Source organism: Symphalangus syndactylus, chromosome 3 (genome assembly GCF_028878055.3).
Source record: "Symphalangus syndactylus isolate Jambi chromosome 3, NHGRI_mSymSyn1-v2.1_pri, whole genome shotgun sequence".
Lineage (NCBI taxonomy): Eukaryota > Metazoa > Chordata > Mammalia > Primates > Hylobatidae > Symphalangus > Symphalangus syndactylus.
The window spans coordinates 107891415-107963503 of NC_072425.2; positions in this window are offsets into that span (position 1 = coordinate 107891415).

The window sequence follows — 72089 nt, forward strand, 5'->3', positions numbered from 1 at the left end:
TGATCTCATTCCTTTCTATGGGTATTCCGTGGTGTATATGTACCACATTTTCTTTATCTAGTCTATCATTGATGGGTATTTGGGTTGGGTCATTCTTATTGTGAATAGTGCCACGATAAACATACATGTGCATGTATCTTCATAATAGAATGATTGTATTCATTTGTGTATATACCCAGTAATGAGATTGCTGGGTCAAATGGTATTTCTGGTTCCAGATCCTTGAGGAATTGCCATACTGTCTTCCACAATGGTTGAACTAATTTACATTCCCACCAATAGTGTAAAAGCATTCCTATTTCTCCACAGCCCCGCCAGCCTCTATTGTTTCTTGACTTTTTAATAATCACCATTTTGACTGTCATGAGATGGTATCTCATTGTAGTTTTGATTTACAATTCTCTAATGACCAGTAATGTTAAGCTTTTTTTCATGTTTATTGGCCATGTAAATGTCTTATTTTAAGAAGTGTCTGTACATGCTCTTTGCCCATTTTTTGATGGAGTTGTTTGGTTTTTTCCTGTAAATTTGTTTATGTTCTTTGTAAATTCTGGATATTAGACATTTGTCAGATGGGTAGTTTGCAAAAATTTTCTCCCATTCTGTAGGTGGCCTGTTTGCTCTGATGATAGTTTCTTTTGCTGTGCAGAAGCTCTTTAGTGTAATCAGACCCCATTTGTCAATTTTAGCTTTTGTTGCAAATGCTTTTGGCAATTTCATCATAAAATCTTTGCCTGTGCCTATGTCCTGAATGGTATTGCCTAGGTTTTCTTCTAGGGTTTTTATGGGTTTGGGTTTTACATTTAAGTCTTTAATCAATCTTGAGTTAATTTTTGTATAAGGTGTAAGGAAGGGGTTCAGATTCCATTTTCTGCATATAGATAGCCAGTTCTCCCAGCACCATTTATTAAATAGGGAATCCTTTCCCTATTGCTTGTTTTTGTCAGGTTTGTCGAAGATCAGATGGTTGTAGATGTGTGGTCTTACTCTGAAGTCTCTATTCTGTTCCATTGGTCTATATGTCTGTTTTAGTACAAGCACCATGCTGTTTTGATTACTGTAGCCTTGTAGTATAGTTTGAAGTCAGGTAGCATGATGCCTCCAGCTTTGTTCTTTTTGTTTGGGATTGTCTTGACTATACCAGCTATTTTTTGGTTCCATATGAATTTTAAGGTAGTTTTTTCTATTTATGTGAAAAATGTCAATGTCAGTTTGATGGGAATAGCAATAAATTTATAAATTACTTTGGGCAGTATGGCCATTTTCATGATATCGATTCTTCCTATCCATGAGGATGGAATTGTTTTCCATTTGTTTTTGTCCTCTCTTATTTCCTTGAGCAATGGTTTGTAGTTCTCCTTGAAGAGGTCCTTCATGTCCCTTATTAGCTGTATTCGTAAGTATTTTATTTTCTTTATAATAATTGTGAATGGGATTCGATCCATAATTTGGCTCTCTACTTGTCTACTGTTGGTGTGCAGAAATGCTTGTGATTTTTGCACATTGATTTTGTATCCTGAGACTGCTGAAGTTGCTTAAGCAACTTATCATATCAGCTTAAGGCACTTTTGGGCTGAGATGATGGGGTTTTCTAAATATAGGATTATGTCATCTGCAAACAGAGACAATTTGACTTCCTCTCTTTCTATCTGAATACACTTTCTTTCTTTCTCTTTCCTGATTGCCCTGGCCAGAACTTCCAATACTATGTTGAATAGGAGTGGTGAGAGATGGCATCCTTGTCTTATGCTGGTTTTCAAATGGAATGCTTCCAACTTTTGTCCATTCAGTATGATTCTGGCTGTAGGTTTTTCATAAATAGCTCTTATTTTTTTGAGATACATTCCATAAATACCTAGTTTATTGAGAGTTTTTAACATGAAGGGATTTCGAATTGTATCAAAGGCCTTTCCTGCATCTGTTGAGAAAATCGTGTGGTTTTTGTCGTTGGTTCTGTTTATGCGATGGATTAAATTTATTGATTTGCATAAGTTAAAACAGACTTACATCCCAGGGATGAAGCCAAATTGATTGTGGTGTATAAGGTTTTTGATGTGAAGCTGGATTTGGTTCACCAGTATTTTATTGAAGATTTTTGCATCAATGTTGATCAAGGATATTGGCCTGAAGTTTTCTTTTTTTGTTGTGTCCCTGCTGGGCTTTTGTACCAGGATGATGCTGTCCTCATAAAATGAGTTAAGGAAGAGTCCCTCCTTTTAAGTTGTTTAGAATAGTTTCAGAAGGAATGATACCAGCTCCTCTATGTATCTCTGGTAGAATTCAGCTGTGAGTCTGTCTGGTCCTGGGCTTTTTTTGGTTGGTAGACCATTTATTACTGCCTCAATGTCAGAACTTGTTATTGGATTCAATTCAAGGATTCAACTTCTTCCTGGTTTAGTCTTGGCAGGACGTATGTGTCCAGGAATTTATCCATTTCTTCTAAATCTTTTAGTTTATTTGCGTAGAGGTGTTTATAGTATTCTCTGATGGTAATTTGTATTTCTGTGGGGCCAGTGGTGATATCCCCTGTATCATTTTTTATTGTGTCTATTTGATTCTTCCCTCTTTTCTTCTTTATTAGTCTAGCTGGCAGTCCATCTATCTTAATTTTTTCAAAAAACCAGCTCCTGGATTCATTGATTCTTTGAAGGGGTTTTCATGTCTCTGTCTCCTTTGTTTCCTCTCTGATCTTAGTTATTTCTTGTCTTCTGCTAGATTTTGAATTTGTTTGCTCTTGCTTCTTTTGTTCTTTTAATTGTGATGTTAGGGTGTCATTGTGAGATCTTTCTAGCTTTCTGATGTGGGCATTTAGTGCTATAAATTTCCCTCTTAATACTGCTTTAGCTGTGTCCCACAGATTCTGGTACATTTTCTCTTTGTTCTCATTGTTTTTAAAGAACTTCTTGATTTCTGCCTAAGTTTCACTATTTACCCTGGAGTCATTCAGGAGCAGGTTGTTTAATTTCCATGTAGTTTTGTGGTTTTGAGTGGGCTTTTTAATCTTGAGTTTGTAATGCACTGTGGTCTGAGATACTGTTTGTTATTATTTCAGTTATTTTGCATTTGCTGAGGAGTGTTTTACTTCCAATTATGTGGTCAATTTTAGAGTAAGTGCCATGTGGCACTGAGAAGAATGTATATTCTGTTACTTTTGGGTGGAGAGTTCTGTATATATCCATTAGGTACATTTGATCCAGAGCTGAGGTCAAGTCCTGAATATCCTTGTTAATTTTCTGTCTTGTTGATCATCTAATATTGACAGTGGGGTGTTAAAGTCTCCCACTATTATTGTATGGGAGTTTAAGTCTCTTTGTAGGTCTCTAAAAACTTGTTTTATGAATCTTGGTACTCCTGTATTGTGTATATATATATATATATATATATATATATATATATATATATATAGTAGTTAGCTGTTCTAGTTGCATTGATCTCCTTACCATTATGCAATGCCCTTCTTTGTCTTTTTTTTATCTTTGTTGCTTTAAAGTCTGCTTTGCCAGAAACTAGAATTGCAACCCCTGCTTCTTTCTTCTTTCCAATTGCTTGGTAAATTTTCCTCTATCCCTTTATTTTGAACCTATGTGTGTCTTTGCATGTGAAATGGGTCTCTTTAATACAGCACACCAATGGGCCTTGACTCTTTATCCAATTTGCCAATCCTTGTCTTTTAATTGGGGCATTTAGCCCATTTACATTTAAGGTTAATATTGTTATGTGTGAGTTTGATCCTGTCATCATGATGCTATCTGATTATTTTGGATACTTGTTGATGCGTTTCTTCATAGTGTCATTGGTCTTTGTATGTTAGTGTGTTTTGCAGTGGCTGGTACCAGTTTTTTCTTTCCATATTCAGTGCTTCCTTCAGGAGCTCTTGCAAGGCAGGCCTGATGGTGATGAATTCCCTCAGCATTTGCTTGTCTGTAAAGGATTTTATTTCTCCTTCATTTATGGAGCTTAGTTTGGCCAGATATGAAATTCTGGATTGAAAATTCTTTTCTTTATGAATGTCAAATATTGGCCCCCACACTCTTCTGTCTTGTAAGGTTTCTACTGAAAGATCTGCATCTGCTGTTAGCCTGATGGGCTTCCCTTTGTAGGTGACCTGGCCTTTCTCTCTGGCTGCCCTTAACATTTTTTCCTTCATTTTGACCTTGGAGAATCTGACGATTATGTGTCTTGGGGTTGATCTTCTTGTGGAGTATCTTAGTGAGGTTTTCTGTATTTCCTGAATTTGAATGTTGGTCTGCTTTGCTAGGTTGAGGAAGTTCTCCTGGATGATATCCTGAAGTGTGTTTTCTAACTTATTTCAATCTCCCTGTCTCTTTCAGGTACTCCAATCAGTTGTAGGTTTGGTCTTTTTACATAGCCCTGTAATTCTCAGAAGTTTTGTTCATTCCTTTTCATCCTTTTTTCCCTAATCTTATTTGCCTGCCTTATTTCAGCAAATAGTCTTCAGTCTCTCATATTCTTTCCTCTGCTTGATCAGTTCAGCTATTGATACTTGTAAATGCTTCACAAAGTTCTTGTGCTGGGTTTTTCAGCTCCATCGGGTCATTTATGTTCTTCTCTAAACTTGTTATTCTAGTTAGCAGCTCCTGTAACCTTTTATCATGGTTCTTAGCTTCTTTGCATTGGGTTAGAACATGCTCTTTTACCTCAGAGAAGTTTGTTATTACCCACCTTCTGAAGCCTACTTCTGTCCATTCATCCATCTCATCCTCTGTCCAGTTCTGTGCCCCTGCTGGAGAGATGTTGCAGTCATTTGGAGGAGAAGGAGCACTCTGGGGTTTTCAGCATTTTTTCATTGATTCTTCTTCATCTTCATGAGTTTGTCTAGTTTCGATCTTTCAAGGTGCTGACCCTTGGATGAGGTTTTTGTGGGGACTTTTTTGTTGATGCTGTTGTTGTTGCTGTTTGTTTGTTTTTCTTTCAATAGTCAAATCCCTCTTCTGTAGGGCTGCTGCAGTTTGCTGGGGATTAACTTTTGGCCCTATTTGTCTGGTTCACTCCCACGCCTGGAGATGTCACCTGAGGAGGCTGGAGAAAGCAAAGATGGGTGCCTGCTCCTTCCTCCGGGATCTTTGACCTCAGGTGGCACCGGCCTGATGCCAGTAGGAATGTTCCCATATAGGGTCTCCGTGACCCCTGTTGCAGAGGTTTCACCCAGTTGGGGCGATACGGAAAGCAGGACCAGTTTAACGGAGCACTTTGGCTGTCCCTTGGTGGAAGGGGTGTGATGCATTGGGGGGAAACCCACTTGTCTGGGCTGCCCAGATTCCTCAGAGCTAGCAGGAGAAAAGAATAAGTCTGCCGGTCCATGGAGACTGCAGCCACCCCTCCCACTAGGGGCTCAGGCCTAAGGAGATCAGAGTTCTGTCCTTGAGCCTCTGGCTGGAGTTGTTGGAGTTCCTGCAGGGAGGCCCCACCCAGTGAGGAGATATGGGTCAGGGTCTGGCCTGAAGAAGCAATATGGACATGGTCTGCCATAGCCATTATGCTGTACTGTGGGGAATATCTCTCAGGACCAAGCTGTCCAGCATCCCTGGCTCCAGTCAGGGTAAAGTGCAGCCTGGAGCTGTAATGATGGCAGCCCTATTGATTTATTATGACCAAACATATGAGCAAATTTGGAAAGCATTCCACGTAGAGGTGAGGATGTGTATTCTGTGGTTAGAATGTTCAGTAAGTGTCTGTAAGATACATTTGGTCTATTATCCAGTTTATTTGAATTCAGTTCACTTGTTTGAGGTTGTTTTAAAAATGGCAGGGTCCCAGGACCCCTGTTCCAGGCTTGAGAAAGTGCCTGCAGCTTTTCCTTGTGTCTTTCCCTCTCAGCATCTCCCAGCCTCTCCCCAAGTTAGCTTCAGGGCTTGGGAGAAACCAAGTGCTCTCCCTTGGCCTGGATTGCATGGATTCCTAGTGGAAAGATGAGTCAAAGAGGGAGATTCTCTGTCTGTCTCATGTACAGTGGCTTCATGCAGTTTTATCAGCTAAACACTGTAATGAGGGTTGCTTGCTCACATTCCCTTTTCCAGGATCTGGGGTGTCCTTCACTATTCTGGTGAATTTCTATTTTCCTTCCTTAATTAAAAGCTCACAGAGTTTGTCTTTATGCTCTATTTCACCATTTCAAGTAACTGAGGCACACTAAAAGCCAGAAGAAAGAATGTTTAAACTTGAAGACAGTTCTTTCAAAATAAACCAGTTAGACTAAAAAATAAATAAAATAAAACAAAAAAGAAGAAAGCCCACATGACACAAGACAACACTGAACAGATTTTTGCATTTTGGAAATTCCAAAAGGAGATAAAATGGGAAAAGGCACAGAAAACCTATTTCATAAAATAACTGGAGACTTCCCAAGTATTGAGAGAGATACAGACAGCCAGATACAGGAAGCTCAAAAATTCCTAAAGAGATTCAACCCAAAAAGGTCCTCTCTGAGATATATTTTAGTCACAAATCAAAGACAAACAGAAAATTCTGAAAACAACAACAGAAAAGTATCAAGTCACATCTACGGGAATCATCATCAGACCAACAGGAGATTTCTCATCAGAAACCTTACAGGCCAGTATAGAAAGGGATGAAATATTCAAAATGCTGAAAGAAAAAAACTTGCTAACCAAGAAAACCATACCCAACAAAGCTATACTTCAGAAATGAAAGAGAAATGAAGCCTTTCCCAAACAAGCAAAAATTGAGGGAATTCTTTAGATCCACTAGATCAGTGCTACCAGTAATAATTAGGAGAATTCTACCTCTGGAAGCAAAAGGATGATATATACCAACACAAAAACATACAAAAGCATAAAATTTACTGGTACAGCAGACACACAAAAGAGAAAGAAACCAAATATCACTACAGAAAACCATCAAACCACAAAGTAAACAGTAAGAGAAGAAAAGAACAAAACTATGCAAACAATCCAGAAAACAATTAACAAAATGACAAGTGTAAGTCCTCACCTATGAATAACAACCTTGAATGTTAATGGCTTAAATCTTTCAATTAAAAGATATAGAATGGCTGAATGGATTTTTTAAAAACCACAAAACCAAACTATATGCTCTCTGTAAGAAAATCACTCCATCTGTAAAGACACACATAGACTGAAAGTAAATGCATGGAATAAGACATTCCACACAAACAGAAACCGAAAGTATGCAGGAATAGCTATGTTTATATATGACAAAATAGACATTAAGTCAAAAAGGCATAAGAAGACACAAAGGTAAATATATAATGATAAAGGGATCAACTTACCAAAAGGATATAACAATTATAAATATATACACATTCAACACTGGAGCAACCAACTATATAAAGCAAATATTATTAGAGATTAAAAAGAGAGATAGGCCCAATACAATAATCGGGCTTCATCACACTTTTTAGTACTGGACAGATCACTAGATGGAAAATCAACACAGGAACATAGGACTTAAACTCTAGTATAGAACAAATGAACCTAACAGACATTTATAGAACATTTCACCCAATAGCTGCAGATACAAATTCTTCTCATCAACCCATGGAACATTCTTCAGGACTGACTATATGCCAGGCCACAAAATTATTCTCAACTAATATTTTTAAATATCAAAATCATATAAAATATTTTCTCAGACCACAATGGAATAAAATGAGAGATCAATAACAAGAGGAACTTTTAAAACTATACAAATATATGGAAATTAAGTAACATGCTTCTGAACAACCAATGGGTCAATTAAGAAATTTAAAAAGGGCTGGGTACGGTGGCTCATGCCTGTAATCCCAGCAGTTTGGGAGGCTGAGGTGGGCAGATCACGAGGTCAGGAAATCGAGACCATCCTGGCTAACATGGTGAAACCCTGTCTCTACTAAAAGTACAAAAAAAAAATTAGCCAGGCATGTTGGTGGGCACCTGTAGTCACAGCTACTCAGGAGACTGAGGTGGAGAATGGCATAAGTAAAACCCGGGGAGGCAGAGCTTGCAGTGAGCCAAGATCACACCATTGCACTCCAGCCTGGGTGACAGAGCAAGCCTCTGTCTCAAAACAAAAACAAAACAAAAAAACAAAAACAAAAACAAAACAAAACAAAAAAACAGAAATTAAAAAGGAAATTTTAAAACTTCTCAAAACAAATGAAAATAGATACACAATATAACAAAACCTATGAGCTATAGCAAAAGTAGTAGTAAGAAGGAAGTTTATGGCAGTAAGTGCCTCCATCAAAAAAGTAGAAAGGTTTTAAATAAACAATGGTGGAGCCAAGATGGCCAAATAGGAACAGCTCCAGTCTACAGCTCCCAGCATGAGCGACACAGAAGACAGGTGATTTCTGCTTTTCCAACTGAGGTACCAGATTCATCTCACTGGGGAATGTCAGAAAGTGGGTGCAGGACAGTGGGTGCAGCCCACCAAGCGTGAGCTGAAGCAGGTCGAGGCATTACCTCACCAAGGAAGCGTAAAGGGTCAGGGAATTCCCTTTCCTAGTCAAAGGGGTGACAGACGGCACCTGGAAAATCGGGTAACTCCCACCCTAATACTGCGCTTTTCCAACAGTCTTAGCAAACAGCACACCACAAGATTATATCCCGTGCATGGCTCAGAGGGTCCTACACCATGGAGCCTTGCTCATTGCTAGCACAGCAGTCTGAGATCAAACTGCAAGGTGGCAGTGAGGCTGGGGAGGAGCACCCACCATTGCTGAGGCTTGAGTAGGTAAACAAAGTGGCCGGGAAGCTCAAACTGGGTGGAGCCCACTGCAGCCCAAGAAGGCCTGCCTGCCTCTGTAGACTCCACCTATGGGGCAGGGCATAGCCAAATAAAAGGCAGCAGAATCCTCTGCAGACTTAAGTGTCCCTGTCTGACAGCTTTGAAGAGAGTAGTGGTTCTCCCAGCATGCAGCTGGAGATCTGAGAACGGACAGACTGCCTCCTCAAGTGGGTCTCTGAACCCCGAGTAGCCTAACTGGGAGGCACCCCCCAGTAGGGGCAGACTGACACCTCACATGGCCAGGTACTCCTCTGAGACAAAACTTCCAGAGGAACAATCAGGCAGCAACATTTGCTGCTCACCAATATCCACTGTTCTGCAGCCTCCACTGCTGATACCCAGGAAAACAGGGTCTGGAGTGGACTTCCAGCAAACTCCAACAGACCTGCAGCTGAGGGTCCTGACTGTTAGAAGGAAAACTAACAAACAGAAGGACATCCACACCAAACTCCCATTTGTACGTCCCCATCATGAAAGACCAAAGATAGATAAAACCACAAAGATGGGGAAAAAACAGAGCAGAAAAATTGGAAACTCTAAAAATCAGAGCACCTCGCCTCCTCCAAAGGAATGCAGCTCCTCACCAGCAATGGAACAAAGCTGGACGGAGAATGACTTTGATGAGTTGAGAGAAGAAGGCTTCAGATGATCAAACTACTCTGAGCTAAAGGAGGAAGTTCAAACCCATGGCAAATAAGTTAAAAACCTTGAAAAAAAATTAGACTAATGGCTAACTAGAATAACCAATGCAGAGAAATCCTTAAAAGACCTGATGGAGCTGAAAACCATGGCATGAGAACTACATGACAAATGCACAAGCCTCAGTAGCCGATTGAATCAACTGGAAGAAAGGGTATCAATGATGGAAGATCAAATGAATGAAATGAAGCGAGAAGAGAAGTTTAGAGAAAAAAGAACAAAAAGAAATGAACAAAGCCTCCAAGAAATATGGGACTATGTGAAAACAACACCAAATCTACTTCTGATTGGTGTACCTGAAAGTGACGGGGAGAATGGAACCAAGTTGGAAAACACTCTGCAGGATACTATCCAGGAGAACTTCCCCAATCTAGCAAGGCAGGCCAACATTCAAATTCAGGAAATACAGAGAATGCCACAAAGATACTCCTTGAGAAGAGCAACTCCAAGACACATAATTGTCAGATTCACCAAAGTTGAAATGAGGGAAAAAATATCAAGGGCAGCCAGAGAGAAAGGTCAGGCTACCCACAAAGGGAAGCCCATCAGACTAACAGCTGATCTCTCGGGAGAAACTCTACAAGCCAGAAGAGAGTGGGGGCCAATATTCAACATTCTTAAAGAAAAGAACTTTCAACCCAGAATTTCATATCCAACCAAACTAAGCTTCATAAGTGAAGGAGAAATACAATCCTTTACAGACAAGCAAATGCTGAGAGATTCTGTCACCACCAGGCCTGCCCTACCAGGCCTTCCCTCCTGAAGGAAGCACTAAACATGGGAAGGAGCAACAGGTACCAGCCACTGCAAAAACGTGACAAATTGTAAAGACCAATGAGGCTATGAAGAAACTGCATCAACTAATGAGCAAAATAAGCAGCTAACATCATAATGACAGGATCAAATTCACACATAACAATATTAACCTTAAATGTAAATGGGCTAAATGCTCCAATTAAAAGACACAGACTGGAAAATTGGATAAAGAGTCATGACTCATCAGTGTGCTGTATTCAGGAAACCCATCTCACGTGCAGAGACACACATAGGCTCAAAATAAAGGGATGGAGGAAGATCTACCAAGCAAATAGAAAGCAAAAAAAAGCAGAGGTTGCAATCCTAGTCTCTGAAAAAACAGACTTTAAACTAACAAAGATCAAAAGAGACAAAGAAGGCCATTACATAACGGTAAAGGGATCAATTAAACAAGAAGAGCTAACTATCCTAAATATACATACACCCAATACAGGAGCACCCAGATTCATAAAGCAAGTCCTTAGAACCTACAAAGAGACTTAGACTCCCAGACAACAATAATAGGAGACTTTAACACCCCACTGTCAACATTATACAGCTCCATGAGACAGAAAGTTAACAAGGATATCCAGGAATTGAACTCAGCTTTGCACCAAGCGGACCTAGTAGATATCTACAGAACTTTCCACCCCAAATCAACAGAATATACATTCTTCTCGGCACCACATCCCACTTACTCCAAAATTGACCACATAGTTGGAAGTAAAGCACCCCTCAGCAAATGTGAAAGAACAGAAATTATAACAAACTGTCTCTCAGACCACAGTGCAATCAAACTAAAACTCAGGATTAAGAAACTCACTCAAAACTGCTCGACTACATGGAAACTGAAGAACCTGCTCCTGAATGACTACTGGGTACATAATGAAATGAAGGCAGAAATAAAGATGTTCTTTGAAACCAATGAGAACAAAGACACAACATACCAGAATCTCTGGGACACATTCAAAGCAGTTTGTAGAGGGAAATTTATAGCACTAAATGCCCACAAGAGAAAACAGGAAAGATCTAAAATTGACACCCTAGCATCACAATTAAAAGAACTAGAGAAGCAAGAGCAAACACATTCAAAAGCTGGCAGAAGGCAACAAATAACTAAGATCAGAGCAGAACTGAAGGATATAGAGACACAAAAAACCCTTCAAAGAATCAATGAATCCAGGAGCTGGTTCTTTGAAAAGATCAACAAAATTGATAGACCGCTAGCAAGAATAATAAAGAAGAAAAGAGAGAAGAATCAAATAGACGCAATAAAAAATGATAAAGGGGATATCACCACCGATCCCACAGAAATACAAACTACCATCAGAGAATACTATAAACACCTCTACGCAAATAAACTAGAAAATCTAGAAGAAATAGATAAATTCCTCAACACATACACCCTCCCAAGACTAAACCAGGAAGAAGTTGAATCTCTGAATAGACCAATAATAGGCTCTGAAATTGAGGCAATAATTAATAGCTTACCAACCAAAAAAAGTCCAGGACCTGATGGATTCACAGCCGAATTCTACCAGAGGTACAAGGAGGAGCTGGTATCATTCCTTCTGAAACTATTCCAATTAATAGAAAAAGAGGGAATCCTCCTTAACTCATTTTATGAGGCCAGCATCATCCTGATACCAAAGGCTGGCAGAGATGCAACAAAAAAAGAGAATTTTAGACCAATATCACTGATGAACATTGATGCAAAAATCCTCAATAAAATACTGGCAAACCAAATCCAGCAGCACATCACAAAGCTTATCCACCATGATCAAGTGGGCTTCATCCCTAGGATGCAAGGCTAGTTCAACATATGCAAATCAATAAATGTAATCCAGCATATAAACAGAACCAAAGAACAAAAATCATATGATTATCTCAATAGATGCAGAAAAGGCCTTTGACAAAATTGAACAACACTTCATGCTAAAAACTCTCAATAAATTAGGTATTGATGGGACGTATCTCAAAATCATAAGAGCTATCTATGATGAACCCACGGCCAATATCATACTGAATGGGCAAAAACTGGAAGCATTCCTTTGAAAACTGGCACAAGACAGGGATGCCCTCTCTCACCATTCCTATTCAACATAGTGTTGGAAGTTCTGGCGAGGGCAATCAGGCAGGAGAAGGAAATAAAGGGTATTCAATTAGGAAAAGAGGAAGTAAAATTGTCCCTGTTTGCAGATGACATGATTGTATATCTAGAAAACCCCACTGTCTCAGCCCAAAATCTCCTTAAGCTGATAGGCAACTTCAGCAAAGTCTCAAGATACAAAATCACTGTGCAAAAATCACAAGCATTCTTATACACCAATAACAGACAAACAGAGAGCCAAATCATGAGTGAAATCCTATTCACAATTGCTTCAAAGAGAATAAAATACCTAGGAATCCAACTTACAAGGGATGTGAAGGACCTCTTCAAGGAGAACTACAAACCACTGCTCAATGAAATCAAAGAGGATACAAACAAATGGAAGAACATTCCATGCTCATGGGTAGGAAGAATCAATATCGTGAAAATGGCCATACTGCCCAAGGTAATTTATAGATTCAATGCCATCCCCATCAAGCTACCAATGACTTTCTTCACAGAATTGGAAAAAACTACTTTAAAGTTCATATGGAAACAAAACAGAGCCCACATCGCCAAGTCAATCCTAAGCCAAAAGAACAAAGCTGGAGGCATCACGCTACCTGACTTCAAATACTACAAGGCTATAGTAACCAAAACAGCATGGTTGGTACCAAAACAGAGATATAGGCCAATGGAACAGAACAGAGTACTCAGAAATAATGCTGCGTATCTACATCCATCTGATCTTTGACAAACCTGACAAAAACAAGAAATGGGGAAACAATTCCCTATTTAATAAATGGTGCTGGGAAAACTGGCTAGCCATATGTAGAAAGCTGAAACTGGATCCCTTCCTTACACCTTACACAAAAATTAATTCAAGATGGATTAAAGACTTAAATGTTAGACCTAAAACCATAAAAACCCTAGAAGAAAACCTAGGCAATACCATTCAGGACATAGGCATGAGCAAGGACTTCATGTCTAAAATACCAAAAGCAATGGCAACAAAAGCCAAAATTGACAAATGGGAACTAGTTAAACTAAAGAGCTTCTGCACAACAAAAGAAACTACTATCAGAGTGAACAGGCAACCTACAGAATGGGAGAAAATTTTTGCAATCTACTCATCTGACGAAGGGCTAATATCCGGAATCTACAATGAACTCAAACAAATTTACAAGAAAAAAACAAACAAGCCCATCAAAAAGTGGACAAAGGAAATGAACAGACACTTCTCAAAAGAAGACATTTATGCAACCAACAGACATATGAAAAAATGCTCATCATCACTGGCCATCAGAGAACTGCAAATCAAAACCACAATGAGATACCATCTCACACCAGTTAGAATGGCGATCATTAAAAAGGAAACAACAGGTGCTGCAGAGGATGTGGAGAAATAGGAACACTTTTACACTGTTAGTGGGACTGTAAACTAGTTCAACCATTGTGGAAGTCAGTGTGGCGATTCCTCAGGGATCTAGAACTAGAAATACCATTTGACACAGCAATCCCATTCCTGGGTATATACCCAAAGGATTATAAATCATGCTGCTATAAAGACACATGCACACGTATGTTTATTGCGGCACTATTCACAATAGCAAAGACTTGGAACCAAGCCAAATGTCCAAGAATGATAGACTGGATTAAGAAAATGTGACACATATACACCATAGAATACTATGCAGCCATAAAAAATGATGAGTTCGTGTCCTTTGTAGGGACATGGATGAAGCTGGAAACCATCATTCTCAGCAAACTATCGCAAGGACAACAAACCAAACACTGCATGTTCTCACTCATAGGTGGGAATTGAACAATGAGAACACATAGACACAGGAAGGGGAACATCACACACTGGGGCCTGTTGTGGGGTGGGGGTAGGGGGGAGGGATAACACTAGGAGATATACCTAATGTTAAATGACGAGTTAATGGATGCAGCACACCAACATGGCACATGTATACATATGTAACTAACCTGCATGTTGTGCACATGTACCCTAAAACTTAAAGTATAATAAAATAAATAAATAAACAACAACACACCTCAAGGAAATAGAAATGCAAGAATAAACCAAATCCCAAATTAGAAGAAGGAAATAAATAATAAAGATCAGAACAGAATTAAACCAAATAAAGACTTAAAAGAGCTTTAAGATCAACAAAACAAAAGTTTTGTTTTTTGAAAAGATATATAAAATTGACAATCCCCTGGCTAGACTAAGAAAAAAATGGAAAAAAATAAACAAAATTGGAAACAAAAAGGGAGATATTACAACTGATACCACAGAAACTCAAACAATCGTTAAAGACAATTATGAACAACTATATGTCAAAAAAATTGGAAAATCTAGAGAAAATAAATTCCTGGATACCTATAACCCACCAGGATTGAACCAGGAAGAATAGAAAACCTGAACAGACCAATAATGAGTAGGATGCCTGTAACCTACCAAGTTTGAACCAGAAAGAATAGATAACCTGAACAGACCAATAACAAGTAATAAGATCAAATCAGTAATATAATTCCCCCCTAAAAAATAAGTCCAGAATCAGATGGCTTTGTTGCTGAATTCTACCAAACTCATAAGAAACTAACACCAGTTCTTCTCAAACTATTCTAAAAAAAAAGAAGAGAAGGGAATTCACCCTATCTCATCCTATGAGGCCAGCATTACCCTGACATCACAACTAGACAAGGATGCAACCAGAAAGAAATTACAGGGCAATATCCGTGGTGAACATAGATGCAAAAATCTGCAAAGAAATCAATCCAATAATACATTAAAAAGATAATATACAATGAGCAAATGACATTTATCCCAGGGATGCAAGGATGGTTCAACATACATAAATTAATAAATGTAATACATCACGTAAACAGAATGAAGGGCAAAAGCCATATAATCATCTCAATAGATGAAGGAAAAGCACTTGAAAAATTCAACATCCCTTCATGGTAAAAACTTTCAACAAATTAGGAACAAAAGGCATATATCATAACACAATAAAGGCCATATATGACAAACCAACAGCTAACATCATACTGAATGGGAAAAAGTTGAATGCCTTTCCTGTAAGAACTGGGGCAAGACAAAGATGCCCACTTTTCCTTTCTTATTCAGAATAATGCTGGAAGTCCTAGCCAGAGCAATTAGGTGAGAGAAAGAAAGAAAGAGCATCCAAATTAGAAAAGAGAAAGTTAAATGGTCCCTTTTTGCGGATGACATAATCTTATATATAGAAAAACCTAAAGACTTCATAAAAAAACTCTTATAACTGATAAAGTCAGTAAAGTTGCAGAATACAAAATTAGCATACCAAAATCAATAGTATTTCTATACACCAATAATGGACTAGCTGAAAAAGAAATCAAGAAATCAATCCCATTTGCAGTAGCTGCAAAAAAAAGAGAATACCCTAGAAATAAATGTAACTATGAAAGTGAAGGATTTCTGCGATGAAAACTATAAAACACTGATGAAATAAATTGAAGAGGAAATAAACAAATGGAAAGACATTCCATGTTCATGGATTGAAAGAATTAATATTGTTATAACAACTGTACTACCCAAAGCAATCTACAGATACAAAGCAATCCCTATAAAAATACTAATTACATTCTTCACAGAAATAGAAAAAAAATCCTAAAGTTCATATGGAACTACAAAAGACCCAGAATAATCAAAGCAACACTAAGCATGAAGAACAAAGCTAGAGACATCACACCACCTGACTTCAAAATATATTACAAAGCTATAATAACTAAAACAACATGGTATTTTATATTGGTGTATAAAGTTATTATTTAGCTATAATAACTAAAACAACATGGTATATTTATAAAAACGGACATACAGAGCAATGAAACAAAACAGGAAACCCATAAATAAATCCACGTTATTTACAGCCAACATGTTTTTGACAAAGGCTCCAAGAACATATACATTTGGGAAAGGACAGTCTTTTCAATAAATGATGCTAGGAAAACTGGGTATCCCTATACAGAAGAATGAAACTAGACCACCATTTCTCACCATATATGAAAATCAATTGAAAATGGATTAAAGACTTAAATATAATATTCAAAAATACAAAACTACTAGAAGAAAACATAGGTGAAACACTTCAGGACAGTGGCCTAGGCAAATATTTTATGAGTAAGACTTCAAAAGCGCAGGCAACCAAAAAAAAAAAATAGATAAATAGGACTATATCAAATGTAAAGGCTTCTGCACAAAAAAACAAAATAATCAAATAGAGTGAAGAGATAACCTAAAATGGGAGAAAATATTTGCAAACTATTTACCCAACAAGAGTCTAATATCCAGAACATACAAGGAACTAAAGAAATTCAATAGGCCAGGCACAGTGGCTCATGCCTGTAATCCCAGCATTTTGGGAGGCCAAGGTGGGTGGATCACAAGGTCAGGAGATCGAGACCATCCTGGCTAACACGGTAAAACCCTGTCTCTACTAAAAATACAAAAAATTAGCCAGACATGATGGTGGGCGCCCGTAGTCCCAGCTACTCGGGAGGCTGAGGCAGGAGAATGGTGTGAACCCTGGAAGCAGAGCTTGCACTGAGCCGAGATAGCGCCACTGCACTCCAGCCTGGGCGACAGAGTGTGACTCCACCTAAAAAAAAAAAAAAAAAAAAAAAAGAGAAATTTAATAACAAAAAAAATCTTATTAATGGGCAAAGCATCTAAATAGATATTTTTCAAAACAAGATATGCAGATGCCTAACAAGTATATGAAAAATACTCAACATCACTAATTATCAGATTAATGTAAATCAAAACCACAATGAGGTCATATCTCACCCCATTTAGAATGGCTCTTATCAAAAAGACAAAAAAAATGAATGCTGGTGAGGATGTGGAGAAAAGAGAATTCTTATACACTTGCTGGTAATGTAAATTAGTAGAGCCATTATGGAAAGTAGTATGGAGTCTTCTCAAAAAGATAAAAATAGTATTACCATATAATCCAGCAATTCCATGACTGTGTATTTATCCAAAGGAGAGAAAGTCAGTATATGGAAGAAATATCTACACCCTCATGTTTATTGAAACATTAGCCATGATAGCCAAGATATGGAATCAACCTAAATGTGCATCAATAGACGAACGGATCCAGTTAATGTGGTATATACACATAATGGAATACTATTCAGTCATAAAAAGTAATATAATCCTGTTATTACTATGGCTATGTGGATGACCCTGGAGGACATTATGATAAATGAAGTAAGTCAGGCACAGAAAGATAAACGCCACATGTTCCCAGTCATATGTGGAAGCTTTAAAAAGTTGAGCTAATAGAAATAGGGAGTAGAATTGTGGTTGTTACAGGCTGGAAAGGATAGGGTGGAGGGGAGGATAGGAAGAGAGTTAACAGATACAAAATTACAGCTAGATAGGAGGAATAAGTTCTAGTGTTCTACAGCACTGATGGGCAAATATGGTTAACTGTAATATAATCTACTGTATATTTTCAAAAAGCTAGAAGAGATAATTTTAAATCTTTCCAAAACAAAGAAATGATAAATGTCTAAGGTGATGAGTATGCTAATTACCCCGATTTGATCATTACACATTGTATACATGTATTGAGATATCACTCTGTATCCCATAAATATGTACAATTATTACATGTCAACTAAAAATAAAAGGGAGAAAAATAATCTCTACTTGAGGAGAATTAAATAAATTAAGTTAAAAAAAATTTATGCTGAAAGAAAAAATCTATATCCAGAATTCTGTATCTAGAATTCTATATCCAGTAAAAAAAAAAAATTCTTCAAAAATGTATCCAGAAAGATACATTTTCTGGTAAATGAAATCTAAAATAATCCATAGCCAGCAGACTCAAAACTAAAAAAAAAAGGGCTAAGAGAATTCTTCAGTCTAAAGTGAAATAATACCAAATGGAAATTTTGATTTACAGAAAGATACAGAGAGCATCAAAAATAATTTTAAAAATAGGTAATAGAGAATTTTAAAATATAAAATATTTTTGAAAGAAAATTACTTTTTCTAGCAAATATAATGACTAAAATACTATGAGGTTTATAACATGTAAAAGCAAAACATAAAACAACAATAGTGCCAGGAGAAAATTCTCCATGGGTATCTTGTGTTTCTGAAGCTGTTCTGAGAAGTGGCACTGACTTCGTTTGATCCGGAATATCTTCTTAAGATTATTTTTACAGTGAACAGTTTTGGAAATAGTGTCTCCCTCAGGAGGCTTGCTAACCATTATAAAAGAATCAGATTTCCTACACTTGGGATTGCTCTCCTAGAATGCAACCGACAGCATGTGCAAGTGTTACCTGGTCTTTTTCATGTTGCCCTTTAGGAATTGGAGTCTTAAGTCTTCCACTATGGTCTGTGAAACTACAGCAAGCTAACTGTTAGCTTGCAAGTAATGTAAAATTTCAGACCCTCCACAGTGCTTGACACACAGCAAGAGTCCCACTGAAACACAAGCTATGGTTGCTGCTCAAGCCACTTGACCATCTGTGTCAAAGGTCAGCAGGTAAGAGAGGAGTTACAGCAATGGCTATTGACCCTGCCATCAGGAGAGGTGAAGCTGCTGTTATACAGTGATAGCAGAGAAGAATGTTTTGCATGTAAGTGATATCTTTGGGTGAATCAGTACTTTCTTGCCAATTTTGACAGTAGATGAACAATTGCAGCAGTCATGGCCTGAGAAGGGCATGGTAACCAAGGATTCAGAACTCTCAAGGTTTAAGGTTTTGTAACACCGAGTTAGCCACCAAGACCAGCAGAGATGCTAGATGAGGGTGAGAAAATCTAGAATAGAGAGCAGAGAGGGAAGATTATGAGTATCAGTTTCAGTCCTAAGAACGCCTACATTGCAAGGGTTGTAGTTTGTCCCATTTGCTTTCTCTTACTGGTTTCTAAAAGAGGTCTTCCAGAATCCTAGAAGATCTGCTCCTCAAATGAAGAAATAAATGCAAGCAGCTCAAGAGGTGGGCTGTAGTGAATGTTGTGATGTACCGCTGAAATCCCTTTGGGATCATAGAACTTATTTTCCCAGAAGCTGGGAGTGCTGCCAGAATAAATGATTTATTTCAGCTGAAGAGAGCCTGTATCCGATAATTGATATGGAATATAAAGGCTATGCCCCCCTCATCCTGACTCTGAACAACTCTCAGTAACCACCTTGGCTTCATTTTCCCATGTGGTCAACTGAGGCTTTGTTGAGACTGAATTGCAGCCCAGCTTCTCCCTCTGCTCAATCTTACTTTCGCTCCTTCCCTTCCACATGTGTTGATCCCAATCACCCTCCTTAATAAACTCCCTTCTATCAGAGTCTCAAAGTCGGCTTCCTGGAGGGCTGAACCTGCAAAATAGACCAATGGGACAGATTCAGCAGACCATAAACCAAGCCCGACAAATATATGGATTCTTGATTTATGAGAAAGGTGGAATAGCAGAACAGATTTTCCAGTAAGTCATGAAAGGTAAATTTGTTATCCATATGGAAAAAGTGAAATTGAACACTATATCACACTGCCTACACAAATATCATTTCCAGGTGATTTAAAGATCTAAATGAAAAAGGTAAAATGCCAAAGATTTTAGAAGAATCATCATGAATCTGGGGTACATAGGATTTCTTAAGCACCTCACAAAAAGCACTAAAGAGAAATATTTGTTATTTAAAATTAGGAATTTCTATACATTAAAAAATATCACATAAGAATACAGAGACGGCCGGGCGCGGTGGCTCACGCTTGTAATCTCAGCACTTTGGGAGGCCGAGGCGGGCGGATCACAAGGTCAGGAGATCGAGACCACAGTGAAACCCCGTCTCTACTAAAAATACAAAAAATTAGCCAGGCGTGGTGGTGGGCGCCTGTAGTCCCAGCTACTCGGAGAGGCTGAGGCAGGAGAATGGTGTGAACCGGGGAGGCGGAGCTTGCAGTGAGCCGAGACTGCGCCACTGCACTCCATCCTGGGCGACAGAGCGAGACTCCGTCTCAAAAAAAAAAAAAAAAAAAAAAAAAGAATACAGAGACAAGCCACAGAGAAGAGAAGATATGAACAACCTATAACCAAAAACAGTCCAGGGGCCAGATTATATAAAGAATACCTACAAACAAATGAGGATGAAGGAGATAAGCCAATTTTTTAAATTGATCAACTTGGCCAACAAAGACTTGAAAAAGCAATTAACCCCATTAGCTAATAATGAAATACTAAAACTCTGATGAAATATAATTAATTAGATTGGCAAAAATAATTTATTAATTTTAACTTTTATTTTAGATCGGGAGGTACATGTGCAGGTATGTTACATGAGTATACCGCCCGACACTGAGGTTTGCGGTACAAATGATCCTGTCACCCAAGTAGTGAGCGTAGTACTCAATAGGTAGTTTTTCAGCCCTTGTTCCACTCCCTGCTACCCCCAGCCCATGGACCCCAGTGTCTATTGTTCCTTTCTTTATGTCCCTGTTTACCCAATGTTTATCTCCAACTTAGAAGTGAGAATATGCACTATTTGGTTTTCTGTTCTTATGTTAATTCTCTTAAAATGATGGCCTCCAGCTGCATCCATATTGCTGCAAAGTACACGATTTCACTGTTTTTATGGCTGTGTAGTATTCCATAGTGTATATGTACCACATTTTCATTATTCAATCCAGCACTGTTGGGCTCCTAGGTTGATTCCATGTTTTTGCTATTTTGAATAGTGCTGCAATGAACACATACATGCATGTGTCATTTTTGTAGAACGACTTGTTTTCCTTTGGGTATATACCCAGTAATGCGATTGCTGAGTCATACGATAGTTCTGCTTTAAGGTCTTTGAGAAATCTCCAAACTGTTTTCCATAGAGTTAAACTAATTTACATCCCCACCAACACTGTGTAAGTGTTCCCTTTTTGCTACAGCCTCACCAGCATCTGTTCTTTTTTGACTTTTTAAGTAATAGCCATTCTGACTAGTGTGAGATGGTATCTCATTGTGGTTTTGATTTACATTTCTCTGATGATTAGTGATGTTGAGCATTTTCTCATGTTTGTTGTGTGTCTTCTTTTGAGAAGCGTCTGTTCATGTCCTTTGTAGATTGGCAAAATAGTTTTTTATTTTATTTTTTTGAGATGAAGTCTCGCTCTGTCACCCAGGCTGGAGTGCAGTGGCACGATCTCGGCTCACTGCAACCTCCACCTCCTGGGTTCAAGTGATTCTCCTGCCTCAGCCTCCTGAGTAGCTGGGATTACAGGTGCACACCACCATGCCCAGCTAATTTTTGCATTTTTAGTAGAGACAGGGTTTCACCATGTTTGTCAGGCTGGTCTCCATCTCCTGACCTTGTGATCTACCCACCTCAGCCTCCCAAAGTGCTGGGATTACAGGCGTGAGCCACCATGCCTGGAGCAAAATATCTTTAAGCTGGTGATATTTAGCACTGGTGCAGATATACAGCATCGGGAAGCCTCCCACTCTGATGATGGCACTGTAAATTGGTACAATCGTAGTATTGTGTAAGTTTGAAGATAAATATAGTTTATCAGCCAGCAATTCCTCTCCCAACAATATAACAATATAACCCAGAGCAGGGTTTGTCAGGCTCAGCACTATTGACTTTATAGGTGTGTTAATTCTTTGTCATGGGTGGCTGTCCTGTGCGTTGTAGATTGTTTAGCAGGACTCCAACTTCTACCTACTAGATGCCAGTGGCACTTGCCAGTTGTTACAATAAAAAAAGTCTCAAAACGTTGACAAATGTCTCCTAGGAAGCAAAATCTCCTTAGTTGAGAATCAGTCTCCTGTAGCATCATTTCTAATTGCTGAAATCACAAAACAATCCAAGTGCTAATCAAAAATGAAATAAATTATTATAGTGTAGAACATACAAGCTCTAGTTACTATATAGCAATTAAAATTTTTTAAATTGTATTCATTAACAATATATGCCTTACAAACATTATATTGGGTGAAAAAAAAACACTTGTGTTTTTACACAAAAGAATATACATTATGATGCCATATATATTATATATAAGAAAAAAGCCAAAACTGTATGTTTTAGGGATCTTTACATGGGCAGGAAGTAATGGAAAGCAGGGAAATGACTACTATAAAGGTAAATCTTCCTAAGGAGGTAGGCACAGTTTGGGAAAAACAGAACGCTCATATTTTCTTGATGTTGAAATGTTCTACTCTTGATTCAGCTAGTAGTGAGATGAGTACTATCTTTATAACTATTTTAAAACTATATGTAAGTGTAGTACTCTTCTCAGTATGTATGATATATTTTGAAATTTTATAAGAAATGTATAAATAGAAGTCCTGTCTTGACTCATTTCTCCAAATAGCATATCCATGCCTTTCCTCACCTTTACAGACCTTTATTGAAAAAACTCCTTCAAAAACTTGTTGAAATTCACTGTCTGTCTTCCTTCGTTTCCTTCTCTTTTGAACACACTTTAATCTATAACCACTATTGCTCTGCTGGAAATATTACTATAAGATTGCTTCTCAGCAGTATTTAACATAAATGGTCACTTCCTGCTTCCTGAAATATTTTCTCCACTCGGCTATCAAGACACTTCACTCTCTCGATTTTCTCCCAACCTCACTGGCTACTCATCCTTAGACTACTTTTCTTGTCCCTCCTTATCTTTGAGAGCTTTTGTTTGTATGCTTAATAATTTTTTTGTAAAATGTATAGACAGTAATATAGTGAAATGCACAACTCTTATGTGTCCAATATGATGAAAAATGTATATAAGCATATGTCCTGTACACTTATCAACATAGGCATTTCTATCACCCCTAAGAGCTCCCAAGTCCAAGACCTTTTAAAGTTAGAGTGTCCCAGAGCTCAAGTCTTGGGACCTCTTCTCTTTTCTATCTTACACTCATTTACTCATTGATGCCATCCTGGCTCTTGGCTTTAAATACTATCTATGTGCCTATGACTTCCACACTTATATCTGCATCCTGGACCTTTCCTCTTATTTCCTTCCCAATATTTCCTCTTAGATGTCTAACAGGCATGGCAAATCTCAAACATATCTAAACTAGGTTCCTCAGCTTTCTTCCAAACCTGCTCCTTCCACAGTTTTCTCCAAATCAATTACTGACAACTCTACTCTCCTAGTCTGTCAAGCCATAGATTCATCTCTAACTTCCCTCCTTTTCACACCCCCCAACATTTAATTTACATGCAAATTCCTTTGGCTCTTTTTTCTATATGTATCCAGAATCTAATCACATCTTCTAAACCTTCATTGCTCCCAGCCTGGGCAAAGTCTCCATTACCTCTTACCTGGATTGCCGCCTTCTTGTTTCCAACCTCACTCCTCTTTTTGTCTATTCTCAGTATAACCAGAGGGATTCTATGAAAGCCTAAGTCAGATCATGCCGCTCTTCTGTTCAAAACCCGCCAACGACTTTGCAACTCACTCAGAATAAATTCAACCTTTTTATGGAGACACCCAGGACGCTGTAGGGTCTGGCTCCCATTACTTTGACCTCTTCTCCTTCTAATCTAGTTCACTCTGCTCCACATACAATGACCACTGTTCCTCATTCACACCTGGCCAGCTCCCTTCTCAGGGCCTTTCCATTTGCAGAGACTTCTACCTGACATGCCCCTCCCTGTGAAACCTAGGTGACTATCTCCCTTATCTCTAATCTTTACCAGAACATCATCTTCTCAGTAAAACCTTCCCCATTGAAAACTGTCATCCCCTCCCAACACAGTGATTTGTTTTTCTCCATCAGCTTTATCATCTTCTAACATATTATATATTTTTGTTGACTTTGCTTTTTTAATTTGCTTTTTCCTATTAGAATGTGAACTCCATGAGGGTGAAGATTTTCTTTTTTTTTTTTTTTTTTTTTTTTTTGGCCAGGTATTGTTCTATGAACTAACAGCAATTGGCAGAAAACCCAACAAATATTTGCTGGATGCTGTTGAATGCAAAGTGATTAAAAATAAAAACTTAAAATACTAGTGAATAAGTTTAACAAGAAGGGATAAGACCAATAAGATATTTCATATATAAAAAATATTTCACAACTTTTAAAAACCATAACATTTATTGAAGGACAAAATAAAGATCTGAAATATGTTAAAAAAAAAACCCACATTCTTGGATGTAAAGATGTAATGCCATTAAAGCTTCAATTATTTTGATTGATGCATTTATATGAAAGAGAAAATACCCCCTCAAAACCCTCCCCAAAACAGTGTTAAAACAGGATAATGTGGGAAGATTTGTTTTAATAGATATCAAAATATACTATTAAGTGATTTTAATCAGATCAATATTATATTGGTAAGAGAATAAACAAATAGATCATTGAGAACAAAGATTCATGAAATAGATTCCAGAATATGTGAAATTTTTAATACAAGACAAGGGCATCAGCTCGATTGAGTAGGAAAACAATAAATTGTTTACTAAATGATACTAGCACAAGTGGTCATTCATTTGGAATTAAATTAGATTGTATTTCTATCTCATACCATATACAAAATAAATGTCAAAATAATTAAAATGTAGAAACAAAATCTATAATACTAAAAGTGCAATCTAAGTGTAGGAAGAATCTACTCAAACAAGATAATAAGCTGGACAATATGAAAGAAAATATGCATACATTTGTATAAAAATAAAATATTGTTGGTTGATTCATTAATTTCATCAAGATTATTGAGTTTCTACCTCTGTGTTAGTTGTAGACATTAAATCAGTTACAATTTAAAGCAGGATGCTGAACAAAGGCCTTACCGAAAAGATAATTACATGATCCAAAGCAAGATTTGAAGGAGGTGAGGGAGCAGGCCATGTGGAACTCACCAAGCAGAGAAGACAGTAAGTGCAAAGGCCCTAAAGTGGGAATAGGCTTAGCATGTTTGAAGAACAAAAAGAAGGCCAGTGTGGCAAGAGCAGAATAAGCAAGTGGGAAAGTGAAAGGGCATGAAGTTGGAGAGGCATGAAGAGGCTAGACTTCATAACTTTTTATAAGCCATGATGACACTGGATTTTACTCTGGGTAAGATGGGAACCAATGTACCTCTTAGGTTGCTTTTGTCAAAAAAAGTATTATATTAGCAAAGCTTTATTGAAATTAGCAATTTTTTTATCCCAAACCTTTATTTTGAGAATAGACTGGTAGGGAGGAGGGTGGCAGCCAAGGAAGGCAACAGGGAGATAAGTTATAGGCTATTGTGACTCTCCAGGCCAGAGATGATGGTCGCCTTCACCAGGATAGAAGCAACAGAGATGGAAAAAAGTAGTCAGATTCTGGCATTTTTTTGAAAGTATAATCATCAGAATTTGCTGGCAGATTGGATATGGATTGAGAGAGAACAATTAACAGTGAATATTAATTCCAAGAGTTTCAGCCTAACTTAATTGGAAGGATGGAGATACCGATAACAGGAGACCAATAACTGCATTTTTTTACAAATTGAAGATTTGTGGCAACTTTGCATCAAGTAAGTCTATTGACACCATTTTTCCAGCAGCATATGTGCACTGCATCTCTGCATCATATTTTGGTAATTCTTGCAATACTTCATCTTTTATGGTGTTCTTACATCTTTTATGGTGATACTGCTGATGGGGGCAATGTAGGGGGAAGATGAGGAATTCCATTTTTGCCCATAGTAGCTCTGAGATTCATATTAGACTTCTAAGTGAAGATGCTGAGTTTTAAACTGGGATTTAAAAAAATCAACTTTAGACTTTCAGCTTTCATATTTTTTCCTTCCTAAAAGTGATCTACCTGGAAAACTAACTGACTCATTCACTCTAAGGCTCATATAGTTAGTCTTTTCCTTCCTCCCCTTTTACAAATATCCTCTCCACTTTGCAATGCTCAGAGGACTGAACTACCATAGCAAACCACTCCAGAGATCTTTTCTCTTTGCCAAGATAAATGACAACAACCTGGATGGAGGTAGCTGTATCAGTCTGGTTTCCAGAGTGGGGATAAAGTACAGCAGAGTGCCCAGCTAATCCAAGATGGCATGCTGAATGAGAAATAATTAAGCCTTGCTACTTTAAGTCACTGAAATTTGGGGGTTGTTTGTTACTGCAGCACAAATTACCTATCCTGACTGATACAGAGACATGCTTCTAACCATTCTAAACTTTATTATACTATGTTGCCCCTGGTATAAAAACCTCAGGGCCACCAAACAAAGAAGCAATTAGAAATACTGGTTTTTCCTTTAGTAATTGGCCAATGCACTATAACCCAAAGTTCTTTTCTGTCTTGTACATATTTCTTTTAAGATAGAGACACAAGGTGCTAGGAACAGAATATTTTGGCCCATGTTGGGTTGTTGTGAATAGAAACATATTGTGCTGTGGGAAGATAGGAGAGATAACATTCATTTAGTGATCTTATCTCTTCAATCTCTCTCTTATTATCAAAAAATCCTTCTTGAGGAGGGGTCCCATAAGAGCACTGCAAGGAGAAGGTTAGTAGGAAATAATGCCAAAAGGGCCTTTTCACATATTTAATTGTAATAAACTTATCAGCCAGTCTCAAAATCCTAAAACATGCCCAGATCTAAAAAAAAAAAAAAAAAGAGTCTTTGAACAACTGAAACAAGACAAGTTAGTAATGCTGATTCATTTCAAAGAAATTGAAATGAATTGTGCTTAAAAAAAGATTTCCAGAAGTATCTAATACTTTTAATGAACTGGATAAAATTTAAGGATGAAAATTTTATGGCTATCTTTCAGATTCAATGTGTGCTATTTGGTATAAACTTGGAGTGTGCCTCTCACTACCTATGTCGGTATTTAAGATACCTCCCTGTGCCTCAGCTATAAAATAAGTTAGAGTAGCTACCTCATAGAGTCGTTATAAGAAATAGATCAGTTAATATTTGCAGAGTTTTGGGAGCACAGTGAATGCTATTTTTATTAAATAATAAATACATTAGTAAAATATTCCATGAAATACTTAAAGCACATTTATCAAATTGTGAGTTATTTGTAACAATTATGTAATCATATAACAACAAATATATAAGATTATATAAGATGATCTGATACCACCTTATAATATGTTTAATTTTTTTCATTTCCCATTAGATTGTGGTCCAATGTATTTACAGCAAATATACCCTTTTTTTATTAAATGTTTTTTATTAAATGTTTTATTGTAATGTCTATTAAAATTACTGAAGCTATTTCTAATTTTTACATGATTCTTAATCATTTCCAAAAGTTAAACTGGAATTCAATACACACTCACACACACACACACACACACACACGCAGGGTCACACTTTCTTACCAAAAGAAATCCCATGTCCTTGCTTACCCCTTGTTTCACAAAAAGAATGTAATTTGGGGTATATAATACATTGTGTTATTTCAAATTAAGTAATGAAAAACACCATTACAGTCCTAATTTATGACTTTATAAAATGAATAATTTATATTAGAGCTACATCACATTAACTTCATCTTAACATCTTTTATTAGTCTATTTTACAAGATATATTTTTATTTCTCATAGGATTTCATAATATATCTTGAAATATGTATTAACACATTTATTTGAATTAAAAAATAGTTACTTTTTTTCACAGAAAGTGTAATTTGGCTGATAAGCCTGACAATGAGGACTAACTATGCAAATTAAATTTCAAGTGGCCAGTTTCAATTAATCAAATTAGATAAATCTGTAGTTTTAAGATTTTAGTGAAAATATCTTTACATGAGATTACACAATTTTATCAAAATTACTTTGTGAGCAAAGCTGTACTGAAATTAAAAACATATTTATTTTCCCAAAACTTTCTGATTATATTCAGTTAAACAAGCTGCCTTTAAATAAAAGAGCAATAGTTATTATTAACACTTTTTCCATTAAACTGCTAAACCTTCTTTTGGTATATTTCTAAGAAACTGGGAAAGTATCTACACTGTCTGTATAACAAAATATTTTGCAAGTCATGTGCAAATCTTTGTTATCAATATAACTGAAGGCAGACCTAATTGAGTTGTCAGCTGACAGATCATTAACATAATTTTAATGGTAATTACATTAATTTTTAACAATATAACTCATCATGAGTTCATATAATTGACATAGTTTAGCAAAACAATTCCAACCCCATCCACTTATTTATGTGAACAAGATTTCTTAGCAGCTTTGGCTACACCAATAACAAGCAGAAATAGAATTTATTTTGAACTTTCGTGACTACACAATCTACAGGCATACCTTGTTTTACCACACCTTGCTGTATTGCACTTTGCAGGTATTACATTTTTTACAAATTGAAGGTTTGTGGCAACCTTGCATCAAATAAGTCTATTGACACCATTTTTCCAGCAGCATATGCGCACTGCGTCTCTGCATCATATTTTGGTAATTCTTGCAATACTTCAAACTCTTTCATTGTTCTTACATCTTTTATGGTGATCTGTGATCTTTGATGTTATTATTGTAATTGTTTTGGGGTGTCACGTGACAGCAAACTTAATCAATACATGTTGTGTATGTTCTGACTGCTTCACAAACTGGCTATTCCCCCACCTCTCTCCCTCTCCTTGGGCTTCCCTATTCCCTGAGACACAACAGTATTAAAATGAGGCCAACTAATAACCCTAAAATGGCCTCTAAGTGTTCAAGTGAAAAGAAGGCACCCATCTCTCACTTTCAAAAAAGCTAGAAATGATTGAGCTTAGTGAGGAAGACATGTCAAAAGCCCTTTTGCACCAGTTAGCCAAGTTGCAAATGCAACAGAAAAGTTCTTGAAGGAAATTAAAAGTGCTACACCAGTGCACACATGAATGATAAGAAAACGAAACAGCCTTATTGCTGATATGGAAAAAATTTGAGTGGTCTAGATAGAAGATCAAACCAGCCACAACATCCCCTTAAACCAAATCCTAATCCAGAGCAAGGGCCTAACTCTCTTCAATTCTATGAAGGCTGAGAAGTGAGGCAGCTGCAGAAGAAGTGATTCATGAGGTTTAAGGAAACAAGCTATCTCCATAACATAAAAGTGCAAGGTGAAGCAGCAAGTGCTGCTGTAGAAGCTGCAGCAAGTAAACTGGAAGATCTTCCTAAGATAACTGATGAAAGTGGCCACACTGAACAACAGATTTTCAATGTAGATGAAACAGCCTTCAAAAAGTCCATCCCTGGCTTCAAAGCTTCAAAAGACAGGCTGACTCTCTTGATGCAACTAGTGACTTGAAGTTGAAGCCAATGCTCGTTTACCATTCCAACAACCCTAGAGCCCTTAAGAATTGTACTATATCTACTCCATCTGGGCTTTATAAATTGAACAGCAAAACCTGAATGGCTGCACATCTGTTTATAGCATGGTTTACTGAATAATTTTAAGCCTACTGGTGAAACCTACTGCTCAGAATACAAAATTTCTTTCAAAATGTTACTGCTTATTGACAATGCAGCTAGCCACCCTAGAGCTCTGATGGAGATATGCAAGGAGATTAATGCTGTTTTCATGCCTAACACAACAGTCAGTCTGCAGCCCACAGATCAAGGACTAATTTTGACTTTCAAGTCATATTATTTAAGAAATATATTTTGTAGGGCTATAGCAGTCATAGATAGCGATTCCTCTAATGGAGCTGGGCAAAGCGATTTGAAACCTTCTGGAAAGAATTCACCATTCTAGATGCCACTAAGAAAGAATATATGTGATTCATGGGAGGAAGCTGAAATATCAGCATTAACAGGAGTTTGGAAGAAGTTGATTCCAACCCTCACAGATGACTGAGAGGCTCAAAACTTCAGTGGAGGAAGTAACTGCAGATCGGGCGTAAATAACAAGAGAACTAGATTTAGAAGTGGAGCCTGAAGATGTGACTGAGTTGCTATAATCTTATGATGAAACAGTTGAGGAGTTGCTTCTTATGGATGAGCCAAAAAAGTCGTTTCTTGAGATAGAATCTACTCCTGGTAAAGATGCTGTGAACATTGTTAAAATAACAACAAAGGATTTAGAATATTATTATACATAAAGTTAGCTGATAAAACAGCAGCATGTTTAAAAGGATTGACCCAAATTTTGAAAGAAGTTCTACTGTGGGTAAAATGCTATCAAAGAGCATTGCAAGACAGAGAAAGTTTTCATAAAAGGAATAGTCAATGGATGTAGCAAACTTCATTATCCTATTTTAATAAATTGCTACAGCCACTCCAACCTTCGACAGCCACCACCCTGAAGAGTCAGCGGCCATCAACATCAAGGCAAGACCCTCCACCAGTAAAATGATCACAATTCACTGAAGATTCAGATGGTTGCTGGCATTGTTTAGCAATAAAGTATTTTAATTTAAGTATATACATTGCTTTTTAGACAGAATGCTACTGTCTAAACCTGCACTATCTCTGAGGTATGCCTGTAACTGAAAAAGAAGCTCAAATATATTTCATCATAATGTTTTTAATGTTTAAAGTTTTAATATTTATGCTTAATAACTACTTATCAAAATAATTATTGTCTTGCTTTGACTAATTTTATACTACTAATAATAGTGCTAATAACTCAATGCAGAATAAAATGTTTTACCTTTCAGTCTTTTAATCACAGAGAAAAAAATGTTTTTTAAAATTTTGATTTATAGTGTATTATGGAGAAATATGAAGATGATTGAGAAAATATTTTCATACATTAAAGCGGTGCATTGGGATAAAACTCTGTGGAGTGAAATGGAAATGTGAGTGTAAGGAGAAAAAGGAACAATGTAAAATTTGACTATTCCAATAGAGCATCTTCATGTTTCTTTATACTGATGGTGGTGCTGCCTCAATATTTGAACCATTGAATTTTAAAATATTAATATTTTAATAAACCCAAAATCGTGTCATTTGCTACTATTGAAATTTAAAATAAAAAATTTTTAATGTTATCTTGAAAATGTTTAAGGAGGCCAGGCACAGTGGCTCACACTTGTAATCTCAGCACTTTGGGAGGCTGAGGCAGGAGGATCACTTGGCCTCACAAGAGGTCAGGAGTTCAAGACCAGCCTGGGCAACATAGCACGACCCCATCTCTACAAAAAATGTTTTTAAAAATTAGCTGGGTGTGATGGCGTGCAGCTGTAGTCCTGGCTACTTGGGAGGCTCAGGTGGGAGGATCACTTGAACCCAGGAGTCTGAGGTTGCAGTGAGCTGTGATCACACCACTGCACTCCAACCTGGGCAACACAGCAAGACCCTGCCTCTAAAATAAAATGTTTAAGGAATTACATAGTTTTTCAAGATTATTTTAGGAGATGCATAAGCAAATGAGTCACTTTACAGAAATTCTCACACGTGTACATGAAGAAATGTAAAATAACATCATTCTAACATTGCTTGATAAAAGGAAAACTTGGGGAAAATACTCAGTGTCCATCAACAGGAGAATAAGTTGGAAAAAATGTACATATATAAATGTAATATTACTATACAGGTATTAAAATGATCAGCCAGAAGTAGATGAATCAACATGAATGAATATCAAAAATATAATGTTAATGCAGCAGATATATTATTTGTATAAACATTTTTTTAAATTTAAAACTGCTGAAATATATTGTTTAATTAGAAAATACAGAATAAAACCTTAAAACATGTATGGAATTAATAGCCATCAAACCAATGAGAAAGATGAACTCTGGAGACAGAGGGAAATAGAATTGAGAAGAAATATACAGTCTTCAACTAAATCTGTAATGTTTTCTCCTTTTAAACAATCTGAAGCACTTATAGCAGAAAGTTAGGTTTATTAAAACTTCATAAAGCTAAGGTGCAGGCACATAGGTCATCATATACTCATTTGTATATTGAACTATTTCATAATAAAAATATTATGAGATAAAATATAAAAAAAAACAGTAATACAATATATCCTAAAATGACAAAAGAAAGAATTTTAAAAATCAATCCAACAGATTATAGGAAAAAATACAAAGAAAAAAACGGTGAATTAAAAACACAAAATAAGGTGGTGGAATATATCAATGATTAATTAGAATTAGATCTGAGTTTAAATGTTGCCTCAGACAATGGCAGTAACACATAGAATCCATTAGATGGCAGTGTTACTTTATATTTATTCTCATTTTTCAGCGCAGTGGGTTCCAGACTTAATGGCGTTCAACGAATTAGATTTCAGACTCAATTCAATGCTGTTTTAGGTTTGACTCAAACATCTAATAATGAGGAAATAATAATACCTATAGTAACATTTTTAATGTGCAATACAAATATAAATTTTTATTACACAATAGTTTTTTAAATCTCTGCATATTTTCCATTAATTATTCTTTAACTTGCTAAAGCAATTTTGTGTTATTCTATAGGCCCTTCAAGAGGCAGGCAAGACAGAAACATTTCCTATTGCTTTGGGAAAAAATAAAAGGTCTCTAAATTGTCTCTATACACATTTGCAATAAAGTGTGTGGCTCTTAGAAATACAGCCCTGTGCGTGGTGGCGGGCGCCTGTAGTCCCAGCTACTCGGAGAGGCTGAGGCAGGAGAATGGCGTGAACCCGGGAGGCGGAGCTTGCAGTGAGGCCGAGATCGCGCCACTGCACTCCAGCCTGGGCGACAGAGCGAGACTCCGTCTCAAAAAAAAAAAAAAAAAAAATACAGCCCTGTGACGTAAGCAACACATGGAATTAAAAGAGATCTTGAAAAACCATCTATTCTAACCCCCAGCATCTTGAAAATTGACAAATGGGGAACTAGTCTATTTTTAAAGACTTCAAGGGAGGAAATCATCAGTCAGAAAGTTCTTCTTCCCATCTAACCTAAACCCCTCCTGATGAAGTGTAATCCCATTTCCTGTAGTGTGGGCCTTTCCAGTGAAGTTGAAGGACATCTGCTGTCCACAATCCTCATCTAAAGAATAACCTTTCACATCCCAGAATACATGCATATTAGACTCTTCTGAACTATAAAATGGATCTCAACAAGGCAGGTAGCTATGAGCAACTGTCAGTAAATTACTAATAGCCCAAATGTTATCATTAAGAGACTATCTCACAAAAGCCTGTTGTAAAGAGATCCAACCCTGAAACAGTTATGGAGTTATGACCTTGAAGTAAAGAGAGATGGGTTCTTATCTCCAGTAGCATTTTAGGTTACGTTAGGGGGTTCCATTAAATATAATCATGATTAAACACCTACTATGAACAGGGTGCTTTCATTAATTCTTTTTTTTTTTTTTTTTTTTTCCTTAGGAAGGATCTCACTCTGTCACCCAGGCTGGAGTGCCACTGCACGATCATGGCTCACTGCAGCCTCAACCTCCTGGACTCAAGCCATCCTCCTGCCTCAGCTTCTGGAGTAGCTGAGAACACAAGCATGCACCGCCACACCCAGGTTTGTTTGTTCGTTTGTTTGTTTTGTACAAACGGGGTCACATTATGTTGCCCAGGCTGATCTTGAACTCCTGGGTTCAAGGGATCCTTCCACCCCACCCTCCCAAAGTGCTGGGATAACAGAGGTGAACCTGGCCAATTAATTCTTTATAATACTCAAAGTCTTGGCCAATTAATTATTTGTAATCCTCACAAAAGGCCCGCAAGTTAGGAGTTGTTGTTATCATTGTTACTATTATGATTCTAACTATTTTCCAAATAAGGAAACTGAGGCTCAAGAAATTTAATTAGTTTGCCCAAAGCAAACAGCTGGTAGGAGACAGAGCTGGCTTTCATTCTTGCCTGACTCCAAGGCTGTACAGGTACAGTACACCACCGTTCTTCAAGTTCTTCTGGCTTTAAAGTAATAGGATAAATATATATATATATTTTTTATACATATATTTATTTATTTATGGGGTGGTCATTGTTCCTCCTTTAACATTAACGAGATTAACTGAATCTTGATTATATAATCAAGATTATATGAATATATTAATATTATATTATATTAATCAACATATAATATATAACTATAATTAATATAATATATTAATCAAGTTATTAATATAATATAATATTAATATATTCATATAATCTTGATTATATAATCAAGATTCAGTTAATCTCGTTAATGTTAAAGGAGGAACAATGACCACCCCATAAATAAATAAATTATATTATAATAATATAATATATAATATAATATGTTATATTATATTAATTATAGTTATTAATTATAGCTATTATATTAATTATAGCTATTAATTAATATATAATTATTACTATTAATTAATAGATATTAATAATTAATTAATAGTTATTAATTAATATATTATATTGATTATAGTTATTAATTAGTAACTAACTTGATTCCTCCAAGTCATTGTTCCTCCTTTAACATTAATGAGATTAACTGAAAGTTAACATTGTGTGTGATGATATGTGATGATCAGTGATGATCAGTGATTCCGTTTCTAGCCTGGGGACAGAAGTACTCAGATACAAGGAAGTAATAACCTGAAGGTAAATATCAGTATACATAAAAATGTTACCAAGGGAATTTGTGGAATCGACTACTCTGTCTTTAAAAATAAGAAATATTCACTGCCTTATCAAGGTGCAGAGATCAAATCTATGGTTCATAGACCGGAGGGATCATTCTGCCAAGCCCTGAGCAATTCAGAACATTGACGATTAGATTGTCTTTGCTTTTCCATTTCAGAGACCTGCAGTCTCCCTTCCTGTTTCCCTCCTCTCCTTCCCCTCCCGGCTCTTCCCTTCCTTCCTCTCCCCTCCCCTCTCTTTCCTTCCTCCCTTCTGTTTTTTCTTCCTCCCTCCTGTTTTTTCTTCCTCCCTCCTTTTTCTTTCTTCCTTCACTTCCCTTTTCCTTCATTTCCTTTTGTCTTTTTCTTCTTCTTTTATTTTCTTTCTTTCTTTCTTTTTTAAAGACAGGGTCTCACTCTGTCACCTAGGCTAGAGTACGGTGGTGAGATCCCGTCTGCAGCCTCCACCTCCTTGGCTCAGGAGATCCTCCAATCTCAGCCTTCGAAGGAGTAGCTGGGACTACAGGTGCAAGCCACTCTTTTCTTTTTTAAATTACAAAACAACCACACATCCATTGACAAGACAAATCAAACAATATAGGCATATAGAAAGCAAAAAAAATGAAAGTTCTCACCACCTCTCCACACCCTCTCTCCAGGTGGGAACCACTGATAAAAGTTTAATGTGTATCCTTTGGGTCATTTTCTATGCATTCACAAAGAAAAAGGAAGGAGAAAAGCGGAGAAAAAGAAGAGAGAATGGAGGAAGTTATTTCAAAACAGACAATATTGTGTGCATTTTGTTCTGCAGCCTGCTTCTTCCACACAAGACTGTCCTATAGACATCTAATATTTATATTTTCTTTTAACAGCTACACAGTATTTGTTAGCATAGATGTGACATAGTTTGTTAACTCTTCCCCTATCAGTAGACATTTAGCAGTCTCTAGTTTGCTCCTGTTCCAAGACATGCCACAGTGGAATTTTTGTCCACATATCTTTATACATTTAATGTGAATATTTCTGTGGAACAGGTGTCAACAAGGGGAGTTGCTGGGTCAAAGGTAAGAGCAATTTGAGTTTTCACAGGCATTGCTAAATTGTCTTCCTAAGTATCTAGGAAGTTATGCTTCTACCAGTTATTAGTTTAGCTTTCTTTTAAACCTTTTACATAAATAGAAACTATTATTATTTTCACGAAACAGACAAATGGGAGCAATGACTAGAAAGTATACAAAGGCTTCAGGATCTTCATTTAAGAATACTTTTCACTCCCTTTTATCAATGTTTTGTGACATTGTTGCTTTTTCTCAAGGCGAAATAGTGGCATTCATGAGGTTTGTTTCTTGGCTTTGTGGTGGGTGGGGGGTGCTAAAATTAACATACAGTGAAGGTCACAAATCTTAAGTATACATACAAGTCAATGAGTTTTGGTAAATGTAATAGAGGATATTTCTATCACCTCAGAAAGTTTCCATATACTCTCTTCAATAAATACCAGATTCCATGAATACCCTTCTGCACATATTTTTGTGGACATATTTTCTGTTCCTTTAGCTAAGTTTATAGGAGTAGAAATGCTGAGTGATAAGGTTGTTCTATGTTTAACTTCATAAGAAATTACCAAACAGTATCATTTTATGTATTTATCAGCACTGTATGAAATTTCTAGGAATCCCACAGTCTCACAAACATTTGATATAAAATGATATATTATTATAGTTTTAATTTTTATGTCCCTGATGATTAGTGATATTTGAGCATTTATTCTTGTACATATCTTTTGGGAAGTATCTGTCCAAGTATTTTGTCTATTACACTTCTTGTTTTTCCAGTTGTTGACTTGTAAGAGTTATTTATGTATTCTCTATATAAATCCTTTGTAGGATATGGATAGTATAAATATTTTCTCACTGTCTATGGCTTACTGTTTTTAATTAATGCGTCCAATATTGTCCTATGTTTTCTTTTAGTAACTTTCAAGTTTTAGGTTTTAGGTTCAGATCTGCAATAATCCATCTGATTAATTTCTGTGTATTATGTGAGGTAGAAGCTGAGGATCATTTTTACTATACAGTTACCCAATTTTTCCAGTATTGTCATAAAGACATAAGTCACCCTTATTTTATTATTAATGTCTATAGCAGGGGTCCCCAGTCCCTGGGCCACAGACAGGTACTGGTCCATGGCCTCTTAGAACCTGGGCCACACAGCAGAAGGTGTGCAGTGAGCGAGCAAGCATTACTGCCTGAGCTCCGCCTCCTGTCAGATCAGTGGTGGTATTAAATTCTCATAGGAGCACTAGCCCTATCGTGAACTGCGCATGCAAGGGATCTAGGTTGTATGCCCCTTATCAGAATCGAATACTTGATGATCTGAGGTGGAAGAGTTTCATCCCGAAACCACCCACTCCCCAATCGTTTCATGCAAAAATTGTCTTCCACAAAACTGGTCCCTGGTGCCAAAAATGTTGGGGACTGCTGGTCCATAGGCTCTATAGTTTTATTTTATTCCTGATATTAGTAATTTGTGCTTCTGGTTTTTTTCTTGAATCAGATTTGCTGGGAGTTTATAAATTTTATTACTCTTTCCAAAGAAACAACTTGTGTCTTTCGTTAATTTTCTTTATTCTTTTCTATTGCATAGATTTCTACTTTTACATTTATTATTTCTATTATTTACATATATATGGTTTAACTGAGTTTAATTTGTTCTTTTTGTAGTAGCTTAAAGTGAAAATTTACATCATTGATTTTACATCTTTCTTGAACTAAAATACCAGCATTTTTTTTCTTTTTTTTGAGACAGGGTCTGGCTCTGTCTCCCAGGATGGAGTGCAGTGGTGCGATCTGGGCTCACTGAAACCTTCACTCTCCTGGGTCAAGCAATTCTTCTGCCTCAGCCTCCTGAGCGGCTGGGATTACAGGCATGTGCCACCATGCCCAAAAATAAAAATTTTTGTGTTTTTAGTAGAGACAGGGTTTTGCTATGTTGGCCAGGCTGGTCTCAAACTCCTGACCTCAAATGATCTGCCCACCTTGGCCTCCCAAAGTGCTGGGATTACAGGCATGAGCCACACTCCCAGCCTAACTAAAATATAAACATTGCAAAGTGTATTTCTTCTAAGAACTGATTTACTTGTATTCCACAAATTTTGATGTGTTATATGTTCATTATCATTCATTTTGAAAGTTTCTCGTTTTTCTCCTGATTTCTTCTTTAACCTACAGTTCATTTAGCAGTCTTCAAGAGATCTTATTGTAATTAATTTCTGATTTAACTCCTCTATGGTAAGAAAATAGATTTGTAAAATGCCAATCCTTTGAAATTTGAGTCTTGTTTTATGGCCCAGCATATGGTCTATCTTGATGAATGCTCTTTATGTACTTAAAAACATATCTTCTGAAGTTACTGGTTACAGCATTCGGTGAATGTCAGTTAGATCAAGATAGTTCTTAGTATCAAAATCTCCCATATTATTAATTTTTTATTTTTTTTTTTGAGATGAAGTCTCGCTCTGTGGCCCAGGCTGCAGTGCAGTGGCGCGATCTCGGCTCACTGCAAGCTCCGCCTCCTGGGTTCACGCCATTCTCCTGCCTCAGGCTCCCTAGCTGGGACTACAGGCGCCAGCCACCACGCCCGGCTTTTTTTTTTTTTTTTTTTTTTTTTTTTTTTTTTTTTTTAAGTAGAGACGGGGTTTCACCGTATTAGCCAGGATGGTCTCGATCTCCCCCTCGTGATCTCCCCGCCTCGACCTCCCAAAGTGCTGGGATTACAGGCATGAGCCACCGCTGCCGGCCTAATTTTTCACCTAGTTATTCTTTCAATTACTGGGAGGGTGATGTTAGGTCTTTATAATTGTGGATTTGTTTGGTCCTCTCTTTAGTTCTGTCAGCTTTTGCTCCTTATATGTTGAAGTTTTATTATTAACTGCATATACATTTATAATTATTGTCTTTCTGATGAATTGATCTTTTATCATTATGAAATGCCTTTAAGTTCTACTAATATTCCTTTGCTTGAAGTCTGCATTTCTCTAGGGTTAACACAGTCACATCACGTTTCTCTTGCTCACAGTTTGCATGGTATATATTTTTACTTTTATTTCCAACCTATCTGTATCTTTATATTTAAGGTGCATATCTGATAGACTGTTTATGGTGGAATCTTGCTTTTTTATATTATTTGGCAATATTTGTCTTTAGTTAGTGTTTAATCCATTTATGTTTAGTGTAAGTATTGATATAGTTGGATTTAGGCTTACCATTTTGTTATTTATTGTCTATTTACCCCATCATTTTCCTTTGTTTCTCCTTTCCTACATTATTTTTGCTTACTCACATTTTTATAGTATTCATTTTAGTTTTCCCATGGATTTAACTACACATTTTTGTATTTTCAAAGTAATTACTCTAGGTATTATAACATGCATTATTGACTTACCACAGCCTACTTGGAGTGAATGTTTGACCCCCTTATGTAAAATGTAAAAGCCCAGAAACAATAACATTCCATTAATTCCCAGTCACATGCTATATATCAACATATATTATAATGCCACAATGCAGTGTTTTAAATGTTGCTTTCAACAATGAGCTACATTTTTTAAAAAGGAAGAAAAAATATTGTATATTTACCTACTTTTGAAAAAACATTTTTGGTGTTAATTCTCTTGAGCTGAGTTGGTACTTAGTATTGTTTCCTTTGGTCTGAAAATGTTCCTTTAATATACCTTTAGCAGGTCAGCTTTTATCTTCATTTTTGAAGGATATTTTAGCTGGATGTAGAATTCCAGATGGACAGGTTTTATCTTTCAGCACTTTAAAGATGTTGTTACATTGTATCTGTCTTATTGTTTCTGCTGAAAAGTAGGTGATTAATTATATCATTGATCCCTGTATGTGATATCTTTTTCGTCTGACAACTTTGGCTAAACTGTGCCTAGATGTTTGTTTTGTTTTGTGGTACTTGCCTTGCTTGGGGTTTGCTGAGCTTTGTGGATTTATAATTTGATTTTTTTCCATTATTCATCTATTATTTTTTAAATGTTTTCCTTTTCCCTGTCTTCTTTTTCTGGGAAGCCAATTTCATTATATTGGATTATTTGATACTTTCCCACAGGACCTTAAAGCTCTCTTCACACACTTTTTCACATAATTTTTCTTCTCTCTATTCTTCAGACTGGATAGTTTTTATGGATGTCTTCTAATTCCCTAATTCTTTGCTCTTAAATTCATCCAGTAAATGTTATTTCAAACATTGTACCTTTTAGCTTGAAAATTTATATTTCATTCTTTTTTAGTTTCCATTTTTCTGCTGAAATATTCCATCTGTCCACTTATTATGACTATCTTATTCTTTAATTCCTTAAACAAATATATAATAGCTAATTTTAAGTCTTTGTAACATCTGAGTTATCTTGGGTCATTTACTGTTTGGTCACATTTCCCCATTTCTTCATATGTATGTCTAGTACTTTTTTAGTGTATACTGGACATCATAAATAATACATTATAAACTCTAGTTTCTGTTTTTTTCCTCTCAACAGTACCGAATTTTGTGGTCCATGGCATTTAAATTACTGGCAGCTCACCAGTGAACTTTTAGAGGCTTGATTTTATGCTTTAATGGGGTCTGTTTCCATTGTGTTATTAGTCCTAAAGCAAATCTCTGGAATCTGATAACTAGTCTTTATAACTAAAGCATGACTTTTCTAGAGTTTAAGTGGAAATCTTGAAAAACTACCAAGCCCCTCAAACTTGGCAGGACTCAAACTCTAAACTCTGTCTTGGTGCAGTGAACAGGAGCTTAAAAATTTCTGTTCTGTTCTTTCAGTCTCTCAGCCACAGTTTCTCACTGGTCAACTTGGAGTTTCCCCTTCCCATGTACAGTTCAGGGTCACCAAAGATTAGAGAGGAGATGATGAGCAGATCTGGGGCCTACCTAGACCCTCTGTGATCTTTCTCTCTGGGATTTTTACCCCTCAATTTCCAGATGTTGTGATAGCTCCAAACACTATCCTTTGACTCCTCAGGTCAATAAGACTGTAGCTTTCTGCTTCAATTCTAGCTGTCCTGCACCAAGCGGAGTATAGAGCACCTTTGGAAAAATCAATAAATACATTGATTTTATCTAATGTGGTTCCTTATTTCAAGGATCAAATTCTCTCTGGGTTTTGGCTGCTTTGTTGTCTCCCCAGTATGTTTAAATTGTTTTCTTTTAATATTTTGTCCAGAGTTCACAATTGTTATCTGTAGGAAGGGCAGTCTGATACAAACTACTGCAGCACGACCAGAACCAGAACACATGTAGGCAACTTTTTCATTCTATCTCACTTAAGTAAAAAGTTTTTCACAGGTAGCATAAATTACAGCAAATTTGAAATTTTAGGTGAAACTTTTATTTTTGAATCACAAGTTTCCATTTCTAGATAATCATTGCTTTACTAAAAGGTAGATGCTCCAAAGAGAGAAATAAATGCTTGCCTTCCTTGAGACAATCTCAAAGGAAATGCCATGACTGTTTTTGTTTAATTTAGTATTTGTAATATAAAGAGGCTTAAGACCTCAGCCTTCTAAAACTTTTCAACCTGAAAGATGTGAGTTTATTATTATCTATGTGGCCTCCCAGTTTTGCAGATAATCCCTTGAAAACCTCCCTATGGCTGTTTATGTAAATAAGAGATAACTCTGTTTTAATTCATTTCACTGGGTATAGTGTACAAATTAAGGGAAGGATAGCCAGGTATAAGAATCTAGTGAGCTGGGAAACATGGGATGTTTATTTTGTAGGATGTGGTTTAGAGATTCCTGGTTGGAATGGCCCATACCATTAGAGTTCCGGGTGGGTGCCATGCCACACAGGAAACAATTGTAGCCTGCCCCTGGGAGTAAGCCAGAGAGCTAACAAATTCAGTGTGCATTGTAATGCTTCATCAACACGCCTTCTGCAGGGCCTGCCCTCTCTGCTGGGTCACTGACCTTTATAAGTGCACAGTCATGGCCACCGCCTGACAGGCATGAAAAGGAGACAGACAATGGACGAGAAGGAGACATGCACAGAGGGGGAAAATGCACTCATTCAAGGGATTTACTGGTCAGGGATGTCATGTCCTCTGTCCAGTTCCAGAATGCATGTGGTGGTGTTTAAGCCATGCATACTGAGCTACTTAAATATAAGGAATGATTATCAACATATGAACATAAAAATATCCCTGAGAATTATGATTGATTTTTGTGGCAGCACAGAACAATGCAGAAAGTAGTTCTGCGCTATAAAATTTTTCACCAATTTATAAAAGCTTTAGATCATTAAAATTGATTAGAGTGTCATACAGCCTGATTTCAAAGGCATTCCAGACTCCAGAGGCGGCATCAGATAGTGACCTGCAAGCTGGGGGAAAAAACATTGAATTTGGGTCCTGAATTTGTCCTAAAGGAGCTGTGCAACCTTTGGCCATTTGTTGCAAAAAATCAGGCTCCCATTTCTTCATCTGTATACGAGTAGGTGCCATCTTAGTACAATGATACCATTTCCCCGATATTTTAGGATTTCTGTGTTTGTTACTATTCCTTTGCATCCTCAGATGATTCATATAGTTTCTTTTTCAGGAAGTTTAAGAAACATGTTAACACAGTGATTTTCAAAATGAACTTCTGGAACCCTATGTATTTCCCCTGTTCAGTAAGACATACTGGTATTATTTTACATACTGGAATACCATGTAGACTTTTATTTCTTTTTATTCCATTTTTAAAAGGAGTCTATTTCAAGTCAAAAAAAGCATTTGAAAACCAATTCTGAAGGATGTTCCTTTTACCTCTGATGGTGTATGATTCTTGTAATGAAAAGGGGATGCATAAATTTGTATCTTTTATTGATAAGCATTTTTCAAAGGCTCTTAACAGTGATATTAAATTAAATGTCTCTCCTATTGATTCTTGATCAAAACAGTGTTCTTATAGAAAAACTATGTATAGCAGATGCATCTGGAAAGGGACATGTGTTCTGAGAACCCCACTCTAGAATGGGAGCACTGTATTAGAGTACATATACAGCCTCTACCACTACAGAGATTGTCATACAGAGTGGCATTATCACACTGGGTTTGTCAGCATTTCATGGTCTCTAATGGTCTCATGTGCTTATAGAGCCCAAGGGCATCTCAAAAATGGCATCTTGGCTGGCATTCCACCTCAAAGTGCCTAGCAACCCATCTTGCTTCTTGAAGAACTTCTGCTGATTATCAGCGGTTCAGGAAATGTAATCTAATTTTTAACACTAACCAAACCCAAACATAATTACATGCTAAACATGTAGAAAGAACAAGCATACGATGCAGTTCAAAGCCAAATAAACGTGATTTCTATTTTTGATCATTGAAAAGTAATCTTTCTCACCACTGCCTTCTATAAATACAAGGTAATGTGTGTGAGCCACATGCAAGTGGGTTGCTAAATCCCACTGTATATCTAATATTTATAGTAACTTTCAATCTACTCCCATATGTTCTAGCAATCATTTTTCCATTTTGAAAGAGTGAAGAAATTATTCCCATTTTGCAAAAGTAAATAAATTTAGTCTGGAGAGGATAACATTACAGTTCATTTTCATGTATAGATGTCCTTCCCTGCTAGAGACTGAGCATCTCTATGGGAAAAGAGTGGTGTCCGATTAAGTGTTAAGGTGAAAAGTCCAGTTCATCTTCTGGAAGAAAAGAACGATATGTCCTTGTTCATCCCTAAGCCTTCCGGGTTGGAATAACGATAACTAGGTTTTCATGAGAACCTAGAAGAGTGATCTTGTTTAATGTACTCACTCCCAAAATACAAAGTTTCTGGACTACCCTCTAGAAGCTTTTATTCTGTTGTATACAAACTCATTATCATTCATACAGCCTAAAATTTCACATAATCATTTGCTGAACACTTTGCAGTTAGGCTTTTTAGATATATTTTTAGTTTGTTCTTGATTTCCCTATTTGTTTTCTTTTTTTTCTTAGTTTTTTTTTTCTTGCTGGGGGAGAGGGTGCGACATATTGAAATTTAATAGAGATGATTGTTCGACAGAATTTTGAAGGAAGTGAGTGTACTCACCCCACCCACTTCATCAGGAGATGCTTCCTCTGTGAGGTGGGATTTGAGTCATATTAATTTGTCCCAGACCACACCAAAATTAAGCTGTTCACGTCTGAAACATTCCATGAATTCAGTTGCGAGGAGGAATTTGTTCAGCCATGTTATGGATTCATATTTCTCTCCTCTCCCAAGAAGGTCTGGGTGTCCTTATAAGGGAGAACGCCTCTGTTTCCCACAGTGTGGAGAGCGAAATAAATACTCTCTCACAGTCAATGCAGAGGTAACTTTTTTTTAATGGATTAAAAAAAAAAAAAAGCAGTTCTGAGAGTCCATCACTGTTTCAGCATCCCCATTCAGAGAGGGGGCTTTTGTCTCTCTCTCAGTGGGAGCTGCCATTTTAATGGGGCCTCCAGCAGGGCCTGGTTTGATGATGTGAAGTAGGCCTGGAAGAATCGTGGAATTTTTTTTTTTAATTTAGATTTTGGTTAATTTAACCATACTGGCTTTCAAATGAACTGAAATGTAAAAGTGATTCCACGGTAAATGTCCCTCAGAAGCTGCTACCAGATAATTTCAGCGATTTCTCATTTCTGAAGCTCTCTCATGTGAAAACCAATCCCTTGGAGTTCTAATAGGCATTACCGGCCATCTACCCCCAACCCCCAATCTATTTGCAAAGATGAAAATCGGGAGAATTCATTCTTAAAAATATGCATACGCATACACAGACACAAACGTGCACTCTTAAATGCTAAATGAGAACATTGCTTTTAGCTGATTGGTGATGCCAAGCCAGGATTGGGATGGCTTTGTGGTAATTCTGGGGTTTCCCTTTTGCCTGAGTCATGAACACCACGATACACGGAATGCTCCCCGACCCCAGAGCCTTGGGAGTGCCAGAGCTACTCCCCCCAAGCCCTCGCCCCAGAGGAGGATTCCAAAATCCCCCACAGCACACTTTGTAGATAAAACTATTGCTCTCAGTAATGAGGCCACAGCCTGCAGAGCCAAACTGGCCCGCAGGCCGCTTTCTGCAGGCCTGGCGCCGGACCTGCTCTGCCCCCGCCCGCCCCGCAGCCCCCGCGGCCACACAGTGGCTGCGCCTGGCAGCTGCACGCCCAGATGCCAACCGCTGGAATGTGTTTTATGTTCCCGCGTCTCTGCCTGGCTGGCCTCGGGGGAAGGCTCTTCCCTGGCCGCTCCGGCTCCGGCGCTGGGCTGCGGCAGCTGGGGAACCGATGTGCGATCATTTTACACATGAGCTAGCTGTTCACCCTTCCAGGAACTGTTTGCCTGCACTAATTCCGCGCAAGATGCACACACTGAGCCCTTCTGTAGGGCTGAAGGATGACAGTCTCTCCGGCCTAGATTGGTTTAGTAAATGACTGACTGCATGGGCCTAAGTACCTGGGTATTCGTGTGTGTGTGTGTGTGTGGACTTAAAGGCGCTCCCTCTTTGCAGAAATAAATGAATTAATGAATTTTTAAAAAGAAGGTAGAACTAACGCATTTTCGAAAAAAGCAAACATCAGGGAATGTAGAGTTTGTTACAACATATCTATCCATGATTCCATTTTGGGGGAATTTATATGAAGATATCCCACAATCGGGCAATCGCCAAACAAGAAAGCATCCTTAATTGAGTTGAAACTGGGGGTAAGGGGACAGAAAAATCGCCCCCATAAAATAATTTCAAATTCAGCTTTGTGTTTCCCAGTAATTGGGCTGTCTGAGGATGAGACTGGGAGTGGAAAAATCCAAGTCAGTCTTAGAGCTGCACTTCTCAAAAGCGGCTGCAAAGGCTTTGAGGTGGTCAGTGATTTGTGTTTATTTACAACAATGCTTTAATTAGTCATATTTAATAAGATTTGATATCACTTCATCGGTGGCTAAGCAAAATATTAATTATGATTCAGTTTGTTGACTTACCACTATCAAGAACCTGGATGATGATTTTTTTAAAATCATTTTATCTCACTGTGACTTTTCTATGCTTCAGAAGTGACAATGGCAGGTTGAAGGCTCTAGGAAACATTTGAGCCTGGGATGAAAAGTCAGATACTGAAGACCCAGTTGTACACATAATGCATTTTTAGAGAAGATACATAAAAATGGACATCCAGCCAGGTGTAGTGGATCATGCTTGTAATCTTACCACTTTGGGAGGCCAAGATAGGAGGACTGCTTGAGGGCAGGAATTTTAGACCAGCCTGGGCAGCACAGCAAGACCCCATCTCTACAAAAAAAAAAAAAGAGAGAGAGAAAGAGAAAAAAAATGGACATCACTTATAAAGTACACTCTCAATAGCAGATATGCTCTATCTTTAAAAAAATTTTGAATTATTAATGTATTGCCTTCTTATTAAAGAAAACAATACCGAAATGTTTAAAAGTAAAAATTACCCGCATTCCCACTCCCCTGGAATAATCACTTACAAATCCAACAAGTATCTTTCCAGTCTTTTTAAACACACAAACACATATACTGTATAATATATATGTGTGTATAAAATATATGTGTATACATGCAATATACATTTAATGTACCTATAGAGAGAGGATTGCTTCTTTTTAATGGGATCTTGTTAAACATATTGTTCTATAACCTCCTTCTTTTTACTCAGAAATATAATCAAGAATAGCCTTTAATACCAGTATTATATTATTTGTAGTGGCTCCATAATATTCCAGAATATCAGTGTATGATGTTTTATTTAGTCCTTCCCATATTTATGGTCATTAAAGTTATCCCAAATTCATCAGTAATATCAATAATGCTGCCATAAACATCCTGGCATATATATCATAAATTTTAAATATATATTTAAATGCAGCTGTTTTTGTTGTTTTTTGTTTTTGTTTTCGTTTTTGTTTTTTGCCTCTGTGGAAACTGGAACTGTCAATTGAGAAGGGAAAGGCAGCAAGAAATGAAGTATAAGTGTTGCAGAAAGAATAAAGGCTCAAGTTGCAAAGCAGTGAGTTGGAGTTGGCTTATAGGAACAGATAGCAGACTCATTAAAAATTGCATTTTGATGTATATTTTTTTCAAAGTCATGAGGCTCTATGTTCTTACAATATCTTCTTGCAGATAACATACCTGTAGGTATGCACAACTCTGTCTCCAACTTTGTAACTGAACTGGGCATGGTGTTGGGTTCACTTTGTAACTTTGAAATGTTGATGAGCAGCACAGGAGCAGTCATGGCTTCTCTGTAGCTAAGAAGACTGCAGTAGTTGCTACAACCAGTAGCTATATTTGGCTCTATTTCTCAAGCACTGAAATTGAAAATAAAGAAGTATTTTTCCTTCACTTTTAATGGTTTTTTTTTTCTTACAAATTGAAGTTCCTTGCAGATGCTGGATATTAGACTTTTATCAGATCATACTTTGCAAAAATTTCCTCCCATTCTGTAGGTTGTCTGTTTACTCCGTTGATAGATCCTTTTACTCTACAAAAGCTCTTTAGTTTTCTTAGAACCTTCTTACCAATTTTTGCTTTTGTTACGATTGCTCTTGGCATCTTCATCATGAAATCTTTGCCCATTCCTATGTCCAGAATGATGTTGCTTATGTTGTCTTCCAGGGATTTTACAGTTTTGGGTTTTACATTTAAGTCTTTAGCCCATCTTGAGATGATTTTTGTATATGGTATAAGGAAAGGGTCCAGTTTCCAGTTTCAGTCTTCTGGATATGGCTAGCCAGTTATCCCAGCACCATTTTTTGAATAGTGAATCCTTTCCCCCATTGCTTGTTTTTGTCAGCTTTGTCAAAGATCAGATGGTTGTAGGTTTCTGGCCTTATTTCTGGGCTCTCTACTCTGTTCCATCAGTCTATGTGTCTGTTTTTTACCAGTACCATGCTGTTTTTGGTCAGTGTAGCCCTATAGTATAGTTTGAAGTTGGGTAGCATGATCCCTCCTGCTTTTTCCTTAGGATTGCTTAGAATTTCCTTGACTATTTGGGCTCTTTCCATATGAATTTTAAAATAGTTTTTTCTGGTTCTGTGAGCAATGTCATTGGGAGTTTGATAGGAATAGCATTGAATCTGTAAATTGCTTTGGACAGTATGGTTATTCTAATGATATTGATTCTTCCTATCCATGAGCATGGAATGTTTTTCCATTTGTTTGTGTAATCTCTGATTTCCTTGAGCAGTGTTTCATAATTCTTATTGTAGAGATCTTTCAGGTCCCTGGTTAGCTGTATTCCTAGGTATTTTATTCTTTTTGTGGCAATTGTGAATGGGAAAATATTCCTGATTTGGCTTTTGTCTTGTCTGTTATTGGTAAATACGAATGCTAGTGATTTCTGTACTTGGTTCTGTATCCTGAGACCTTGCTGAAGTTGTTTATCAGCTGAAGGAGGTTTTAGGCTAAGACTCTGGGATTTTCTAGATATAAAATCCTGTCATCAGCAAACAAAAATAGTTTGACTTCCTCTCTTCCTATTTGGATGCCCTTTATTTCTTTCTCTTACCTGATTGCCCTGGCCAAAACTTCTAATACTATGTTGAAGAGGAGTGGTGAAAGAGGGCATCATTGTCTTCTGCCAGTTTTCAAAGGGAATGCTTCCTGCTTTTGCTCATTCAGTGTGATATTGGCTAAGGGTTTGTCATAGATGGCTCTTATTATTTTGAGGTATGTTATTTTAATACCTAGTTTAATAAGAGTTTTTAACATGAGATTTTACTTTTGTTGAAAGCCTTTTCTGCATCTATTGAGATGACCATGTGGTGTTTTTCTTTATTTCTGTTTATATGATGAATCATGTTTACTGATTTCCATATGTTGAATCAACCTTGCATCCCAGGGATAAAGCCTACTTGATCATGATGGATTACCTTTTTGATGTGCTGCTGGATTCAGTTTGCAAGTAGTTTGTTGAGGATTTTTGCTTCAGTGTTCATAAAGGATATTGGCCTGAAGTTTTGTTTTTTTGTTGTTGTTGTGTCTCTACCAGGTTTTGGTATCAGAATAATGCCTCATAGAATGAGCTGGGGAGGAGTTCCTCCTTCTCAGTTTTTTGGAATAGTTTCGGTAGGAATCGTACCAACATTTCTTTGTACATCTGGTAGAATTTGGCTGTGAATTCACCTGGTCCTGAGCCTTTTTTGTTAGTAGGCTACTTATTACCGTTTCAATTTCAGTATTGGTCTGTTCAGGGATTCAATTTCTTCCTGGTTCAGCCTTGGGAGGGTGTATGTGTCCAGGAATTTATCTGTTTCTTCTAGATTTTCTAGCTTATGTGCCTAGAGGTGTTCATAGTAGTCTCTGATGATTATTTGTATTTCTGTGGAGTCAGTGGTAATATTCCCTTTGTTATTTCTAAGTATGTTTATTTCGATCTTCTCTTTTTTCTTCTTTATTAGTCTAGCTAGTAGTCTATCTTATTAATTTAAAAAAAAACAGCTTCTGGACTCATTGATCTTTTAAATTTTTTTGTGTGTTTGTGTGTCTCAATCTCATTCAGTTCAGCTCTGATTTTGGTTATTTCTTGTCTTCTGCTAGTTTGGGGTTGGTTAGCTCTTGCTTCTCTAGGTCTTTTAGTTGTGATGTTAGGTTATTAATTTAAGATATTTCTAACTTTTGATGTGGGCATTTAGTACTATAAGTTTTCTTCTTAACACTGCCTTAGCTGTGTCCTGGATATTCTAGTATGTTGTATCTTTGGTCTCATTAGTTTCAAAAAAACTTCTTGATTTTTGCCTTAATTTCATTATTTATCCAAAAGTCATTCAGGAGCAGGTTGTTAAATTTCCATGTAATTGTATGGTCTTGAGCAATTTTCTTATTCTTAATTTCTAGTTTTATTGTGCCATTGTCCAAGAGGGTAGTTAGTATAGTTTCAGTTCCTTTGCATTTGCTGAGGACTGTTTTATGTCCAATTGTGTGGTCAATTTTAGAGTATGTGCCATGTGGCAAGGAGAAGAATGTATATTCTCTTGTTTTTTGAGTACAGAGTTCTGTAGATTTCTATCAAGTCTATTTGCTCCAGTGTTGAGTTCAGGTCCTGAATATCTTAGGTAATTTTCTGCTTCTATGATCTAATACTGTCAGTAGGGTATTGAAGTCTCCCACTACTATTGTGTGGGAATCTAAGTCTCTTTGAAGGTCTCTAAGAATTTGCTTTATGAATCTGGGTGCTCCTGTGTTGGGTGCAGATATATTTAGGATAGTTAGCTTTTCTTGTTGGATTTAACCCTCTACCATTATACAATGATCTTGTCTTTTTTAAAAACTTTTTTTTGGTTTTAAACCCATATTTTTTCTGAAATTAAGATTGCAACCCCTGCTTTTTTCTGTTTTCCATTTGCTTTGTAGATTTTTCTTCATCCCTTGATTTTGAGCCTATGGATGTCACTGCATATGAGATGGGTCTCTTCAAGACAACATACCATTGGGTCTTGCTTCTTTATCCAGTTTACCATGCTGTGCCTTTTAATTGGGGCATTTAGCCTGATTACATTCAAGGTTAATATTGATATGTGTGAATTTGATTCTGTCATCATGGTGTTAGGTGGTTATTATGCCAACTTGTTTGTGTGGTTGCTTTAAAATGTCACTGGTCTGTGTAGTTGTGTGTTTTGGTAGTGCCTGGTAATAGTCTTTCCTTTCCATATTAGTGCTTCTTTGAGAAGCTCTTGTAAGGAAGATCTGGTAGTAACAAATTCCCTCAGCATTTGCTAGTCTGAAAAGGATCTTATTTCTCCTTTGCTTATGAAGCTTAGTTTAGCCAGATATTAAATTTTTGGTTGGAATGTGGATCATGAGGTCAGGAGATCGAGACCATCCTGGCTAACACGGTGAAACTCTGTCTCTACTAAAAATACAAAAAATTAGCTGGGCGTGGTGGTGGGCACCTGTAGTTCCAGCTACTCAGGAGGCTGAGGCAGGAGAATGGCGTGAATCCAGGAGGCGGAGCTTGCAGTGAGCCAAGATCACACCACTGCACTCCAGCCTGGGTGACAGAGCGAGACTCCATCTCAAAAAAAAAGGAATCTTGAATAAAGGCCCTCAATTTCTTCTGGCTTGTAAGATTTCTGCTGAGAGGTCCATTGTCAGTCTGATGGGCATCCCTTTATAAGTGACCCGCCCTTTCTCTCTAGCTATCTTTAACATTTTTTTCTTTCATGTGACTTTGGAGAACCTGATGATTATGTGTCTTGGGGATGCTTCTTGTGAAGAATTTTGCAACGGTTCTCTGCATTTCCTGAATTTAAATGTTGGCCTCTCAAGCTAGGTTGGAGAAGTTCTCATAAATGATATCCTAAAATATGTTTCTCAAGTTGCTTCCATTTTCTGCATCTTTCAGGAACACCAATGAGTTGTAGATTTGGTCTCTTTACATAATCCCACATTTCTCAGGGGTTTTGTTCATTCCTTTTCATTCTTTTTTATTTTATCTTGTCTGACTGTTTTATTTCAGAAAGCCATTCTTCGAGTTCTGAGATTCTTTCCTCAGCTTGGTCTGTACTGCTGTTAACACTTGCAATTGCATTATGAAATTCTTGCAGTGTGTTTTTCAGCTCCATCAGGTCTTTACTTTCTTTTCTATACTGACTATTTTGTCTGTCAGCTCCTGTATCATTTTATTGAGATTATTATCTTCCTTAGAATGGGCTTAAATGTTTTCCTTTATCTCAATTTTCTTCATTCCTTACCATATTCTAAATTCTATTTCTGTCATTTCAGCCATCTCAACCTGGTTAAGAACTCTTGCTGAAGAATTAATGTGGTCATTGGAAGGAAGGAAGACACTCTGGCTTTTTGAGTTGTCAGAATTCTTGTGCTGGATATTTCTCATATTTGTGGGCTCACGTTTCTTCAATCTTTGAAGTTGCTGACCTTTAGATGGTTTTTTTAATTTTCTTTCATTTGATGACCTTGGGGGTTTGATTGTCCATGTCCATGTGCACCCTGCTGTGTCACTGCTGCTGGTGTGAGTGTGCCCTGTCCCCATTCAACCCACCTGGGATGGTTAATACTGAGTGTCTACTTGAAGCCATTAACTGGCTTCATTTCTGGAAGATTTTAGCGGGGCAAGGCTCAGCAGGTGACTCCTGGACTATGTGCTCTAATTCCGGGGGACTTATATAGAGCCCTGGCTTTGTTCTCTGGCTCCTGGAGGTTAGAAGCCTGCTGTACTGGAGGGCCTGAGGTATTCACAGACCACTGGGCACAACACTGCAATGAGTGGTGTCAGCCAAAGTACTTTGTAGGCCAGTGGCAGTGGGATTTGTCCTCGTTTGTAAATAACAGCAGCAGTGGCAATGGCAGTGTGGTGGGGTACACACATATCAGCTGCAGCAGGGTGCTAGCAGGCACTGGGGTGCCAGCCTCTTTGCAGGTGTTCACAGCAACAGTGGAAGCAGTACAGCTTGTGGGGAGAGGGCATCCCTTCTGGCAACTGTGCACACTTTTGCGCTGGTTGTGGTGTTAGCAGGGGGCAGAGTGCTGGTGGGAACAGGACTGTGTGTGCCCTCTGTGCATTCATGCTGGTGGTGATGAATACTCAGGTTAGGGGCAAGTCTGCTGTTTTTGTGCCTAGTTTCATGCCGGGAGCAGTGTCAGTGCAGGGGTGGGGCACTGGTGGGGCTGGCAGGCTCTGTGTCTGTCAATGCTCCAGTGACAATGGCAGGAAGGTGGTGTGTTAGAGTTCTCTAAAGAGAGAGAGAGAGACAGACAGACAGACAGAGAGGAGTTTATTAAGTATTAATTCACATGATCACAAGGTCCCACAATAGGCCATCTGCAGGCTGAGAAGCAACGAGAGCCAGTCTGAGTGCCAAACCTGAAGAGCTTGCAGTTCAATGTTCAAGGGCAGGAAGGACCCAGCATGGGAGAAAGATGTAGGCTGGGAGGCTAGGCCAGTCCCTCTTTTCACATTTTTCTGCCTACTTATGTTCTAGCCATGCTGGTAGCTGATTAGATGGTGCCCACCCAGATTATGGGTGGGTCTGCCTTTCCCAGCCCACTGACTCAAATGTTAATTTCCTTTGGCAACACCCTCACAGACACACCCAGGATCAATACTTTGTATCCTTCAATCCAATCAAGTTGACACTCAGTATTAACCATCCCAGGTGGGTTGAATGGGGACAGGGCACACTCACACCAGCAGCAGTGACACAGCAGGGTGCACATGGACATGTACTGGCAGAGAAGGGAAGGCAAGGTCCACCCAGGCATGCATGTGCCGGCAAAGCAATGGGGGTGGCTGGCCGTGGGTGAACATGTTCAGGCAAAGCACCATGGGGAAGTGCGGTGGAGGGTGGGCACAGGTGGACTGGTGTGTGTCCAGTGGGCGCAGCTCTGCTGGAGTACTCTGCTGGTCATGGGTGGTCCTCCAGTGCAACAGCTATGACACAGGCCCCCAGGGGGTGCCTAGGGGCTCCAATTCAAGCAGACACAACCAAGCTTCTGGGCCCCGGAGAGGCCAGCAGGCCGAGGGGTGCTCAGGTTGGACTGGCCCCATCTCATGGGCAAGACCGCCCTGCAGAATTCAAGTCCAACAGTTATCCTAAGGGCTAAAGTCTCCTTTGGGAGCCAGTAGAACTGAGGGGCATGGGCATCCCTGGCTGTGTTCCACTATAGACACTCCCACACCAAGCCCTCTGGGCTCTGCATTGGCTGGAGTTCTGACCCTACCACTTCTCAAAGCAGCTCTCCCCACCACCGCCTGTGGTCAAGAGGTCTCTCCCTGCTGGGATTCCAGAGGCCTGTGGAGAGGGCGGGTTGCTCCTTGCCTGTTCAACTCACCCTTTAGGCAGGAATCACTGGGGGCCAGGAATGACAGCCAACGCATGGTAGCCCCATGCAGCATTTCCAGCTTCCTCCTGCTTCAGCCCAGCATTTCTGTTTTCCCTCTGTCCACTCTCGATGCCTTCCCTCTGTAGATCTGCTAGGAGTGTGCCAGTCTTCCCAATGTTCTGGTCCCTCTGTGGGAGATGTTCCTCCTGGCTGCATTTAGTCGGCCATCTTAGAGCAGGAACGAGCCTTTCTTTTGACCTAATATATGTATAATATATATATTAAAATATATATATTATTATTAAAAAAAAAAATATATATATATATATATATATATATATTTTTGAGATGGAGTTTCACTTTTGTCACCCAGGCTGGAGTGCAGTGGTGCGATCTCGGCTCACTGCAAACTCCACCTCCTGGGTTCAAGCAATTCTCTGCCTCAGCCTCAGCCTCCAGAGTAGCTGGGATACAGGCGCCCGCCATCACGCCCAGCTAATTTTTGTATTTTTAGTAGAGATGGGGTTTCACCATGTTGGCCAGGCTGGTCTTGAAGTTCTGACATCATGATCCACCTGCCTCAACCTTCCAAAGTGCTGGGATGACAAGTGTGAGCCACCACACCCAGCTGACTTAATATATGTTTTCACTACACGTTCACTTATTATAAGATTTCTGTTCTCTGATAGACTCCTTGAGGATAGAAACTATGTTTATCTTACTGATTCCTTTAGGGTAAGCTTCTAGCAAAGTGCCTGGCACATAATAGGTGCTCAATAAGTATTAATATTAGTTTGACAGATAATTCCTTCGCAAAATCAATCATAGAATTAGTGTGTAACCAAATGTGGTCAAAGTCCACAGACATACGCAATAAATTTTAAATTCATTATTAATTAATTTTGAAATTGTTTGAATTTTTGCTAAAGTGTGTATTAATTATATTTATATAATAGAAACATTTTTTAAACTTTTTACCATTCCCTGTGTTATGAAAGTAGTTAAAAAATGAGAGTACAATAAATCCTTGGTTGTATCAGGGCACTGCTTTAAAAATGTGCTCTGCTAGATATGTTAAGGTACAAAGTGACTATTTAGAAAACTTGATTATTAGAAACAATTTCTAATTGAAAGCAAAAGAGATAATGCTTCTTTGCAATATAAAAACATATGCTTTCTGCCCTTTCACTCTAGATTCATAATGATATACAGAGTCTCTCTCCTCCTGATGGGTTTGCTTTCAGAAAAAGCTTGAACTCTCTTCTTCATATGTCACCTTGGTGCACCTAAAGGGCCGGGAACATCTTAAATCAGAATTCAAAAGGCTGGAGGAATTGCACAATAAATGTACAAACAAAACCCCGGTGAGCCTAGATTTGTTACAATCTCCCCATTTCCTCCACCCCATGTAAAATTTTGTGGTTCTTGTAGACAAGCTGCCTCACCTCGACTCACTTTGTTCTTAAGCCTCCCTTATCTATCCCTCCTCCCTTTACCTACCCACACCCACATAGACACAGACACTCGCACAACTTCTGATTCCCAGAAATATCAGAAACTGTTCTGCTTTGTAAGCAGTTCTTTAATGCCTGGTTCCAGCCTCATGAATAGAACTAATAGCTAAATTTCCAAAATCTTTCTACCAGGAGCCAGATCCCTTTCTAGAGACTCAGTCCCTGAAACCTCCTCCAAGAGGCAACCCCCACCAGTTCCAGCTTTAGAATTGCCGCATGAACAGGACATGAGCCCTCTCATTATGGAATCGTGGTTAGAAGGCTTTCAACCTATATATTTCCTTAGATTTTCTGACCTAAATTACAAAGAAGAAATAATTTCTTTTCTTAAACTCCTGAGTGACAAGATACATTTTGTATTAGATTAATCAATATTCATTTAAGAATTAATTAGCCTATAACAGCTAACATTTCTTAAAAGCTTACTATGTACTGAATGGCTTATAGAAATTGTCGTATATGACCCCCACTACATGCCTATGTATTACTATTATCCCTATTTAGCACATTATTATTTAACAAACCTTGGAATAGGGTGATTAAGTAACTTGCCCAAGGTCACACAGCTAGGAATCGGCAAAATTGGGATTCAAACTCAGACCTTTGGACTCTAGGGCCCATGACCCTAACCACATCCAAAAGAATGAATAAAAAGTACATTTAGCCACACTGTCCCATACTTGGATCCTCACTTCTATGACAACCTGGATTGACCTCCCACCCTCCAGAAAGATCACCTCAACTCAGCAAAGAAGTCTTTTGTGATGGAGTGTATATCCCCAAGTTTCTAATCCAAGGTCTAGAACTTATATCAAAGGTGAAACTGGCCTCTCACATTGTTTTCTGCCTTGGCCAGAAGTGGAAAATAACAGATGATTGTCGTCACATACTTGAAAGCAAATGTCATATACTTCCAGGAAACATCCAAAAATCTTACAATGTTTAGTTGTTTTCATCTGTGTATGAGTCTGAATACAAAGTATTATATTTCAGTGAGCCTCTTGCTATAGGATGTACCTGATCTCTAATGCCCACTCTCTTCCCAGCATAAACAGTCCTGATACCATCCCAATAGCATTCCTAGTATAAAAGCCCATGGGCCCTGTGGGAGCCTACAATAGGCAGGTAACCAGGTCCTGAGGACCCAGGCATGAGTGTCCCTCATTCATGTGGGACTTTCTCATGGGAATCCATCTCTTACTCTTCTCTGCTGCACCAAAGCCTGATTATTCTTCCCTTTTCCTGTTGCCCTTTGCCCACCCTTCCTCTCCTTTTTTTCTTGCAATCTAAGGGTCAGATTATTATGAGGTTTTGTAGTTTTGTTGATTCAAATTTGCTTCAAGAGCTGGCTAATTGTTTTCATAAAATAACTTAATCCACATCCTTTTCAGATTCTAAATCAGAAAATAAATCATAAGCCATTTTCAGATAAAAGGCAAAATCTAAGCTGCCAGGACTGTCACCCATAGAGATTTGTGTGCCGCCACTTGGTTTAGTGGAAAAAGCTCAGGGCTGGAAATTCAAATACTGGTTATTCTGCCTGCCAGTAAATGACATTAACCTCTCTAAGCCTCAGTTTCCTATGAGTAAAATGAGCATAAAAGCCACATCACAGAGTGATGTCGAGGATTATATGGGACTGAAAGAAAAAAATCTCTTTAAGTGCTCCTATCACACAGTGCCACATAAGCACCACAGGAGAAGGCGCTGTTAGTACTTATGTGTTCTAAATCCTTTAAAAAAAATTATCAGATTTGGAAAATAGTTAAACTACGTATTGTACAAGATTTAGTAGCCCTTCAAAAGTTTCAAAGATTTTGTTTAATTTATGAGAAAATTTTGTTTTTATATAATCTCTTTTTAGGATTTCATTTTAGGTAAAATGTGGTAGTCTCATGCAAAGCACCTAGTAAAGGTTTAAATAATTTTGTAAGCTTTTTTGTAATTATATTAGCTTTTTGTATTTTCTAACTTATTAATAGAGGGAAATAGAAGTACATTCTTTTGACTGCTGAAAAAGAGAACTTTTTTCAATAAAATTATTAAGAAAATAGCCAATTTCCTCTTTTCTAGGATATCCATTTTTATGGAATGATCCCAGTGCTTAGTCAAGCCATAAATCAATATTTTACTGAATTTGAGCCTCAGCTGCTTTAGGGAGCTAGTCTGCAAACTCAAATCTCAACCAAGAGGTCATTTGATCTTAGAGCTGCTTGTGTGTGATTATTTTCAACCTATTAGAATGCTCTTTTACTTAGAAATTATCTATTTTTTTATGTTTTAATCCATATTCACCATCATTCCTCCCAATCTCCTAGTTCCCCTAAAACTCTCTTATCCCCCATTCCCACCAAACTATAAAGTGGAATGTAGTAATTTGTGAACATGAAGATGCCTAACATTTACTTTCCCATCCTATATGGTTGCCAGTATTTAAAATTCCACTGTTAGCCTTTTTTTAATTTGCAAGATTCAAAGTTCCGTGAGTGCAGAGACAATATCAGCTTCTAATGCTACCATACATATATGGCATGCTTACCACAGTGCTTCACACTCAGTAGGTGCTCAATGAAGGTTTGTTGAATGAAGGGAAAGCTTTTAGCCTTCTTTCATTTAATCACGCAAATACCTTCAGAAAAATATAGTCTGCAGATATGTCACATGTACCTTAACTGACTCAAAGTATTTAAATGCCACCATATACCACAACCGTGCTATCTCCTTCCCATAATGCACTTAGCAGCTATGATGAAATTTGTTTTTCTGATGCTTTTCTGATAGCAGGTTTCACATGCAGGGAGGGAGAGGATGTGTGTGGGACATGGGACATCTTGGGAGGGAGAACCATACAAAGGAAAACCAAGAATAAGAACAGCTTTCTTTTACCAAGTCTTAACTAGGTAGCAGAACTATCTCATTTGACATTCATGCCAGCATTTTGAGGTTATTTCCATTTGTCAGATAAGGAAACTGAGGCTTATCAATGTTAAGGAACCCTCAAGGTCATACAGCTGATAGGTGGCAAGGCTATACTTTGAAATTGTTTTCTGACCCCAGATCCTTGTCTCTGGCCACAGTGCTTCTGGCCTTTACTTCCCCCAAGGGACAGAGGGCTCCCTAGACAAGGTGAAGTGGGGGTAGAAGCACGGAAGAGTGTGAACTGCTGGTGCCATGAGACCAGAACCTCATCCACCACATAACGCTGTTCAGAGCAGGCTCTGTTCAAGCAGAGGGGTAATTAATTGTCACAGAGTTTAATTACCCAGTTTCACTCTTTCTAACTAAAAGTCATTTGGGATCTACTGAGGATATTAGACAACATGCTCACTCTTAGGGGCTCATAACTAAACTGTGGAATTCATGCAGGAAATATCACAGGTCCTGAGATTTAGAACTATTTTGGCAAATACATATTAGCTATAATATGAGAACTATGTGACCTCCACCTTTGAGGTTAACTCCGCTGCTTACTTCAGTGGTTTCCTAGTCTTCTAAGAAAGCAACGGACAAATGCTGGAACGCTATCTGTGTATAGGGTATGCACGCACAACATGTCCCGCGCTGTCCACATAGATGCTGAGGCTTTAAACCAGGCCAAGAAATGACTGCATTAAGAAGTGGACCCCAGAAGCAGAGATGCCTTTCTGCCTAGTGAGATGCAGACATACTGAGAGGTGAAGCCAGCTGGGCTTCTGGGTCGGGTGGGGACTTGGAGAACTTTCCTGTCTAGCTAGAGGCTTGTAAACACATCAATCAGTGCTCTGTGTCTAGCTAAAGGTTTGTAAATGCACCAATCAGCACTCTGTAAAAATGCACCAATCAGTGCTCTGTGTCTAGCTGAAGGTTTGTAAATGCACCAATCAGCACTCTGTAAAAATGCACCAATCAGTGCTCTGTGTCTAGCTAAAGGTTTGTAAACGTACCAATCAGCACTTTGTAAAAACGGACCAATCAGCACTCTGTAAAATGGACCAATCAGCACTCTGTAAAATGGACGAATCAGCAGGATGTGGGTGGGGCCAAATAAGGGAATAAACACTGGCCACCCAAGCCAGCCGCAGAAACCCACTTGGGTCACATTCCACCTGTGGAAGCTTTGTTCTTTTGCTCTTCACAATAAATCTTGCTGCTGCTCACGCTTTGGGTCTGCACTACCTTTATGAGCTGTAACACTCACTGCAAGGGTCTGAGGCTTCATTCCTGAAGTCAGCGAGACCACGAACCCACTGGGAGGAACAAACAACTCTGGACACGCCACCTTTAAGAGCTGTAACACTCACTGTGAAGGTCTGTGGCCTCATTCCTGAAGTCAGCGAGACCACGAACCTACCGGAAGGAAGAAACTCCAGACACGTCTGAACATCTGAAGGAAAAAACTCTGGACACACCGTCTTTAAGAACTGTAACACACACCTCAAGGGTCCGTGGCTTCATTCTTGAAGTCAGCGAGACTGAGAACCCACCAGAAGGAATAAACTCCAGACACAATACCAGGCATGGTTAATGCACCAGTGGAGCTCATCCCAGGAGTTGGTTTGCATGAAGGTTTGAGTCTGAAGAACCAGAAAAAGGGAATAGGCTTTTAGAGGAAGAGAAATAGACAGAATAACGTGGTATGTGCTGTGGGTTCTAGTTCCTCATCTCAGCCCCATGGATTCATTTCTGAGCTCTGTAGAGAAAGGCAGAAAGAAAGGTTTTCCTGAGGAACTCTGTGAGACGGGAGCCACACTGTTTGGGGCCTAGAGACAAAGTGTGACAGCCAGCTGGGAGGAAGAACTGGTCTCCCCGTGTCAGGTTGGACACAGCAGCATTCTCACTTTGAGGGCTCTAGGGAAAGCCACTCTACCCTCGCACCCTGAGGACTGGCTGCTTGAAGGGCCTCGAGGGGGCTCCATCCCAGGCAAGGGCATCAGTGCCCACAGGTGGGCAGTGGCATTGGGATGATGGTACTATTCAATGCCTTCAAAGGTGGCTGAAATAAACAGAGAAGCTGTAACAAAATCATGAGGATACAGGGCGTGGAGTGAGCTCCCTTTAGATGCCCTTAAGACCCTCTGCAAATAAATAGGTGAGACTCCAGTGTTACTACAGATCTTGTGTTTGGAGGTAGTTGGAAGAGTTAGACACCTTGAATGATTACTCAAAATGTGACTCACAAAGGCTTGTATTGTCAGGAAAACGAAATTTTATGCTACCAAAAATGAAATTTAAGAACCATGAACCCATTCATGAAAAATAGTCTAGACTCTATTGCTTCTTTTTCACCTGTCTTATCAGTTCCCACTGCTTTTGTGTGAGCCTTTCTCCTTCTCTTTTTCCTGACTATCCACACTTCAGCTTTCCCTGATGATTGATGTATTGGACTTCTGCTGGTTTGACCTTTCCCTTTCTAACACAGTTGACCCTGCACTAGCCCACCCCATCTAAGGGTAAGCACCTCTCAGAAGTAGCCTCATTGCTCCACCCAGCTTTGCCTGCTTCTCAACACGTGGAGTCAAACAGAGAGAGGAAAGCTCTCCTTGTGCACAGAGGTTTAGTGAAAGCAGACAGTGAGTAACTAGACCCTCCGCATAAATATAAAAGACATCTATAGTTTACATGATACATACTTTTAGGTTAAAGGACAGTATATTATAAACATAAATGGCACTTTTAGAGCAGCATATTGAAAATACTATAATTCCTAACATTGTAAAACAAGACTGTTCGAAGTCTCCTAAAGGGAGAACCATCTGTGGGCTTATAACATGAAGCAGATAGAACAGCATCTGAGAAGGGCTTAAAAGTTTCTCTTCCTGGTATTGTCATCAATTCAATCATCACTTGAATAGTCTAAGAAGAGAAAGGTGTTTTCAAATCCTAAGGCGACACAGCATTTAGGAGGCACCATAGAAATGATGGGGTCCCTCAGAATTCACTCCAGTGACTGACGGTCAGTTATGTTCCAGGCATGTACATCATCTCATGGTTGTCAGATGTAACTTTATATCCCACTCAGGGTACAGTGGTTACGAGAACCAAGGTTTTTCCCTCCTACTTTCTTCCTGATGTCACTATTCCCATTACTGTTCAATACAATATTGTTTTAAAGTATTTGTACAGTTTTCAAATGGAAAGAAATAAAATAAGCAAATAATCTCACCCTTTTATCAAAAGAAACTTCAGCTCTGTAAAACTTAGATTGTGTGTTTTAAAGCACAACAGCCCAATGGAACAGAACAGAGGCCTCAGAAATAATACCACACATCTACCACCATCTGATCTTTGACAACCCTGACAAAAACAAGAAATGGGGAAATGATTCCCTATTTAATAAATGGTGCTGGGAAAACTGGCTAGCCATATGTAGAAAGCTGAAACTGGATCCCTTCCTTACACCTTATACAAAAATTAATTCAAGATGAATTAAAGACTTATATGTTAGACCTAAAACCATAAAAACCCTAGAAGAAAACCTAGGCAATACCACTCAGGATATAGGCATGGGCAAGCACTTCATGACTAAAACACCAAAAGCAATGGCAACAAAAGCCAAAATTGACAAATGAGATCTAATTAAACTAAAGAGCTTCTGCATAGCAAAAGAAACTATCATCAGAGTGAACAGGCAATCTACAGAATGGGAGAAAATTTTTACAATTTACCCATCTGACAAAGGGCTAATATCTGGAATCTACAAAGAACTTAAACAAATTTACAAGAAAAAAATCAAACAACCCCAACCAAAAGTGGGTGAAGGATATGAACAGACACTTCTCAAAAGAAGACATTTATGCAGCCAACAGACACATGAAAAAATGCTCATCATCACTGGCCATCAGAGAACTGCAAATCAAAACCACAATGAGATACCATCTCACACTAGTTAGAATGGCCATCATTAAAAAGTCAGGAAACAACAGGTGCTGGAGAGGATGTGGAGAAATAGGAACACTTTTACACCGTTGGTGGGACTGTAAACTAGTTCAACCATTGTGGAAGACAGTGTGGCGATTCCTCAAGGATCTAGAACTAGAAATACCACTTGACCCAGCCATCCCATTACTGGGTATATAACCAAAGGATTATAAATCATGCTGCTATAAAGACACATGCACATGTATGTTTACTGTGGCACTATTCACAATAGCAAAGACTTGGAACCAACCCAAATGTCCATCAATGATAGACTGGATTAAGAAAATGTGGCACATATACGCCATGGAATACTATGCAGCCATAAAAAGAACGAGTTCACGTCCTTTGTAGGGACATGGATGAAGCTGGAAACCATCATTCTGAGCAAACTATCGCAAGGACAGAAAACCAAACACCACGTGTTCTCACTCATAGGTGGGAATTGAACAATGAGAACACTTGGACACAGGGTGGGGAACATCACACACCAGGGCCTCTCATGGGGTGCGGGGAGGGGGGAGGGATAGCATTAGGAGATATACCTAATGTAAATGACCAGTTAATGGGTGCAGCACACCAACATGGCACATGTATACATGTGTAACAAACCTGCACATTGTGCACATGTACCCTAGAACTTAAAGTATAAAAAAAAAAAAAAAGCACAATAGCTACTAACAGCAGCATGGGCCCCTGAATGAGTCCAGAGGGGCCTTGGTATTCGCATTTTAACACACTCCACAAGTGATTCTTATCACACGGAAATTCAAGAACTGCCCCAGAATATTCTAATTTTCTATTAAAATATGAGAAAATGCTCCACAAACATTATTATTATGTTCCTTGTATAATCTTGGAGGTTGAAATGAACAAATCAGGGCATTTGTTTTTTGTTTCTGGGGTTTTGTTTTTTTGTTTTACCTTGTTTTTGAAAAAGAGTGAAAGATATGTAAATAATTCAAGAAGAAATCATGTATGATAAAGATCTAAAGAAATGAGTTATACATTTTTTCCCAATTGGGGATTAATATGATAGGACTCACACATTTTCACAACTGGATTAGGCCTATTCTGTGGCATCATCCAATTAAAATTTGTGAGGGAAGGATTACTTTGTTGGAAAATGAAACCAAAACAGCTTCCAAATATATGTACTTGCCGTCAGACATAATGCACAAAACACTATTTAGGCAAATTCACCAATGGACACTGTGTACTGCAACTTTTTTTTCAGTAAAGCCTCTTTGGACTAGATCAGCCCATAGCAGTTTGAAATGGAATGCCCAAACATTGGAACAGCTGTGCTATAAGTAAAATATCTTGTTACATTTTTGTTAACCAACCAACTATTCAAATGTCTTGTCATTGTGTCACACAAACATATAAAGTCCTGTAAAACTACTCAGAATCTACTAAAATCCAATAAACAGAAGTGGATACTTCCTTAAAGATGGTTCCCATTCTATCCTGAGGCACTTCCTAACATCCTTTGCTCCGTTTTGCAGAGTAAATCAGCTGTTTGCACATTTTTTGTTTTAACACTGGGCTACAGCTGGCCTCAGAAACCTCTTGAAGCCCCCTGTGATGGCCCGGACTGTCCCTGAGTCCTACCAGATCTCAGACCTTTCACTTTTCCTCTAGAAAACAGTCTTATTACCCCATTTCAAGTCCAAAAGATTTAGGTTGCTCTCTTAGAAGGCTCCTAGGAAGATGTATGACTACCCAGGTAGCTCAGTCTAGTCATGAGACTTCCTGTGTAAAAGACTCTGAATGCACAGTCTATTAGTCAAGCCAGATCTAGTCCCTTCTTTTCTGTCTTGAACGAACTGTAACCCAGTGCAGAAATCCCTAACAAGGGCTTTGCGGACAGGCTTCACTGATTCCATAACATGCTTGAGATTATGTGTGAAGACTTCACACGGAAGTGTATATATGCATTTCCCTAAGGAGATTTCTACAACTTTCTACAGTTTCTCAAAAGGGCCTTTGACATTAAAGATTATCACATTCTCATTGAAGGGGTGAATGCAATAGATTTAGAATTTCTCCCTTGTATTTATTGGCCTCCTTCATACTTTGAACATTCACTTCTTTGTGTCATGTGTACTACCTGTGTACTGAGAAAAAAGTAAGCAGCTTCCCTTTTGTATCGTTAGGAATTGGCTTCTCCTGCTAGTAACAGAGACCCTGTCACAGTGCCTCAAACAAATGAGGAATTTATTCTTTCTTGTAAAAGAAATCTGAGAAAAGACAATTCAGAGTCTTTATGTGGCCAAGAAGATATCATTAGAGACACAGGCTTCTATCTTTTCTGCTCCGACATCTTTAGCACTTAGCTTTGTATCTTATGATGACAAGAGAGCCGCCATGTGTCTGTTTTTTTTTAAAAGGAAATTTCCTAGACGTTCCACCAAATAAATTTGACTTTACATCCTATTCACCAGAACTTAACAGCAAGGAAGGTTGAGAAATAAAAACTTTAGATAGGCAACTTATGTCCCTCACCTCACCCTCCAAAAAATCAGGCTTTTTTTTTTACTAAAGAAGAAAGAGGAAATATATTCAGTAGGCAACTAGGAATTTTGTATTTTTTAAGTGGAAACAGACGTCAATGAAGTAATTTTCTGCTTAGAATTTTTTGGGCATTCTACCTGTTGCCACACACCACTCAGTGAAGAAGGGAAGACTTCCTTCCTGCCACCGTTCTGTTTTTCTCAGTCCTTGGGGGAAAAATGATCTAAGAACCTGTCTGTCATCAAAGAATTCCTTTGCTTTTCTTCCCTCACTGTGGCTACACTCAGTCCTTCTTTGGATTTACCTTGAGCCTTCCTGGTAAGCTGAGTTCATTTTATTGAAGCTCAGCTCAGCCTCAGCTTGTAGCACGGGTGGGAATCCTGAACTCTGTCTTTCCATATTCTGTCTCACTTACTATGATTTACGTGGTGTACCAGAGGGCTGCTTTCCTGTCTTTTGTGAGAAAAACACCCAAAACCCCATTTGTCTTTCTTCCCCTTGAAGGATTCTTATTTATTACCCAGAATGAGTTCTCAAGATGACATCAGCCTGTCCTTGAGAGCACGGTGCATGTGTGTTCCAGTCGTCAGATGGGGCAGGACTGTTCTAAAGCCAAATATCTCTGTGTCCTTGAGCAAATCACCCTGTTCACTAAGCCACCGTTTTCCCATAAGTAAGATGACAGTGATGGTATCTACTCTATAGAGAGGTGAAGTTTTGCACCTGAAAGGTAGTATTTTCTCCTAGCAGTTAATCCTTATAACTCCTTTAGCATGAAGACAGCATTCCCATTTGAGTGCAGGCAGCCTGCTGCTGTGATATTTGCACCAGAGAGTTTGACTTGCAGTGTCTGGAAGAGAGGGAGGCTTTGGGTTTCGCAGGAGAAAATGGGAAAAGGCCAGGCCCCAATCCACTGGGTAAAGGACAGACAGCATTCTGACTTCGGCGGATGGTCTGTTGTGTCCTCCCAGCCAAGAAGCTGATGTCTGAAGGATGCACCCTGAGGCTACATGAGAGTTACAGTCAGGGGAGGAAATGGTACCCCTGGGAATCAATATGAACATCCTCATGACAAACTGGGGAATGGCTTCCATCCAGAACAGTTTCCCTATTTGTTTTCTGCCTTGAGAACTATATGTATAAAAGTCATCAACAGTGCATGGAAGAGGGCTCTTTAAAAACAATCAGGCTGAAAGTCCCTAGATGCTGCGGGCCTAACAGGCTCTCTCTTCTGCCTGCCAGAGAACACAAGCCCTGTCTGACTTCCTGTGAAGCTAGTCAGGGCAGAACATCTTTTCTCCGGATCCTCTTCTCAGCAGCAGCCACAGCAGTAAATCTTCAGAGAGGCCTCATTAAGCAAGCTCGTTTTTGAACTCCCCCCACCCTCCAGACCTCTTGCAACCACCACTGCCATCCTAGCATGTTATTATTTTTCCCTCCTAAGCTAGCATTTTCCTCACACCCAGCACCCAGGCCTCCTTACACAGCTCTCGCTTTCCTTAACAGACTCTTCAGCTGGAATCTCTCCAAAGGGTGTGTTCGTGCAATCAAAAACTTCCCTTTTTGTTTTATCGCATCATTGAACATATCAGATAAGGCCCGGCAAAGGGAAGGGGGAGGGAGGGAGAGAAGAAAGGGAAAACGAAGGGAGAGAAAGCCCTTTTGGGGTTGGTTGATGGAGGATAGGGGAGTAGGTAAAGGGGGCACAGGAAGGAGGAAGAAGAAATCTTCACATCAGCATTTAGGACCATGTAGGCTCAGCAAACACAGACATACAGGTATCTGGTGCAGCCTCTCCCCATCTATCCCTAGCCCCTTCTCAGGAAGCTGCACAGCATTCAGGCCTATAGCAAATGACTGTCCACAACTAGAAAAGAACATATAAAAAAAATCAGACACAAGATACAGTGAGACACAGGACACCAGGACATTAAATAGTTAATTTTTAGCAAAACCAGATTGCATTTCCATCATGTGCAAGCAGTCAGCTGCTATTGTAGGTCACCAAGATACAACGCATTATTTCTACAGTTTGTGGAAAACATTAGGCAGCTGTAATAAAGTCAATGGTATTTCCTTCCTTACTGAAACATGACTTCAGTAAATCCCCCATTTAAATTTTTTTCCCTTTCTAAACATTTCTCTCCATCTGCACAATAAGTCAATAAAAGAAATTAAAAGTTAAAATACCTAATGAAATTTTATCAGGCATGAAATTGTATTTAAACCAGAGTTGCCACCCGGGCTTAGATGGGTGAAAACTGACCCGAACTTGAGGGGATATAAAAAGCAGGGGGAGGGTAACAGCAAATTTCAGTGGCCTTTATGTATTGCAGCCACTGGGAAAAAAAATCATTCCAAGGAGGCATTCCATAAAACCGAGACTCTCTGAGCAGTTAAGATTTTTACAGGAGGTACATCATTTCTGTAAACCTCTGCATTCTTTTAGGCCACCATTCTTTTTTCTTTCTTTACTTCTTTGCACTGACATGCTTATTTTGAGATCAGCCTTCATCTGTGTACCTTTGTCATGATCCCAGGAAAAGTGGCAGGAAAAAAGCCTGACAACATTTTTAAGAAGAAGAAACAGATGGGAAAGGCAGGGGACTTAATTCTTAATCTCTCTTAGAGAAAAGCATTGGATATTCCATGCAGACTCAGACAGAGTTTTAAATCAATGGGCGTGGAGAGAAAGCAATCTAGTATAAAATTGCTTATTTTAATAATTATTTTCTGCACCATCTTTGAGTCATAATAGACATATCATTTTTACAGGAATGCAAAAAGGAGCCATTCAACATGTATGTGGATATTTTCCAGCCTTATCAATTTAAAATGTTAAACCTCTTTAGAAACAAGTCCCAGAGTCCTCCCTCACACAGGCCATCCATGGAAATAAAGAAGCATTATGTCTAAGAAGGGACATCAGAGTCAGACCCTCAAATTGGGGGGCATATTCAGCACTTCCAGAAAACTTCCTGGTTCCGTTTATAACCAGATGAGTGTGTTTCAAAGTGATTGGGCTTACTGATTGTCTTGCCAAGAAGGAAGTTGTTGTCAAGCCTGCTAAGCAGGAAGAGGGCTTCTGTCATATACTAGATCTTGTTCATTTCTAATGGCTCTGGAAATCAGCATGGGAGGGTGGTTTTCCCACAGTATGTTCTACTCCACTGTTCATTAAAAAGTCAGCTATGGGAGTGCAGATTGCAGAAGAAAGGCCTTGCCTCCATTCAGACACTGGCCAACCAGTATGTAGGAAAGTATGTTTTTAAGTTGTGGCCAGCATCAGGGAACTACAATTGCAAACAGATCTTACTAGTGCCCACCCAACCTGATGATATTAAAATTCCCTCAGTTCAGTCAAAGTGATACAATTTGCAAACATTTGCACAGCTATCAGGGCCTCTCTAGGCATTTTTACATCATTAAAGAAAGCTGGGTCTGCAAATCTAGGAAACGACATGTTTACTTTTATTTTTTTAATATGACTTTCTGTAAAACAAAACAACGTGCACTAACTTTTCCAACTTTTGCCTCTTCCCATCGTAGCCCCAGAAATCTCCTAGTGTTAGAGATTCTATGACACTCAAACAGACAACGTGCTTCCAACAATGTATTTGTTGATAATATTTGGGGGGACAGATGACTGGAAAGAAAAATATGTGTAAATATTTGAAATAGGCACACACAACTCCAGGGATGAGAAGCATTTGAGATTTGCAGATACACATCAGTCTCCCATGTTTAACAGCCCATCCACAAATCCTAAGCAAGACTGATCATGTCTTATCTGCACCAGACCAGATGTGTGCAGAATACCTGAGCAATGACTGACTGCTATGTGATTGAAGGAAGGATTGAAAACTTAAACTGAAATTCAAGAGGGGGATAGACAAGCCTGGAATAGGGAAATTCTGATGTAGGGAAATAGTTTTTGGACAGATGCATCATGCAAACTGTAAGTCAACACAGTAGAGTCAGAAACAAAACCAAGCTGGATAACCATTGGAAACAAAAGGATAATGTTTAGATGTGTGCCTCTTAGAAAAGACTGCTGCTCACAAACCAGCTATTTTGATCACAGATAGAAACTCCACTGGATACAGCTGGACAGAGCCAGGTCTTGTGGGCTGGATACTTACATAACATTGAGGCCCTTTTTAAGAAAACATTTTAAAAAATACAAATACAAAACTATGTGCCATATGCCTATAGTTCCAGCTACTCCAGGGGCTAAAGTGGGAAGACCACTTGAACCTAGACTCCAAATTCAGCCTGGGTGACATAAATAGCAAGACCCTTATGTCTTAAAAAAAATTATGTATAGATGTGAAGATTTATTTAGAAGGGGCCTGTGCAAGTGAAGCACCCTGAGGTTTAAGCTTCATTAGTCTCCCAATACATTCACCACTGGTGATAATACTTTTTCCTATAAAATGAACGCTGCATGAATACAGTTTGGGTCAGTTGTGCAATGCTTAGAATAAAAGAAAGACTATAGCTCTACAGTGAGAAGGCTTGTTACAGTTTTACAAAGATTCATGTCACATTAGCATTTCCATATCATAAGGTTGACTCTTCATCGTGTCTTTCCAACCTGCAGGGTGGACATTTAATCTTGAGTTTGAGCCCCAACAGATGTCATAATCTCAGGATTATCTTGATTAGAAGGGCATGTAGATTTGTGCTATTGAGTGCCAGATCAGATCCTCTGAGCATACAAAGAGATAGAGGTTTTGCACAGAGGCTTTCACAAGATTCTGTTATTCTTCTGTGTTCTCCCTACCTCTAATCTTTATATTGGGATTTATAGTATGATCTAAGTATTCACATGCTACTGGTACAACTTGCTGTCAATGAGTAACGTAAGTTGTTTCAAAATCAAAATCAACTTCAAAGAATTTGGAGAACTAAACTGGTCATTTTAAGCATTAAGGCACATTACAATTATTTTTAAAAGAATGTGAATGCAAAAACCAGTCTAATAATTATTAAAAAGGATAAATTTACAGATACCATTAGAAGTAACTGATCCTTTATTGATGTAGACCTCCAACATGATTAAAGAGGATGAAAAAATTTTTGAAGCAAAGCTTTGTCAAAGCAAATATCTTACTTCATGGTAGATATAGTCCAATGTTATTAGTCCTAATTCTTAAATTTATCTCAGATGAGATCTTCGGGATTTGGATCCAATATCCCTTTCTCTATGCTCAGATGTGCTGTGTTTTACTGATTGATTCCAGGAAGGAAATACAGTTAATTGCTCTTGAACCATTAAATTCCCCTTTATCTTTGTGACTGTCAATAGCATTAGCAGCAAAAGAATATACTCCCTCTTAATCCAATAGAAGTATGAAAATCTTGATACTGCAACTGCCTTTTGATATCAATATTCTACATAGCATTTTATTAAATGGAAAGTGGCAAATATGCTTTTTTTTTTTTTTTTTTTGAGAAAATTAGACTAAAGGTGTTCCAGCCCCAGAGGGGCTTTGAGCTGGATGGACACAGAAACAGTGAATCACCCTTCTGCATACAGCTGGCTGCCTGGAAGTTTAACCCCCAAAACAAGTGTGGATGGTAGTCATAACAATGCTATCAGAATACCTTTCTCTTCCAAAAGGAATTGGGGCATTGTTCCAGGGTGGACATTACACATTTCCCACATGGCAGCAGGAATCTAAAATTGTTGAAGTTGCTATGATGGTCACCAATCAAGAAATACAAAATATATACAGTTTTTAATTAATTCAAACATTTGTTGAAAGTTTATATAGATACAGGCATATAGAAATGCTCTTGTGGAACTTAAAATTTATATTATGTGTATATATTCATGTATTTACTTCTCACATACTTAGCACACAGACACCACACCAGAAACACACACATGCATACACGATTGGTCATTTCCAGCAACTTTGACAATCTACTACAAAGCCAAGAACTTCTGAGTCATGTAGAAGGCAAACCATGTCAGAATGTTTAATGAGAAAAAATCATGAGCTCACAGAAGAAGCCTTTGGGCCTCACACAAAACTCATGTGCTGTTACTTTTCTCACAATTCCAGCAAGCTTCGATTATCTCATATCTAACAGAGCTGTTGAATAATCTCATTATCTCATCGCAAAATAAAAGGCATACCAACAGCAGGGGAGGGGAGCTATTAAGTGAATACAGGAAGTAAAAAGCACAATAATTAGGGACCATTTAATGCAGGGGCAAACAACACTATACCCTCAGTAGTCCCTGAGTTACTAGGTGAGATTAAATTATGTTCAGCATTATCCATCACCAAGACAAGGAAGTGTTACTTCATTTTGTTAAAAAGGTTGAATTTTTAAGCTGATACTTTGTTCTATTCCTTCAATAATATTGATAACAAATAAGCTTTTATTATGCAAAGATACTTGTTACTCACCATTAAACTCATATTTATCACATTTTGCCCTTTTCTAGTTTGGGGAGAGAAAATGATAGATTGGACAATAATTATAGACTGGTAAGTGTGATATAAGGCACACTTCTTCCAGTTTGAAAATACCCTAGCAAATGAACTGTTTCTGTCCAAAATATTCCTTTGGTGATAGAAAGGAGGGTCCCTGCATCCAAAAAACAAGGATAAAGCTCTGTCTTCAGCAGAAATCTCCTTGATTTGTGACTTTATAGTTTGCATGACTAACGTTCTTGATTTCTCATTTTTATAGATTGAATTGGTGAAAGTGATTTTATGTTCCCTGGAATTCCCAACACTTAAAAAGTAAGCTTTTTGCATTTTAAATGCAACCTATACAACCTGTTTTGTTTACAAAGCCTCTGAGGTGAGAAGCCAGAGTTCCAAGCATCAGGAAACCATGGGTGAGCAAGATAACTTGACAGTCAGAAAAGCTGGGCGCGGTGGCTCACGCTTGTAATCCCAGCACTTTGGGAGGCCGAGGAGGGCGGATCACGAGGTCAGGAGATTGAGACCACGGTGAAACCCCGTCTCTACTAAAAATACAAAAAGTTAGCCGGCCGTGGTGGCGGGCGCCTGTAGTCCCAGCTACTCGGAGAGGCTGAGGCAGGAGAATGGCGTGAACCCGGGAGGCGGAGCTTGCAGTGAGCCGAGATTGCGCCACTGCACTCCAGCCTGGGCGACAGAGCGAGACTCTGTCTCAAAAAAAAAAAAAAAAAAGAAAAGTCAAGCTGTTCAATAATGCTACCACTTTCCTTCCATGGAGATCTGGGATTAGTGACTTCCATGATGAATTACACACATCATGGACATGAAGTGATCTGTTTAAGGGGTTCATTTGCAAGAGAACATGAAAGCAAGAACTTATAATGAACTCTTGGAATACTTAAAGCTTAGTAGTAACAGATATAAATTACTGCAGGAAGCAAAGGATGCTTCCAGAATATGTACAACTGTTCAGAGTACTTTTGTGGGAAAAAGAAATATCCCCTCCTAATATTTCCAAATTTGAACACTCTAGGAGAGTGTACTAAACGTTAGAGATTTTTCACCATTCG